The sequence below is a fragment of the Hyaena hyaena genome, unplaced genomic scaffold, assembly GCF_003009895.1.
Source record: "Hyaena hyaena isolate Hyena2069 unplaced genomic scaffold, ASM300989v1 scaffold_27, whole genome shotgun sequence".
Lineage (NCBI taxonomy): Eukaryota > Metazoa > Chordata > Mammalia > Carnivora > Hyaenidae > Hyaena > Hyaena hyaena.
Window position 1 is genome coordinate 3,656,152 of NW_024080659.1, and position 71,239 is coordinate 3,727,390.

Consider the following 71,239-nt stretch of genomic DNA (forward strand, 5'->3'; position numbering starts at 1 on the left):
AGGAATACAGCTACGAAGGACTGGGTTGTGCTCATATATGAGGAGCAGCCAGATGGCTGGGACCCGAGGGTCAAGGGGAAGAGCATAAGAGGCAGAGACCAGAGAGTAGGCTGTGTGAGCCGGATCGGGGACCTTGGACGACCAGGCGTCTGTCTGCACCGACTAGAGCCACGGCAGGGTTTCTAAATAGCCGTGTGGACTATGATTCACGTACCATGCAATTCACTCGCTTAAATTTTACCGTTCGATGGTTTTTAGTGTATTCAGGGTTATGTACCCATGGCCACCGTGTAGTTTCAGAAGTCCCTTCCTGTTAGCAGTCAGTCCCCACTCGCCTCTCCCTCCAACCCCTCGTGGCCATCCGTCCACGTGGGTTTGTCCGTCCCTGTGGGTCTGTCTATCCAGGCCACGTTACACACGTGCAAAGCATGCCTTCGGATCTTTTCTGATGGGCGTTCTCTCACTTACTGCAACGTTTTCAAGGTTCGTCCATGTTGTAAGACGTACCCACACTTCAGTCTTGTTTATTTCTGGGAGATACTCCGTTGTATGGGGATACGCCACATTTTGTGTATCCGTTTGCCCCTCGATGGCCGTTTCGGCTGTTCCCCATGGCAGCGTTTCGGGGCAGAGGAGGGGCAGGACCCAGGTTTCGTGGGACCACCACGCCCGTGACTGTGTGGAGAATCGGCTGAAGGTGGGCAAGCGGGGGGCCTGGGGGGCTGCTTGGGGGCTGTCGAGATGCAGATGATAACGGGTTTGGGACCAGGGTGTAGCAGTGGAGGTATAGGGGGTAATGGGTGGAGAACCCCAGGGCTGCATCTGGGTTCTCTTCTCCGTCTACACTCGCTAGGGATCTCACTCATTGTCATGACCTTGAGTGTCTTCTGTATACTAAGGCTCCCAGCTGAATCTCCAGCTCAGACCCCTGCCGGTTCCTACTTGACATGTCTGCTCAGTAGCTCCCTCGTGGGTATCTCCAACTTGACATCGTCCACACGGAGCTGAGGACCCTCCCCACCCTCACCCCGGACCTCATCTCTTACTCTTTTCTCCCTCGCTTTCTCTGTCCCAGCTGTCTGGCCTCTGGGCTGTTTTTTTCTTTTTTAATTTTTAAATATTTATTTTTTATTTTTGAGAGGCGGGGGGGCGGGTGGGGACAGGGAGAGAGGGAGACACAGAATCTGAAGCAGGCTGCAGGCTCTGAGCTGTCAGCACAGAGCCCGACGCGGGGCTCGAACCCATGAACTGTGAGATCATGACCTGAGCCGAAGATGGACACTTACCTGACCAAGCCACCTAGGCACCCTTTCCTGGCTATTTTTTGAACTTTCCAGGAACTTCCCTACCTCAGGACCTTTGCACTGGCTGTTCATTCTTCCTGGAATGCTCTCCCCCCTGAAATCCACAAGGCTATTTCTTCCTGTCCTTCAATCTTTGTTTAAATGTCACTGACCAAAGCATGCCATTGGTCTTCCATTTAACCACAGACTGGACGCTTCACTCACCTTGCTTCACATTTTCTTTTCTCCCAGACTTTGACAACCGTTTTAGCATCCAACATAATTTACGTGGTATGTTTGTATTTTATTCATTATTTCTTCCTCCTAAGATATAAACTCCGGGAGGCAGTAATCTTAGTCTGTTTTGGTCACAGTACCAAGAACAGTGCACATAACAGTCAATCATGAAATACGTTTTGAATCCATCAGTGAATTTATCATGTGGCTGTTCATACAAATGCCACCACACAGCCCATTAGACATTTGATTCATTTACTCAACAAATACCGATTAAATACATCCTTAACCCCAGGAACTGGATTAAACCCTGCAATGTGACTTGCTCCAGACAGTGGAATATTATTCGGTGATAAAAAGAAATGAGCTATCAAGCCACAGAAAGACATGGAGGAAACTTACATGCACATTACTGAGTGAACGAAGCTAATCTCAAAAGGCTACGTGAGGTACGACTCCAGTGATCTGATATTCTAGAAAAGGCAAAACTGGAGGCAATGAAGAGATCAGTGGTGGCGGGAGTTTGAGGGAAGGGGAGAGGCTGAAGAGTTGAAGCCCAGGATACCTTTAGGGCAGTAAAACTATTCTGTAGCATTGCGATGGTGCAAAGGTGACCTTACGCATTTACCAAAACCGCTAGAAATCTACAACCCAAAGAGCGAACCCTAATGCCAACTAGGGACCTTAGTTAATGATAATGTTTCAGTATTGATTCATCAGTTGTGACAAATGTAGCACGCTAGTGCAAGGTGTTAATAACGCGACAGCGGGAGAAGGAATGTATTGGAGCCCATTGTACTTTCTTCTCGGCTTTTCTGTAAAACTAACACTCTTGTAAAAAAAAAATTAAATAAAGTTTGTGGATTAAAACACCAGCATCAACACTCACCAACTAACTTCTTCTTAAAACCTGCTCTTTTCCAGTGTGCCCTGTATCGCTCGGTTTCATCCAGCATCCGGTTATGCGAGGAATCTGGGAGTTGACCTTGATACCTTCTCACACTCAATTCTGCATGTCATTTTTTCCCCATTTTATTTTATTTTTTTCTTAAGTAGTTTATTGTCAAGTTGGTTTCCATATAACACCTCAATTCTGCATGTCATTAATCAGCAAGATGTGCTGCCTTGACCTCCTCAAAGGGTCTGAATTCAGTCTCTTCATGTCTACCACTCTCCCTGTTCGTCACCATCACATGGACCGCGACAGCAGCCTCCTCAACTGCTTCTGTCTTAACTCTTCCATTCTCTTTTGCATTGTGTCCACCATGACCTCAAAACACAAATCTGTGGGGCGCCTGGGTGGCTCAGTTGGTTAAGCATCTGACTTTGGCTCACGTCATGATCTCATGGTTCATGGGTTCGAGCCCCACGTCGGGCTCTGTGCTGACAGCTCAGAGCCTGGAGCCTGTTTCGGATTCTGTGTCTCCTCTCTCTCTGTCCCTCCCCTGCTCATGCTCTGTCTCCCTCTCTCAAAAAGAAATAAACATTAAAAAAAAAAATAAAAAAACCTCCACAAATCTGAGAGTATCAGCTCCTGCTTAAAATCTTTATGCCTTCCTATTTCTTTTAGGATGAAGACAAAGCTTTTTAAAATTTTTATTCGTTTTTATTTTTTGTGTTTTTTTTTTCATGTGGCTTCTTTTCAATATCTGTCCCTGCCAGCTCTTCCGGGCCCATTTCCCACTGCACCCCCTTGTGTATTTCAGGCATGTCCAGGGTCACTCTTTTTCACAACTGACCTTTGCACATTCTGTCCCTTCCCCTTGAGTGATTCTTTCTCCGTTCTCTTCACTGGATGGCTTCTACTCAATCCCGTAAACTTCAGTTGAATTATTACTTGTTTAGAGAAGTCCTTTCCAACCCTGGATTCTCTCTCCACATTTATGCTTTGAGCACCTTGCAATTGTATGTTTATTTGTGACTGATTGATGACAGTCTGTGGGCTGTGCAAACCGTAAGCTAGGTGAGGTCCCACGCTGCCTGGAGGTAGAATGGACCCCGCTTTTGCCGATCATTGTTTCCCATGCTTGACCACAGTGCTCAAAAAATATGTGTTGATAAGTGAATAAATCAGCAAATAAAGCGTCACTGATGATTTTGAAGATGGTGAATATCTACTTAAGCTCTCACTCCTGGCCATCTTTGTCTCTGGTTTAAAGCAAACAAAGGGACTGTGTCCTTTGCTCAGGCAGCAGGGGCCTGTTTGAATGATTCAGATTTTCAGAGGGAGCTGCATGTGTTCAATCTGTTATTTTTCAAAAAAATTAATGTTTATTTTATTATTTAAAAAATTTTTAATGTTTGTTTATTTTTGAGAGAGAGTGTGAGCGGGGGAGGGGCAGAGAGAGAGGGAGACACAGAATCTGAAGCAGGCTCCAGGCTCTGAGCTGTCAGCACAGAGCCCGACGTGGGGCTTGAACCCATGAACCACAAGATCATGACCTGAGCCGGAGTCAGGAAGCTTAAGCGACTGAGCCACCCAGGCGCCCCTTGAGTCAGTTTTTAGAATTCTGCCTTTTCAGAAAGCTCACCACCTCAGCTGTAAGTATTCACTCTGTCCGTGATCTCATTCAGGGAGGGAGCATTTTGGATTTGAATACATTTGGCTGTTGAAGAGTCCTGATTGCAAAATTGGGTGACTTCATGCCTTTCATTTCTCTCCCCCCGCCCCCTTAGAAAAAACACAGCTCTCTTTACCCGGGCAGCTTGGTGAGAAGTTCCCTGAAGGAACAGAAAAACAGCATTTAAGAGACATCCAGTGCTTGCTGCATAAAAGGACCATTGTAGTAGGGGTTTTTATACTTGTTCATTTGTAATGAAATTTCCATGTGTCTGTTACAGAATGTCACATCAGCAGGCACTAGGTTTTCCAGTGAGGATGAGGTTATTAATTTCCCCTTTCCTGGGGTTCAGAGATCCACCCGCCTCTTTTTCTACTGAAGTCCTGTCCTACATAGAATCCAGAACCTCGTGATTCCCTTCACGCACGTTCAGAGGTCGCCGGAATTCAGCGGGCAGATCCACTCACTCTCATTTCCATTCATTTATTCATTCAACAACCATTCAGAGCCTACAAGATAGCACAGGCGCTGCATTTGCTACGGTGATTTCCTCAGCTTTCAATGGCTTACTCTTCCTCCTACTAGGGTGTGAGCTCTGTTTTTTTGCTCATCCATGGACCTCAAGTACCTGGTACTCAGGGAATACTTGGTTGAATGGATGCATGACTCTCTTAGGTCAAAATGTATTCCAGAAGGGTGCCTGGGTGGCTCAGTCGGTTGAGCGTCCGACTTCGGCTCGGGTCATGATCTCACGGTTCGTGGGTTCGAGCCCTGCATCGGGCTCTGTGCTGACAGCTAGCTCAGAGCCTGGAGCCTGTTTCAGATGCTGTGTCTCCCTCTCTCTCTGTCCCTCCCCTGCCCATGCTGCCTCTCTCTCTCTCAGAAATAAATAAAACATTAAAAAAAATAAAAAATGTATTCCAGATACCTTTCCACGCCTTGCCTGTTTAGCATTCAACACCCATTTCTTCCTTTTTGGGGGTGGTTAGAACCCTGGTTTTCCATGGGGGGAAAATCCCCATCATCTTCTCAGACCACGGGTGTGGGTGGAGGCCAGCCCCATGCCCAAGATTCAAGTCACTGAGACTGGCTTCCAGATCTTTCATTGGAATTCCTCGGAAGAGAAGCCCTCCTCCCAGAGGGCTTGATGCAGGAGAGCTGTATGTCTGTCGTGTCTGAGGGCCACCGTGTAGCGACAGCTTGCCTGGGGGTGGAGCCCACACTGAGGAGAGCCGAGCTTAGAGACAGCGAGAAAAATTGAGTTCTGATGACATTGCCTTTTCTGCTTTAGCTGGTGTCTGTCCGTATTAGTTTCCCAGACCTGTTGTAACAAAATACCGCAAACTTAAAAGTCCCATCATTCGGGATCCGGGCCCACCCTGATGACCTCATTTTAACGTGATTCCCTCTGCAAAGACTCTGTTTGCAAACAGGGCCACATACACAGGTGCTGGGGGTTAGGGCTTCCAACATTGCGTCTTTATTCGGAACACGGTTCAGCCCAGAACACAGCTCTTGCAGCTGAGAGCTTTCCACGAATCATGTTTTTGTTCCACGGAGCAAATCCTGTACTTTGCAAGCAGCCAGCCACATAAAGGACAGGGATTTCCACTTCTTTTCATACAAGGTTTCTATGCCATCGGGAGGAAGGAGGCCAGAGACAAAACAACAAAACAGTAAACTGGACTTGAGAGAGAGAGAGAGAGAGACAGGGCATGAGCAGGGGAGGGTCAGAGAGAGAGAGACACACACCCAGAATCCAAAGCAGGCTCCAGGCTCCAAGCTGTCAGCACAGAGCCCGGCGTGGGGCTCAAACCCATGAACATGAGAGCATGACCTGAGCTGAGGTCGGACGCTCAACCAACTAAGCCACTGAGGTGCCCCTATATGTATCTTGATAAATATAAATACACACACACACACACACAAACATGTGTGTTTATATGAATTCTATGTAATTCCATCATCTATCATCAATCAATGAGTCATCCATCTATCATCTCCGTGCTTATGGTACCGAATGTTCATGGTGCAGATGCTTTCATTCTCATGTGTTAATCACAGGATAAAAACATCGAACCTGACTACTATTGGTCTCCCCCAAAAGAGATTCTTCTTATTCCCCTGAATATTTTTGCGGGGGCCAGTAGTAGTCTTCCCCTGAGCAAGCTTCCCTCTGAGACGCTGGTCACCCTGCCCAGCAGCGGGAGATCTGGAATGAAAGGGACAGCACGGGGGAGCTGATGTCACAGATCAGGTCTCCTCTGTAGCAAATGTGCCAGGAGCCGAACTGATGCCTCGTGTCCACATTTCTCTCTTCGGCTCGTTTCTTAGCAAGTCTACAACACGCTAGTAAGAATCTCATGTGAGGCACTCTCCTAGGTGCTGAGGACCCAAAAGTAAAGAAGAGAAGCATAGACTTGGACGTTCTGGGGCTTACATTCTAGTGGGGTTAGTGGGGTCTCCGTGTCATTTTAGGGAAGCTGGTCCAATGCCTTGAGTCCCCCGGCCAATGTCTTAGGGAGAACGCAACATAGAGGAAGGTCTTATTTTCCTTCCTCCCCTCCTTCCTTCCTTTCTTTCATGTTTATTTATTTTTGAGAAACAGAGTGTGAGTGGGGGAGGGGCAGAGAGAGAGGGAGACACAGAATCTGAAGCAGGCTCCAGGCTCTGAGCTGTCAGCACAGAGCCCAACACGGGGCTCGAACCCACAAGCTGTGAGATCATGACCTGAGCCGAAGTGGGACGCTTACCCAACTGAGCTGCCCGGGCACCCTGACAAAGGTCTTACTTTCATGTTACCTGTGGGGACTGTGTCCATGTGCCTAACATCTCCCACCAGGCTTCCTTGGGATTTTGTGTCACCTAGACCCTCTTCCAAAGGGACACAAAGCCCAGTGTAATGAGTCTGATTTTTAGTTGTACTTTTCGGCTGCTGCGGTTCCCACACTGTCGTGGTTTAACCCATCTCCGATACTTTCAGCATCTCGAAGCAGCAAATTCCATGAGGGCCTCCATCTTTTTATGTCTGGTGGCTTTTAGCTGCACTGTGAAAAGAATTGTTTTAATCATTAAATATCCTACATCAGATCCATCAAATACAGGGTGTTTTGAAAATTTTTTTTTGAAAAGTCCTTTGAACTTTCAAGAAAATGGAAACGATCCCTGATCTGTCCCAGGAGATGAGAGCTCAGAGTGGCTTCTCACCGAGAGTTGAACAAGTCTACCAATGGCTGGGGAAGCTTGACCACTCTCTCTGGGATGAGGGGCCAGGTAAGGCGGGAAAAGACTGTGGTCCCATGGGACTCCTTCTTTGGGTCTCAGTCTGGCTGCTTCACAGCTGTGAACAATTTGGGGTCAGGTCGGCTGGACTCACCTTCCTCATCTAAGGACATAGAAAAACATATCAGTTTCATGGGATTGTTTAGAAGTAACGCAGGAGGACTCTGGGGTTTTGAGTGGGTACCAGCAGGGGGCGTCTGAGAACCAATACCCTCAGGGTCGCTACTCTGCAGGGTCTTGCTGCTCCCTCCTGTGCCTGAGTGGGCTTCCTATTGTTAACACCTCCATCTACAGATGCTCCAGAAGGTGAATTCATCGTTGGGTGAAAACCAAAGTGAAATTGATTCACATGCTCAGCGCTATGTTGGGGGAGTTGGTTAAACCAGAATTTAGGGACTCAAAGTCGGGCTCTGCCACTCTCCAGCTGTGTGTCTGAGCAAATTGCTTACCCTCTCTGTGCCTCAGTCTCTTCATCTGTAAAATGGAAGAGATGGAAGTACATATCTGATAAAGTTGCGGCTAGTTGTTGAGTTCGCATCTGCAAAATGTTTAGATCAGGGCCTGGTGCAGAATACATTTCCAATACATTTTAGCTTATGTTATTATTATTTTTTAAGTTTTTTAAAAATTTATTTTGAGAGAGAGAGAGATAGAGAGCAAGTGGGGGAGAGGCAGAGAGAGAGGGAGACAGAATCCCAAGCAGGCTCTGTGCTGTCAGCACTGAGCCCAATGCAGGGCTCCAACTCATGAACCGTGAGATCATGACCTGAGCTGAAATCAAGTTAGATGCTTAACTGACTGAGCTGCCCAGGCGCCCCAAATTTTAGCTATTATTATCAATCCCCCCATTTGGAAATAGCTAATAACCCCCAGAGTGGCTTTTGGCTGGTGATCATACTGGAATCATGATATTAAATTTCTAGGATTTATTTATTTGAAGCTTCAAATAACATGAAGGATTTCTATTTTCATTTTACAAAAGAAGTATTATATTAAAAAAAGGTTGCCTTCCTACCCAATGAGATTAGGCTTGCCTATTACTGTCCGCATTATTTAGCTCTTGCTTCTTATGGTAGTTCGATGCCAGACGTTTTTTGCAAGTAGATGGAACGATTCTTCGTACCAACCCTGGCTAATGCACTTACAAAGAAGAGGCTGATAGCCAAACTTGTACATTGGCTTGGTCCTCGGACAGTGCCTGTACATTTCCAAGTCTCTTCTTTAATTTAATACTCAAAGTATCCTTGCAAAGTAAATAGAAGATGTGCGGTTACGATCGATCTCTATTTTATAATGAAGGAATTGTGCCCTTCGAGAAGGAAAGGGACTGTTCTAGGGCTCCGAGGTTAGCAAAACAGTGGAATCTGATCTCTTCGCAGTGTGCCACGAGGTGTCTGGAACAGGAATAGTTTCTGCCTGGGGCTTATGGGCGATCAGTGGCCGTGGGAGCAGTGAGCTGGGAGGAGACCGCTGCTGTGGCGGGTCAGTAGGCAGAGACCTGCCTTATGAGCTTATTACAGGCACACAGCATCCTGTAATCCGCGGCCGGAAAGGAAACGGAAAGGTATCACCTTAGTCTCATTGAAAAACCACCATCTCCTGGCAGTGGTCCATCCAAAGGAATTTGGCAACAAAGGAGCAATTTATCAGCAGTTGTTTCCCCCAGTACTCTCTGGGTGGGACTTTGATGTATGCGTGGGGTCTGTTGGGGGTCAAGGGGGCCACGGGTCACTTCAGGGCTCCTAGGTTTGTCAACTGCACCAAGTGTTAACCCGGGTACCGCCCTGCGGAGAAGATGATGCATCAGGCAATCATGACCTGAGCTGAAGTCAGACGCTTAACCGACTGAGCCACCCAGGCACCCCTCTTCCGTGCTTCTTGTTAAGAATTAATTTTTTGGGGCGCCTGGGTGGCTCAGTCGGTTAAGCATCTGACTTCAGCTCAGGTCATGATTGCACGGTTCGTGGGTTCGAGCCCCGCGTCGGGCTCTGTGCTGACAGCTCAGAGCCTGGAGCCTGTTTCGGATTCTGTGTCTCCCTCTCTCTCTGCCCCTCTCCTGCTCACCTCCTGGCTCTCTCTCAAAAATAAACATAACATTTTTAAAAAAATAATAAAAAGAATTAGTTTTTCAACAACAAATGAGTCGTGCAGGCACATGGTAAAGAGCAAACTACAGAACCAAAATCAAGTCTTCCATCTTTGCTCTGTCTCCTTGGCTGCGATTGGAATTTTGGAATTTCACAGCCCTCCCTGCAGAAGCCAATCACCCGTGCAGATTCGAACACTTACACGTGCGTGGGTCCCCTCTCATCCTTTTGACTTGTTTTCTTCCCCCACAAAGGCAGCGCTTTGAAAATATTTTTAAAATGAAAAGTGAAAAAAGAAACCCACAAAAAATGAAAACACAGCTCAGAACCCTGTGGTTTCTTGTCGTTTTCACTTTTATTATAGACGTTTTTGCAGCATACACATGAACAAAGACGCAAGTACAATGAACCCTCACGTACTTACCAGCCGCTTCTACTGTTAACTCCTTTTTGCCCAATTTTCTTTTTCATTTATAACCTGCTTCCTTTGATTTTGGTGCCTTTCCCTTGGAGTTGGAGTATTTTAAAAGCTTTGCTGTTTTTACTTAAATATTTATTGTGATCGTTGTATATGGAGATTTGCCTCATTTGTTTAAACAGAGACGTAAACATTCCATTGTGTGGATACTCTATATATTAAAAATTTTTTAAGGTTATTTATTTTGAGAGAAAGCAGGAGCTTGGTTGGGGGACTGGGGGAGAGAAAGAATCCTAAGTAGGCTGTGCATTGTCAGCATGGAGCCTGAGATGGGGCTTGAACTCATGGACCGTGAGATCATGACCTGAGTTGAAATCAAGAGTCTGACGCTTAGCTGACTGAGCCACCCAGGCACCCTTGGATATTCTATATTTTAATCAACCCTCCTTCCTCCTCTTTGATGAGCATTGAGTTCATTTCCAGATACTTGACATTATAAACAAGGTCACCAGATGCATTCAGTTTCAGGCCAGGAGGTTATCATTTGACTTTATCCATTCTCCTGACTGGGAAGTAGAATTACAGTGGTAGAATTTGTATTCCCCACCACTAGCTGGGAGTTCTGTACATGGTTCGGTGGAGAAGACGTGGGCATTGCATTTTGCCTCTCCCCTCCCTTGGTAGGAGTTTTATCAGTTAGGATTAAGTTGAATTGTGAGTGGCAAAAAATCCCAAACAGTGGCTTAAGCCAGATACAAGTTCGTTATAGAAGTTCATTTCTGTCTCATGTCAAAACCCTGATATACTGACTGCAGGGTGGGAGTGGCCCTCCACAGTTTCAAGAACTCAAGCTTTTTATCTTGTTCTTCTGATAGGAGTGGCTTCCATTCCCAAAGTCATCATATGGTACAAAGTGGCTGCTGTAGCTCCAGCTCTCACGCCTGTATTCTAGGTGGCAAGAAAGAGGAAAGAAAAGGAAAACATATACTTCTTCAGGGACCTTTCCTGAAAGTTGCACATACCACTTCTGCTTACATTTCATGGGCCAGAACTTAGTCTCCATGGCCTCTAGTTGCAAGGGTGGTGAGAAAGGCAATCTTTGTTTGGAGTGAATGTGAACTCGGCTACAAATCAGATATAAGCAGTGCACTGCTCGTGTGTGAACAAGGTGCTGTGGGAGCTACCAGTTATGCCTGAAGGGAGATCACGAAAGGCTTCCTAGAGGAGGTGATATAGGAGTTTGCCGGAGACAGGCAAGGTTTGCTTTTCATGAGATTAAAAAGAATAAGCTGGGCATTAACGGGAAATTCAATTAAAAAAAAATGGAAATTGTTTCCAAACCTTTCACATTTTCTAAGAAATTCTGTATTTTGCGTCCATAGCGAGGGTTACCGACCCAACTGAGGAATTATTTGTTGAGCGGATGAATGAATGAGTGAGGAGAGAGTGCTATTCTCAGTGGTCCCCAGGGCTGTGACTCTAGGAGGCTACTGGGCCAGGGACTTTGTTTTCTGAAGAGAGCCACGGCCATCCACCGCACATGCTCTTCTGCAATTTGTCTTTGTCGCTTCTCCGGAAAGTGGGATCTGTCGCACCAGCCCTGGGAACCTGGGCAAATGCCATGGCTCCTTTGGCCAATAGAACAGGACAGAAGTGAACGTGTGTTAATTCTAGGTGAAGCCCTTAACTGTGGTTCCTGCCTCCTGCCTTTTGTGACTACCCTGCTGGTGAGGAGCCCAAGCCACATAGAGAGTTCTGGAAGATGAGACACCATGGAAAGAGAGAGAGAAAGGAAGGGAGAGACTAAGGAGCAGCAAGATGCCAGATAAGTAACAAAGAAGTTATCTTGGAAATGTCCCTTCCAGTCCCACCACCCTGGCTGATGCCACATGGGTTAGAGAACTGTCCCATTGAACCCTCCTTGAATTCCAGACCCAAAAGTGCCCAAGCGAAATAAGTGTGGTTTGCAGCACAGCGACGGATCTCTGGAAATCTGCCTTGAGGGGCTATGTTTTGGAGCACGCTGGGGTGTCCTTGGCAGAGCCCGGCATGGGGGGCCAGCGGAGAACATCTGAGAGGGGCTGAGGAGGTGGCCAAACCCAGCCGTGGGAGCGAGCCTCCATCAACCATTCTGCACAAAGAGAGAGGGCTCCTTAGAGAAATGATTTCAGGTTTTCAGTGCACCCAGCACAGCCTGTCATAAAAACATCAAGGGAGCTTTCGAACACATCCACGTTCATATCAAAAGGACTCACGAACCAGCTTGAAAAGGCTCCGAGGGGCTAGAAAGGAGACAATGTGAACCTTGTTAGGGACAAGAGCTGCAATGGATTGAAACACTTCAAATTTTTTTACATTTATAAGCGCTCCACAGAACCCAGTAACTCCGGTCACTTTTAGAGCATGCAAAGCATCCAGTTTATTATTTTGAAGACTGATAAATGAGAGGAAAAAAATTCAGGATTTGTCCCGCTTCGCCCGGGTACCACGCCTCAGCATAACCAAAGAGCTGACGAGAAACATCTTCTCCTAGATGTATGCTGCGTAAAAAATGACGGTGAAAGGTTGGAATTAGGATATCACCAATTTGAAGCTCTTCATGAAACACCTTTTCTCGACAGCAATCCTTAACAGCTGCTATCATCACGAAAGGAGAGACAGCTCACATTATGTTCCTACTAATATTTATGACATCGTTTATGGAAAAGCAAAACCGGACCTGGTCCAGGCTCTAGATCTTACGGCCGATTCACAGGGGACAGGAGAACTAGTTAAAGGACACCATGGGGATGTCATTAGCACACTCTAGACTGTAGGCAACTGTTTCTTCTAACACAAGATGAGAAAAGGGGAATCTGCAATAGAAGTTATATCATCCGATTGCAAAGCAAAGACGTCACTTGGGTTTCCGTGACTTCTCCTGGCCTTTATGAGGGCCTGAAGGGCATGCTTTAAGTTTTGGCATCTGTTGCCAAGTGCCAGTTCTTTCTTAACTTGCTATGTCTGTTCTCAAAAGAACTAGAATATTCCAGGCCATGCCACAGGCCAGAGTCTAGGTGGTGGACTGCCTGATTTGATTGTATGTCCATTTTTTACTTATTCAACGTGAGGTACCGGGCTGTAGGGTACATTAGTAGGACAGGGTGATGTGTGCTGGTATTTAACATCCGGGAAGGCAAGTTGGGGACCCTCAAGGAGAGCTGATAAACTTCTGACTCAAAGCAGTGATTTTTCCCTGGTTTTCTTTTCAGTTTTCAGAGAAAATCCAAGTGTGTGGGCCAAAGGGATATATCTGAGTCCATTTGGCCGGTGATCTGGGGAGGTGTGAGGGGAAAGAGTAGCACATGTAGGGGTTGTAGGGGTTGGGGTCTGGGAAAGCCCACCACGGACTCAGAGCTTGTTCTCACATTGAACCGATGCAGGGAGCCGGCTGGGTTTCCCCTTCTTAACAGTGCACGTCTGGAGTTGGCACACCTGATTGTCCTACTGAGGAACTGTGTGTCCATGGGTCGCTCAGTCGACTTCTCTGTCTCAGTTTCTTCATCTGTGAAATGGGGATTAAAATAGTAGAACCGACCTGTCAGGTCTGTGCAGGAGATTTTGAACACTGGCCCACTTAGGGGGTGAAAACTCGAGGACAGTGCACAGGTGACCGAGAGCCAGCTCTTGACCCTGGGTGCCTTAACTCATCCTTCCCTGAATGAAGGGAAGGAGCCGTGCTCAGCACCTGACTGTGGGGAGGTGACAAGGAGGGCCAGTGACCGGCTGGCGAGGCACACTGAGGCACGCCCATGGGCATCTCCAGGCTGGTGGGCACCAGGGTGCCCCAGAGACACACTGCACACTCACTGCGCTCGGCTGCTTCATAGAGGCCGGTGGGCGAGCCCAGAGGCCCATCTGCTGACTCGCGGGGAATTTGCTGCCCACAGAGGAGGGAAAAATGCACCTCCCTACGGCCGACAAAGGCCAGGCAAGCCCTGTGGGAGGAAAATAACTCGGGGTATAGATTTTCTTTCCGAAACTTGGCGTTTCACCACGAGCAACACGGACACAGATGCGATTAGCATCATGGCCTCCCGAAGTAGGTCTATGTGCAGTCGGGTGGCAGAGCTGATGTCGCTCCTCAATGTCACTCCGGTTCTTTAACTGATTGGTCCAGGGATCTGGCTCCCATCTGGGCTCCAGTCCCCGTTACCTGAAGCGCTAGGCTTACAAGCAACTCAAACAACCCCTTTGAGCTGCCAAAAGCTTTTAAGGTTTCTTTGGGGGTTCTTGTGAAGCCGTGGGGTAGGTCACCTGCCACCCTCCACCCCACTCCAAACCCATCCCTGCTCCTGCCCTTTGTGCACAAAGGTGCCCGTCGTCTTCCTCAGGCTCAGCAGGAGAGAGGATGGGACTGCCTTAGACCTCATCTCCTCCCTTGCTCACGCATGCCCTACAGCGTCTGCGAACGGCCAGGCCCAGCTCGCTCCATCCTTGCTTGGAGTGTCCTCCATGGCACCCGAGGGAGGCTGGAGCCACGGCCCCACTGGCGTGGGAGTCATGGGGTGGGAAAGACGTGAAGATCCAGTGTCTAGAGAGAAGGGTGATGGAGAAGACAGAGCAAGTCTTTTGGAGAACGATGGAGACAGCGAAGGGTCTGAGTGGGGCTTTGGCTTGTGGACAGTCAAGGTTGCTCATGTCATGGGGCAGCGACCACCAGCAGGGGCAAGATGGGTCTGTAATAATAGCCCCGTCCTGCCCGGCTCCCGGAAGCTGTCCCATGTTGACATTGGCAATGATCCTTGTTTCCCAGCCAGCTCTGAATCTCCCCTCTTTGAATCTTGGAGGATCCTCCAGACTGGAGGTCATGGGTGAGGTTAGAAGGTGCACAAGCACCCCTTTGCAAACACAGACAGGTCACTGGAATGGAGGGAGAGGGGGCTGATTCGACACAGCTTCTTGGTGACGGCGGTTCTCTCTCCTGTTCGTCCAAAGAGCATTTTGTTTCACAAGAATGCTGTACGGAGCTTGTCAGAGAGGGCTCCCCCCAGCAGGTACTGAACAGAAAGTCCCGGCTGGGACCAGTATGTGGTGTCTTAATAAGCTCTAGATGATTCTGGAAGGAAGCACGCTGCCCATCGGTCTCACCCATCTCTGCGCTTGGCCAGGTGTGGCACAGAATAGGTGCGTGTTAAAAATGAGGAAGATCAGTATCTCATTTGTTCTTTTCCCATCAGAAACCCCGAATGGGATCGTGTACACGTGCTGATTGACGCTCAGCACATAGTAGGCATTCTTTAAGGGGGCAGGACGGAAGGTTCTGGCACTGAAGTTTGAGGACTGAGTGCTTGGAGCCGGTGGGGCTTGCCCAGGAGGAAGAGAACAAGGGCAGAAAGTTCAAGGCTGGGGGATGGGGCATGGCAACTGCTGATGTCACAATGCCCCTCTCTGCCCAGGCTCCTGGACCACCTGAGGTGGCAGAGGGGATGGCCGGCAGCAGCAAGAAGACCATCTGGGAAGTGGAATCGAGGACCCGGGGGAACTTTGCAGACCAAAACTAAGCACGGGGCAGGAGAGTCACCGAGGAAGCATGGGGGGTCACAGAGACCGGTCAGGTAATGGTCCGGGGGGGCCAGCAGGTGTCCCTGAAGGGGAGAGTCCAGGGTCCAAGTGACAGCGCACACGCCCAGCTACTGGGAGGGGCACGTCCTTCTCAGGCCACCTGTTTGTTTGGGGATTCCCAGGGTGTCTGGCAGTCTTTTCCTGGAGTGGCCTCAATGCTGGTCCCACGGTCCCCCCGTGGGACTCTGTCCAATGTACTGATGTCCAAGCCCCAATGCTCAGATCCCGATTCACTTTGCAGAGGGCTCGGGCATGGATACCTTTAAAAAAATGGTCAGTTGATTCTATTGTGCCATCAAGGCAACAATTCTGCTCAAACAAGAAAACAAACACACACACACACACACACACACACACACACACACACACATACCCCTACACAATATATCTGTGTTTTCTTCTGGGCAGCAGAGGGGGGGTTTGGGGGGAGTGTGCTGTGTGCCCCCCCCATAGATGCACAGGCTCTGGACAGAGCTCAGCACCCAGAGAATGTTAAGCTAAGACTGATAAGTGCTTTCACTATTAAGAATCTACAGGAACCCAGGAGCCTGGGGGGCTCAGTCAGTTGAGCACTCGGCTCTTGATTTCAGCTCAGGTCATGATCTCTGGGTTGTGGTATTGAGCCCACGTCCGGCTCCGCATTGAGGGTGGAGCCTGCTTAAGATTCTCTCTCTCCCTCTCTCTCTGCCCCTTCCCTGCTTGTGTTCTCTCTCTAAAAAAGAAAAGAAAAAAAGAACCTATAGGAACCTATAGGGATAAAGATCATCAACAGCCACATGAACCATGGATTTAAAAAAATGAATATTCAAGTTGCTTATTTAAAATTTATTATTTAAAAAAATTTAATGTTTTTTTTTTTTTTTGTTTAATTTTTTTTTTTTATTTATTTCTAGGAGAGAGAGAGACAGAGAGTGAGAGAGAGACAGCATGAGCAGGGGAGGGTCAGAGGGAGAGGGAGACATAGAATTAAACAGGCTCCAGGCTCTGAGCCGGCAGTCAGCACAGAGCCCGACGCGGGGCCCGAACCCACGAACTGCGAGATCATGACCCAAGCGAAAGTCAGACGCTTAACCGACTAAGCCACACAGGCACCCCTTAATGTTTAATTTATTTCTGAGAGAGAGACAGCATGAGCAGGGGAGGGTCAGAGGGAGAGGGAGACATAGAATTCAAAACAGGCTCCAGGCTCTGAGCGAGCTGTCAGCACAGAGCCCGATGCGGGGCTCGAACTCACGGACTGCAAAGTCATGACCTGAGCCGAAGTTGGACACTTAACTGACTGAGCCACCCAGGAGCCCTTCAAGTTGCTTATTTAAAAACAAGAGCAGGGAGGGGCATGTGGGTGGCTCAGTCGATTAAGCGTCTGACTTAGGCTCAGGTCATGATCTCACTGCTCGTGGGTTCAAACCCTGCGTCAGGCTCTGTGCAGACAGCTCAGAGCTGCAGCCTGCTTTGGATTCTGTGTCTCCCTCTCTCTCTGCCCCTCCCCTGCTCATGCTCTGTCTCTCTCTGTCTCAAAAATAAATAACTATAAAAAAATTAAAAAAAAAAAAACAAACAAGAGCAGGGGATAAAAGGTGACATTAAATAAAAGCAGGGTGCCTCCTAACCTGACCTCCTAACATCACTCTGCCGACTCCTGACTTGGCTCAAACTTCAGCCAGGCTGTGCCTCTCAGCTCAGTGTACCAACTTCTGGCCCCTGGCGGGACCCCGTTTCTTCCCCAGCACCTCATGGGACTTCCTGGCTCCCAGTCTTCCCCAGGCCACCCCATCTCTGATGACAGGACCGAAAGGCGGGTTGGAATACAGGCTCAGGAGGAGGTCTGGGAGGAGGTATTTGAAGTTGGACTGGGCCAACTTTGCATCCACGGCCTGCTGTGAGTGGCCTGGTGGCTTCTCCACTGCAGAGAGAGGAGGAGGGGAGTAGAACCCACGGCCCACAGAGGGTGGGGCTTGTCGAACGTGCCCGGAAGTCAACGAGAAAGGGAGAGAAGTTTTGCCAAGTTACAGCAAATGCCTCGTTGCAGCCAGACACCAGCAATGGGTAGCAGGTCAAGGTCTCTGCTGCCTGCGAAACGCTTGGCCTGCTTCGATTTTCAATTTGCATTGTTTATCTCTGAAATAAATGCTTCTTTTACATGTATAATTTTTGAAGGGTTTTAGGAACGTGGGAAAGAATGGTTTTGTTCTGGTTTCAGATGCTTACGTTCGGCCTGAGGGAGACGAAGGCCAGTTTGCTAATTACAGCCTAAAAGTCACCGGCCGATGGTGCCATTGACTTTTGTGATAGGTGCAGGCCATCTGTGCTGTTTTTCCAGGCCCTGGGTTGTTCTGCTAAGGCCTTCACATGACCTAACGATCCATCATTAGTGATCCATTATCTTCACACATGCACACCACCCTCCCACTCATTCCCACCCCACCCCTCCTTTTAGCAACTTTTGCTCCATTTCTGCCCACCCCACCCCACTCCCTTCCCTCGCATCCTTATATCTTCATTTTATTTCTTTATTATTTACTTTTTTTTTTATTTAAGAGACAGAAAGTGCAAGCGGGGGAGGGTCAGAGAGTGACTCCCAAGCAGGCCCCCAGCTGTCAGCACAGAGCCCGACGCGGGGCTCGAACCCATGAACCGTGAGATCATGACCAGAGCCAAAGTCGGACGCTTAAGCGACTGAGCCACCCAAGTGCCCCCTCAGATCTTAATTTAAAAAATCATTTTGAAATAGACTTCAAGTATATAAGTTCCGTCTTTGTGATTTATCGTAAGAACCACCCGTGTCGTGGAATTAAAACACTGCCTGCCCAACGCCACCCCACCTCCCCAGCCCATCCTGACCCATAACTTACCTCTTCTCTAGTCCTCAGAGGTAATTACTCTCCTGAATTTGTGATCATCATGTCCTTCCTTTACACTGAGTAAATGTCTTCCTAAACACTGTATTTTGTCTGACTTCTTTCATTCAATATTATGTTTGTGAGATTCAGTTATGTGTTTGCACTCAGGTATCACTTATTTCTTTCTATTGCTACATAATGTTACATTCAATGAATGTCACTGTGCATTTATCCGTTTTGCTGTAGATGGATATTGGGGTTATTTCTAATTTTTGGCTACTGTAAGGATCACAGTTGGAAACGTTCTTGACCGTACATTTTCATGTTACACGCTTCTGAACCTGGATGTGCAATTGCTAAGTCAAAGAGTGGGTGTATTTCTGTCTTTAGTAAATGATGCCAAATTATTTTCAGTTTGTATTCCTACTTTCTGTGTTATGGGGATTCCCATTGGTCTATATATTTTTTCCGCTTGGCATTGTCTGTTTAAAAATGTAGCCATTCTTGGGGGAGTGTAGTGGTATCTCACTGGGGTTTTAATGTGAATTTCCTGGGGATTGAGTACCTTCTTATTTGCTTATTGTGTCATTTGGATATTGTCTTTTTTATTAATTTTTTAAATGCTTATTTATTTTTGAGAGAGAGAGACAGAGTACGAGCAGGGAAGGGGAAGAGAGAGAGGGAGACACAGAATCCGAAGCAGGCTCCAGGCTCCCAGATGTTAGCACAGAGCCCAATTTGGGGCTGGAACTCACGAACTGTGAGATCACAACCTGAGCCAAAGTCGGACACTTAACCGACTGAGCCACCCAGGCCCCCCCGATATTATCTTCTGTGATGAGCCTATTCAGTCTCTTTATTAATTTTCTATTTCTAAAAATATTTTATTATTATTTTAAAAAAATGTTTGCTTATTTTTGAAGGAGAGAGATAGCACGAGTGGGGGAGGGGCAGAGAGAGAGAGGGGAACACAGAATCCAAACCAGGTGTCAGGCTCTGAGCTGTCAGCACAGAGCTGTCAGCACAGAGCCTGACATAGCAGGGCTTGAACCCACAAACCTTGACATCATGACTGGTGCCAAAGAAGGACGCTTAGCTGACTGAGCACCCAAGAACCCAAATTTTCTTTCTTTTTCTTTTTTCTTTTTTTTTGGTCTCTTTCTTATTGATTGTAGGGTTTAAAAATTTTTTTAAATACATCCTGGGACACCTGGGTGGCTCAGTCAGTTAAGTGGCTGAGTTTTAGTCTGAGCTCAGGTCTTTATCTCAGGGTTATGAGTTCAAGCCCCACATGGTACTCTGTGCCTACTTAAAAAATTTAAAAAAAAATGCATTCTGTATACAAACCCTTTTTGGTTATGTAGAGTACCACGGTCTTCCTGGACAGAGGCTTGTCTTTTCATATTCATAATGGTATCTTCCAGTGAACAGAAATTCTTAACTTGAGGGGTGCCTGGGTGGCATAGTCAGTTAAGCATCTGACTCCTTTTTTTTTTTTTTGTAATGTTTTATTTATTTCTTAGAGAGAGAGATAGAGACAGCGTGAGCAGGGGAGGGTCAGAGAGAGAGGGAGACACAGAATCCGAAGCAGGCTCCAGGCTCTGAGCTGTCAGCACAGAGCCCAATGTGGGTCTTGAACCCACGAACCGTGAGATCATGACTTGAGCCGAAGTCGGATGCTTAACCGACTGAGCCACCCAGGTGCCCCTTAAGCATCTGACTCCTGATCTCTGCTTGGGTCATGATCTCACTGTTTGTGAAGTCAAGCCCTGTGTTGGGCTCTGTGCTGACAGCAGCGGAACCTGCTTAAGCTTCTCTCTCTCTCTGCCCCTCCCCTGCTTGCTCTCTCTCTCTCAAAATAAATAAACATTAAAAAAAAATGTTTAAAAGTAGAAATCTTTTTCTACTCTGAGGGCATGAAGATATTTTTCTCTGTTATTTTCTAGAAGCCTTATTGTTTCACTTGTAACATTTAGAAGTACGACTCATCTGGACTTGATTTTTTGGGTATTACAAGAAAAGGTAATTATTTTTCCATATGGATCAAAGGTTCTAGTGCCATTTAATGAAAATACCGTCCTTCACCCTCTGCTCTGCAGAGCCATAAAGTGGGTCTTTTCTGAGCTTTCTATTTTTAAAAAATGTTGACGGAGAGAGAGATCCAGAGCATGAGAAGGGGAGGACAGAGAGAGAGGGAGACACAGAATCCGAAGCAGGGTCCAGGCTCTGCAGAGCCTGACGTGGGGCTCAAACTCAGGAACCACGAGATCATGACCTGAGCCGAAGTCGGAAGCCCAACTGGCCATGTCAACCAGGCGCCCCCTCTAACTTTGATATCTTTGAAACAATCGTACAAAGTATCTTTTTAGACATTTTATGTTTATGGCCAATGTTTAAAAATGCTGATGATTTTGACTTGCTGTATTTATATCCAGTAACCTTGCAGAACTTACTAGTGCTAATAGTTTCTTTGTAGATTTGTTTGGGTTTCTACCCATGCAATCATGGTATTCTAGTTGAAAACTCTGGTTTTAGAATCTGATTTTGTTTTGAATTCTTTTTTTTAATAATTGATTTATTGAAAGTAGGCTCCATGCTCAATGTGGGGCTTGAACTCAGGACCCTGAGATCAAGAATCACTTACTCTACCAACTGAGCCAGCCAGGCGCCCGCTTGGTTTTCAATTCTAACCTCATTGTTTACTAAATATAGGACTTTGGGAACATTGCTTGATTTTTCCAGGTCTGTTTCTTTCTCTACAGAGGGGTGATACTCTCCCATAGGTTTGTAGTAAGGAATAAATGAAATGAAGCCTATATCATCTTGAGAAAGTGCTCACACACATGGGCACAATCCATTTGTGATTGGTTATTACATTCCTCGCCCTTGATTTCCCCTTTCCCGTTTAGCTGCATAGCTCTCCAAATTCTGGCTTTTACCCTGTCATTGGACGGAATCGCCCTCAAAGGTGTGTTCCTAGTGTCAACTTACGTGGACTTCCCTGTTTCAGTCACCGGGTTCAAGTCCCAGGAATCACCTACCTGTTCATCTGGCTAACTGGCTATGAACTCGGGATTTCCCACAACCCCTTCATCTGGTTCGACAATTTGCCAGAACGACTCCTAGAACTCAGGAGAATGCTTTACTCTGTTTACCAGTTAATTATAAAGGCTACAAGTCAGGAACAGCCACGTGGAAGAGATGGGGGTGGCATAGAGCTCTCATGGCCTTTCCTGGCACGTCACCCCCCCCAGTGCATTGATGTGTTCACAAACCAGGAAGCTGCCTGAACCCCGTCACTTGGGATTTTTATAGAGATTTCATTATGTAGCCATGATTGATTAGATCATTGGCCATTGGTGACTGAATTCAACCGCCAGCACCCCCCCCCCCCCCACCACAGAGGTTGGGGGTGGGGATGAAAGTTCTAACCCTCTAATTACCTAGTCGGTTCTTCTGGTCACCAAGCCACCATCTTGAAGCTATCTAGGGTCTCCTATGAGCCATCTCATGAGCATACAAGAGGCAATAAATTCCAAAGGGTTTAGGAGCTTTGTGCCAGGAGTGAGGGACAAAGACCAATTTTTAAAAAAATTATACCACAGTCTTCTCAGCAGGTGCCTTCTCTTGGCTTCTTGAGACTACTCTCCCAGTTCTCCTGCCTCCTCTCTGGGGTCTCTGCCCAGTCTGCAGATGGGCTCTTCTTTCCTTCCGTGCCTTAAGTACTGATTTCTTTTCATGGTTCAGTTCTCATCTCTGTTCTCAGCTCAATCTTTGGCCTCATCTTTCATCAAATCTGTGTGTCTATAACCATGGCCGTTTTCTTGGATACCAGGTTCATATGGACAATTGCCCACTGGGCATGACTACCTGGCTTTTCTATAGTGTCCCGAATGAAACGAAGCAGCCTTTCCCCAAGCCTGCTCTCCTTCTCTGTTGCTTCTGTCCACCCCCTAACTCGGGGACCTGAGCACCATCCTAGATCCTTCTCACTCCTTCATCCGTACAGTTAGCTGTGGCCGTGTTCCGTCCCCGACATTGGTTCTCACTGCCATTAACTTGGTTCAGTTTCTCACAACCCCCCTCCCCCATTAGCAACACCAGCTTCACCTAGAAACTTACTAGATTTGCACATTCTTGGACTCCAGCCAAGATCGATTGAGCCAGAGGCTCTGGGGCTGGTACCTGACAGTCTGTGTCTTATGGGGCTCTCTAGGTGATTCTGATACCAGGGAAGTAGGCCACTGGTCTCACTCGTCTCTGTACCTGGGAGGTCTGGCCCCAGAATTACTACTCACTCAAAGGAAGTCAGTTCTGCCCCCCGATGGTACCCTGACCTTCCTAGACTGGGTGAGAAATCACTTCTGACGTTCTCATGACATCTCATGTTTCCGTTTGTTGTTGCTCGCCTCATCCTATAGTAGAACTGCAGATGGTGGCCCCAGAAGGGTATGGTGACCCCAGAAGGGTAGGGATCCTGCCATATTCACCTTTCTTTTTTTTTTTTTAAATGTTTATTTATTTTTGAGAGACAGAGTGTGAGCAAGAGAGGAGCAGAGAAAGAGGGAAACCCAGAATCAGAAGCAGGCTCCAGGCTCTGAGCTGTCAGCACAGAGCCCAATGCGGGGCTCAAACCCACGAACCGCGAGATCATGACCTGAGCCGAAGTCGGACACTCAACCAACTGTGTCACCCAGGCGCCCCCGTATTCACCTTTCTAAGAGTTTGTACAGTTTTAGTTCCTGAGATACACGTGGGACAAGACAGACAAGTGTCTTTGTCCCATGGAACCAAAATTCTAAGAGGTCAGGCAGAAAATAAATGGTAAGCCAATTGAAGATACTTTCAGATGGTGGCAGGTGCTATAATGAAAATAAAATAAGATGATGGGATGGACGTGGGCTGAGGGGCTAGTTTAGATAGAAAGCTGGGGAATGCCTTTCTGAGAAGGCGCCATAGAGCCCACATTGGGCTCTGCTGTCAGTGGTCTGCTTTGGATACTCTGTCTTCCTCCCTCTCTGCCCATTCTCTGCTCTCTCTCTCTCAAAACAACAACAACAAAAATCAACTCAATGAGAAAGTCTGGTTGTATCCTCTCCTCGATGGCTAACAAGGATTAGCTGAGGGGGAGAGCCCCCCAAAGACAGCAAAGCAAACAGAGTTGCCTGCAAACAGCTGCCACGTAAAAGATCCCACCTGATTCATTGCTCCCGAGCAGAGAAACAGCTCTGGCCTCTTCTTCACAGCACGGTTTTAGGACCCACCAGTAAAAGGTGACCAAGCTCAGGTGGAAAAAGTGTTTCTGAAGTTGGACTCAAAAATTTCCAGTGACACCACAGTTTGGCACAGCTGTTTTGAATCCGGGAGCATATTAACCCAGCATTTCTAAGACTTTTCCAAATCAGATCCTTAACGTTTTGCATTCATCTTTTCCCTATTAGCCATAGAGCTGTAGACTGATCAGATCAGTGATTCTCAAACTTTCTTGCCCATCCGTGTTGGCTGCGGGCTCAGAGTGCAGGTGGCTGAGTCTTGCCCCATAGTTTTTGATGCAGTTGGCCAGGGTGGGCCCGGAGAAATTGCTGACAAGCATCCACATGATGCCATCACCATGGGGGGTGCCGGGGTCCCTGGACCACCCTTGACAACCTCTCGTCCAAACTCCATGCTCCCTAAAAGCAGAGATGACGTCTCTCTTGTTCACCTGGTTCAGTAGGAGGCACTCAATCTATATTAAGTTAGGGGATCCCTCAGGGCTTAGGAATGGGGTGAGTGCTATGGTCAGGGTCAAGGACAGACAGGCTGTCCCCCGATCTGCTGTTGCCCCAAATCCCCAACAGCCCTGATCATGGCAGGATCAGAGCTTCTGTCGGCCAAGCAGCCATCAAGGACTCTCGACATTGTTCCCCTTTTAACCATTCCTGACCGGCAAGTCTCATCCTACATACTGATTTTAACAGCTTGGTTCAAGCCTGCGTCTACACGGGTGGAGTTTAGGCAGAATTTGAGGCAGAGGGACACGGTGACACAAGTGATTTAATGTGTAACGTCTTTCTTGGATCATGTATGCAGCCCCTGGCTGAAGCCAGTCCTTCCTCTCCACTCTCCAGCGCCAGAGGAGACGGGGTGGGGACCTGGCACAGGGCGCTCGAGAGATGGAATTGGTTAATTAATTAATTAGTTAAGTCTCGGTCCAAGCGGGATGAGCACTGGTGGCCCACCGAGCTCACACGTCTTCTGGTTCGAGGCACAGCACCCAGGCGATGCACACAGAGCCTTCTTTCTTCCTCGAGGAAGAGTGCCCCTTTCAGAACCTGCACAGGCAAAGGAAATGGAAAATCCCAGAGCATCCCGGGCCCCTCTCCATTTCCAAGGGCACTTCGCCTCTCCCAAGTTCAGGGACAGGACAGGGCCTTTGCAAGCGGGCTGGGTCCTGTGGCCAAGCAGCGGGTTCTGTAGCTGGCAGCTGCTGGCAGCACTGGCCGTGTTTGCCCAGGAGGGGAGAGGTCCCCGCGTGCCGACCGCCCAGCCTTGACCACGTTGTCATCAGAAGACAGCTCCGGAACCCCTCCTGGCCGTCCTGGGCCACAGCCCCGAGCAGAGCAGCAGACACGATGGCTTTTCTGAGAAGCTGCTGATCTCAACCCCGCTGGCTGTACATTCCTGGATGATGAGGGAGGGATTCCAGTGTTTACTTTGAACAATGTTTTCCTGTGTCTGAACCGACTGGGTGTTAAATTCTTCCAGATTTCTGGCTCCGCGTTGCAAGTCCAGCGGGAGAGAAACAGGTTTACGGCGTTTGGCAGGGGGAGCAGAAGCAGGGTCGGTCTGGGCACCTTCTGTGTCTAGAATTTCCACTTGGTGGATGGAAAAGCTGTCCGCGCCGGCTCTGTGGGCTCTGCGCCTGGGAGGGGGGTTTGCTGTGGTCCCAACTCAGAGCCCCTGTGCTTGAGTCTTTCACATTTCCCACTCTAGAGGGCAAAAGTTAGCTTTCCTTTTTTTTTTTTTTTTTGGTTTGTTTGAACCACAGCAGGGAATGAGAACAAACCAAATTGTGAAGGCCAGGCCTTGCAGTGTTTTCTCTGTTCGTATAAACCCAGAAGTTGTGCTCATAAGGAATTCATTTGGTGGGATATTGGGAAACCGGAGTGAATTCCGGTTTCCAGGGCCTGTGGTGTGAGGAGGTTTCAAGGACGTGCAGGAGGGCAGAGCTGGATGGGAGACTGGAGACCCGAATCCTTAATTTTACACAGGGGGAAACTGAGGCACGGCGCGGCCTAGTGATATGAGGGCCAGAATGTTGGGTTGGAAGGAACCATCCCCAGCAGAGCTGAATGGATCTCTCAGAATTACAGGGGTTGGGGCCTGGGCAACTTGTAACTATTGCTAGTTCTTGTTGCTCAGGAAGATGACCACACAACCACTTGGGGCCACGGGAGACATTCTTCATTGAGTGTTGATAAATCAACGGCTTTAAAGATAGAACACTTCAGGAAACCCGTGGGCTCCATTCAAAGATAAAGGGCTCTTGACTTCGACCATGCACACGAACAGTGTCTGCATTCTCATGTTCTGAGCCGTGTGCAAGGCAGGGAGATCTCTCATGGGATCCCATAAGGACTTACTCTCTGGAGAGTTCTTGAAAGCTCTAGCTTCTGGGCAGGTGCTGTCAACAGGTGCTATCAGCCTGTTGAATTGGAGCAGCCCAAATCCAAGGAGGGCATGGGGCGGACAGTGACCTTGACACGCACATCATTTTAGACCTTGTGCTTTTGGACCCAGGAAACCGGCTCCTGGATCCCTTTTGTGTGTGTGTGTGTGTGTGTGTGTGTGTGTGCACAAACAGGTAAGAAAGATTGGTGCCAAGCCTACTGTCTTCAGGACCTAGTGAAGCCCAAAGAATATTTAGGTAGTGGGGCTGGATATAATCGTTCCATGATAAGACCCGGCATTTCCATCTGGCTGCTTTCACAAAGCCTTTTTGATGCCGAGGACATTTTCACCTGGTCTTTATTTTCAATGTTTATTTATTTACTTTGATATATATAGAGAGAGCAGGGGGAAGCAGAGAGAGAGAGAGACAGAGAGAGGACAAGGATCCCTAGCAGGCTCTGCGTTGTCAGCTCAGACCAAGACTCAGGGCTCAATTCCATAAACTGAGATTGTGACCTGAGCTGAAATCAAGAGTCAGATGCTTAACTTGACTGAGCCACCCAGGAGTCTCCATTTTTATCCAGTCTTTTAAAAAAGAAATCTCTAAAATGCCAGCTTTCTATGCCTCTCAACTACTGTGCAAGACAAGTGCCCTCATGCCGTCTCTGAGTTCCCCTTCACACCTTGTCCCTTCCCTCCCTTCATCCCTGACTCTCTGGAACATCATTATGAATACCAGGATGTTGGATCACTGGCGGCCATCTTGGAGGCTGCCTACCACGGGCCTCTGGGCCAGGTTGCTGTTGAGTCTGTTCAGCTTGTGGGCCCTGACACCCCCCAGCAGTTCTGATAAGCCAGTGGCTGTGAGGGGCAGCAGGAAAGGAGCTCTGTGGTCCCCCCTCCTCCTGGGAGGTGGGTCCCTTCACTGGCATAGCCTTCTGAAGCCTTGTCAGGGGCAAATGATTCTAAATTTCTAAACTAGGTACACTTAACCTCCACTCTTCCATCCCGTCCCTCCTTCCCTCTAAGGGAAGAGGCCAAGACAGCGCTCTCTCCGACGTCCTTGCCACTTCTGAGTAAACCCTCCAGGACATGGTGGCTTTCCCCAGAGTTCATCTAGCACTCACCTTGGGCACCAATGTTATTCGGTTTTCTTGTCACCAAAATGGGCCCTGGTCGTAAACCAGAGAGTGAAATTTATGCCATTAGGTCAAGGTTCATTGTCTTCAACACAAAAGCAGAATGTCATAAATATCTTTATGGGTCACGAAATATTTCCGCCTCCATTAATTGGATCGTCCTCACGTCCTAACACGAGGCAGGATGTTTCTCCTCCTGGACGTGAGGAAACTGAGCTTCAGGTTGATTAAGTAACTTGCTCGAGATTGGACAGAAAGAAATGGATTTTAACACCAGTTCTCCTGACTCCAATTCTGTGCTCCGCCCTGCGTCCCTTTTAAAGTTGTTTGCATCCCCGAGTCTCCAGATTACTCCCAGTAGGAATCTGGCGAGACTTCCTGGCCCAGTTTTGCTGCTTAAGTCATTCTCGATCAGGGCTGCAGTGACCTGAGAAGAGAAGTAGAGCTTAGCGGGGACACGGGATGCCAGAGCTGAAGGTTGGTTGCCCGGCAGACAGGGCTGGTGACTTTGGAGAGTCTGTGTGTGTGTGTGTGTATGTGTGTGTGTGTTTCATACACTCTCATCCCTCATCTTAGGGATGTTCTACTCAGGCCTGTGTGTATATATGTGCATGTGAACATACACATGGTGCCGGTGGACATAGCTGCCTCAAACCTGCCTGGGCTCAGGAATGATCCCTGGAGGGTGCCATGTTGGCAAGGTAGAAGCTGGGCTGTTGGGACCTGGAAAGTGGGGTAAGGTGGGTGAGTTGTGGGTCCCGCAGTATGACAACAGTAGTGTTGGGGGGGGGTCCCTGAGCCCATCCTCTGACCTCTCACAGCTCCAATCTCTTCCCTGATCTTCAAGTTATTGTCCCGTTTTTGATGAGACATCTTTGATCAATTTCTGCAGCCTGAAAACCGGACCGCGTTGTTGGGCATTGGTGAAGGAGATCACGGTCCTGCCTTCACGAGGATCACGGTCCCACCAGCGGCTTCTTGCCGTGTGTCTTGGCCCTGTGCCTGCTGCTTTGCAGGAATTATTGCACGACAAAAATCCGCAGGGCCACCAAGGATGAGTTCTTGTCATTGCCTCTATTTTATAGATGAGAACACAGAGATTAGGAAGTGTACCTATCCCACTTCTGGGGGCACAGCTAAGCAGCAGCTGGGCAGTGCAGGCCCGCCTTCTTCATTCCTTGCCGCCCTCCGCTGCAAACAATTGTTCAACACCCAGCCTCGCCTTTTTAGGAGCTTTGGCCAATTCTCTTATCAGTTGCCCTCTTGCGATGTTGAAATACCCAACGATATTGCAGAAACACAAGAGCCGCCCGGAGAGAGCTGGTTTTCCTGCAGGGCTTGCACAAGGGTGGATCTCAAGGGCCAGGTCTCCGCTGGGCACAGGATACCCACACGACACAGTCCGCACCTCCCGCGTGTCAAAGAGGCACATTAGAGCCCTCGTTGTTTAAGTGGGTTTCTGACTCAACAAAACTTCCTTTTGTCAGAACTTCAAAATGTCCTGGCATGTTCCCGCACGTATTTTCGCTGTGGATGGCAGTGATGTTTCATTATACATCACTTGTGTATATTTGTGCCTAGAAAGATTCGTTTGGTGCTGGCAACTAAATATTTCTCCCCAGTTTCTTTTTTCTTTAAGTTTATTTATTTATTCTTGAGAGAGAGACAGAGAGAGAGAGAGAGAGGGAGAGAGAGTACACAAGTGAAGGGGGAGACACAGAATCAGAAGCAGGCTCCAGGCTCTGAGCTGTCAGGACCGAGCCCGACGCAGGACTTGAACCCACAAACTATGAGATCATGACCCGAGCTGAAGTCGGATGCTTAACCGACTGAGCCACCCAGATACCCCTATTCTTGAAATCTCCCCAATTTCAAGAGACCCCTCCCCTCCTTGGCCTCTGGGAGATTGATAATTGCTCTTTTCTCTTTTAACTGGAGGTAACAGTCTTCCATATATTCAATTGTCTGCTTCCCCCCAAACTATCCATATTAGTTATAATATCTTATGTTTTACAAGCGTACCTCTCTCATTCCTTCCCCCACCCCCTCCAGAAACCTAGTTAAATGAGCTACACCAGGGACTTGCAAGAGCTTCCAGATGGGAGAAGGCAGGACAAGAAGAGATCGGAAGCAGGTAAGCAAGTCTGGCCTTAGGTCTTGACCCTGGTGTGTCCTCAAAGTAGGCAACGTGTGGGCCAAGAGTTGACTGGAAATTAAGATCTGACTTCTGAGCTTTAAGAAACACAGTCTAGGAGGGGAGAGAGACCTATGCCAGCTAAGTAACATGCAGCGGGATAAATGGCCCTGGTGAGCCATAAATGGCCCCCTTGGTGAGGCGCAAGGGGGCACATGTGCAAGTCCACGTGCAGGGCTGGCCAGCTTCCAAGGGAAGAGTCCCCAGAGCAGCCGTGGAAAGAGAGATAAAGAGACATGTGGAGCGAGGGACATGCATCTAATTTATAATCGTTGTGAGGGAAGAAAACATCTCACATCCAGCAACTACAGATGGAAGATACCCCACGGTGCGGCATCGATGTAGGCAAGACCTGGCCATGTCGGGGGGCAGGGGGAGCAGAGAGGATGGGGCACATGTTGCACCAGAAAGGAATGCACAGGCGGGTTGAGAGGAAAGCAGACTCGGTCTTGAGTTCGAATTCAGTATATTTAGGCCTCATGGACTTTTCCTACTAGATAAGGTTTCACTTGGCTTTTTCGAGAAGCCTGAATCCTGGAGGTCATGGCTGCCAGCGATTGCATTGTTGATGTTTCTGGGCGCTTCGCATGATGTGTCCCATTTAACCTTTCCCAGAATCCTACAAGGGAAGTGTATCATTGCCATTTTACAGACCAGGAAGACTTCACGCTCAGCGAGAGAGGGGCAGTGATTTGCCTACTTAAAAGCAGTACTCGATGGTGCTAGGAATTGAACCCAGCTTTTGCCGTGAGTGAGCTGTTATCTGTGTGTTGTATTTATTAGGATAATGCCCCGCTTCTGCTAATCAATCTTCTTCTTTTTTTCTTTTTTTTCCAAGGTTTTTATTTATTTTGACAGAGACAGAGGGAGTGCAAGCAGGGGCGGGGCAGAGAGACAGGGAGAATCCCAAGCAGGCTCCGAGCTGTCAGCACAGAGCCCATGTGGGGCTCGAACTCACAAACCTCGAGATCATGACATGAGCTGAAGTCAGACGCTTAACCGACTGAGCCACCCAAGTGTCCCTGCCAATCAACCTTCTTTTGTAGTAACTATCGCCAAGTCAGCTAGTCCGTGGTTTCCTCTGTGCCCTACATGCGTGTGTAGCTGCCTTATGTTTGGATTCCCCAAATCCTTAGTAATTCCAGGGGCAGCCGCTGTGGCAATGGCTGAACATTCATTTACTAATGCTTTTGATCCAAGGGCCTGGGGACAGAGAATGTGATGAATGAGATCCCTGCTCTTATGGAATCTGTCTTCTAGTTAGTTAGGAGAAAATAAACAAACGAATATCTCATAAGATATATATATCAGTCAGAGATGGTGTGATGCACGGAACTGAAATAGGAGATGTGGTAGTGGCTGGTGGCTACTCTCTGTTGTCATGGAAGTCCTCGCTGAAGAATTCACATTTAGGCTGGGTCCTGACTCATAAGAGGGAGAGACCCATGTGGAGATCAGGGGAAAGTACATCCGAAGCAGAAGGAAAGGCTGAAGAAGGATGTTAACATGGGAACAAGCTTGGTGGGCTTGAGAAAAAGAGGAAGGCCAGTGTGGTTCTGCAGTGAGTGGTTGTGGGGTGGCTAAGCCCAGAAGGATAGGCGGGGGCTAGATCAAAGAGACCTTTGTAGGTCAGGGTAAGGAATTTGTGTTGCATCCTAAATGGAATGGGAAGCCATTGGGGGTATTGGAAGTGGAATGATTTAATCTGACTTATATGTAAAGAAGATCACTCTGGGTCTTCTGGGGAGAAGGAATTGTAAGGGCGAAAGAGTGGAAGCAAGGAGACCAGTTAGCACGTGTTCAGTGGTCCAGAATAGATGTTGCTGTCTTGACTGGGGTGGAGGTGAAGAGGAGTAACATAATGGCAGAGGGTGGGTGGGGAGAGGGTAATGAACTGGTTACACTAGGAAGCAAGAAGAATCAAAGGCAACCTTGAGATGTTTGAATTTGGCGAAGTGCTGAACGATGATGGCTTTCTCTGAGATGGAAAAGACCAGACAGGAACCTTTTAGGGGGTAAGGTGAAGAGCTCTCTTTGAGCCATCAGAACCTTGACATCCCTTTAGATTTACAAATGATGACATAAAGATGGCAGTTGGATATATACGTTTGGTCTTCGGGGAAGGGGTCAGGCTAGTCGTAAGATTTGGCAAATAGATGAGCTTTGAGGCAACACAACTCATTGATGTCATTTTGGGGACATGCAATGATAAAAAAAAAAAAAAAAAGAAAGGAGCCCAGAAATCATCTGTGTGGAGACTGAAAAGGAGGGGTGGGAGTGACATGAGAGGCAAACAGGACTGTGTGGTGTCAAGTCACACACTTGGTGGAAGCCAAGTGGGAAGATGTTTCAGGAACCTGAGGGTAGTCAACTATTACCCATGACCACTGCATTTTGGAAGATGATAAGAGAGAAGCTTGGGGTACAGTGGAGAGGTGTTTTTTTTTGACAAGATCATGGGTACTTTATCGTAATGGGAGGGAAGGCAGTGTGTATGTGTCGTTCATGAGATCTTAAGAAGCCACTATTGATGATAAGGGTGATGGTACAAAGGGAAACCAGTGTGCCAGAAACTGAGAGGCAGAGGCTGGTAACAACCAAGTATAGTCTGATAGGATGAGCTTCCAAGGACTAGGGAAGAAAAAGGTTTGAGAATGGCAGTGGGGATTAAGGGGAATAAACACCCACCTCCAGGTCCAGAAACCTGTGGGTCACGAGGGGAAAAACAGCCTTCCCTCCAAAGGAAAGAGGGTCTATTCTTGGGTGGTGATTTGACAAATCATTCTTGGTAGAAAGTCCCAGGGACGTATACGGTGAAATGTCTCCACATTTCAGCTTCTTATCCTCACCTTTTCAGATTTTGAAATCAATTTTATCTGTTTTCTCAAGGCTCCAAAGAAATCCCATACCTTTTGATCCTTGGCAGTTTTCTTCAAGTAATGTGGTGGATGCCATTTGTAATAGGGTCGTTTTTTCCCCCTTCTATCAAGAGCACAGGGCAACAGCAGGGTCCCTCCTTGGGAGGGTTAGGAAAGGCTTCTATGAATGGGTGAGTTATGCTCTGAGTTTTGGGGACATGAAGACCATTAGAAGTGGGAAGAGAGGAGGACTCAGGACAAAGGCAGTGGTACGTGCCCAGGGCTCGGCCAATGTGGGGAATGGCGGGGTGGCCAGTGCGCACACCTGTGTGTGCAGGGGGACAGTCGTGGTGATAGGAGCCCAGATTGGAGGGTCTTTTCTGGGACTAGATTTTGAGGAGCGTGCATTTTATCTCTAGGGAATAGGTAGCAAATACGTTTTCAATGGAAGCGGGACACGATTAGGACCTTCTTGGTTTTTCTCTGATTAGAATGTCATGCCTGGCATAGAGCTCGAATAAGCACTCGATAAATATTTGTTGAATGGATGAAGGGATATATTTATCAACGATGCTTCTTGCAGCCGCGTGTGGAGGATGAGCCGGAGGGAAAGAGAATAGAGGTAGGAAGACATATTGAATTCGGGGCGTGAGAGGGAAGGAGGAGTGGAGTTTCTACTTTGAGTGTCAGGAAGGTTGGTGACATCATCGACAGAAACAGGGCATGGAGATGCAGGTGTGTGTGGAAGTATGGGTATAGTAATAGATACCGATTTTGGCTTTGAACAGGTTTAGATATGACGAAAAGACAAAACACTTAGAGAAATTTGTTTAAAAATTAAAAAATACTTATTTTGGGGAGAGTGTGAGTGCAGAAGGGGCAGAGAGAGGGGGACTGAGGATCTGAAGTGGACTCTGCATTGATAGGCTGACAGCAGTGAGCCCAATGTGCGGCTGAGCTGAAGTCGAACACTCAACTGACGGAATCGGTGGATGTTTAGGTGAATTATCAAGGTCTTAATGGTACTAAAAACATAGAGTGATATGGTTTGGGGGAAGTGGTTTTGACCACGCTTAGTGGAAAATTATTAATAATTCAGGATGCCAATACAATAATTTATGATGGGATATATACCAATGAGTAATCTGTTAGGTCAATTTTCAGAAGATCATTGAGTAAACAAGACCAAAAGGGACCACTTTCGTCAACCCATAGAGCCAAGGTGGCACTCATCCCCTCAGAAAACAAATATGGATGTTCCCAAGTCCATGGCACCTTCTCCTTTTGCGCACTACTGGAGGAAACTTGTAGACTTTGGAAAGATCTTTTCCATACTTCCTTGCTTTCTCGCTAGAAAATAGGGCACACAATTTGGCAATTTCTTGATGGCTCAGGGACCTTATTAAGAATATGTATGATTTCTATTAGGAGTGATAATGCTGGAATGGCCTCGTTACAACTGGGGGCTGGAGTGGGGAGTTAGAATTGGTGGCCCCTTCACTAAATGGCTCATGGTCACTGTGCTTTTATAGGAAAGTGGTTTGCTAAAAAAAAAAAAAAAAAAAAAGGAAAGTGGTTTGCTTTTTGAGGTTCTTTCGTTCCTTCAGCTGTTGCCCAGAGTCTTGACAATGGGCTGGAAGAGTTTGTACCTCCTTGTCTGGAGGCTCAAAGACATTTGTTGAGTGGCTTTCACTTGGCTCCTATGCCTTGAGCTCCAGGCACCATACCTTGAAAATTTAGAGTACTTTTCATTGGTCTCATTGCTATTTCCTTGCTAGCATATATAGTCTTTTTCTTAAATTACAAAAATGCTTATTTATTTTGAGAGAGACAGAGAGTGGGGGGGAGGTCAGAAAGAGAGAGGAGCCAGAATCCGAGGCAGGCTCTAGGCTCCAAGCTGTTAGCACAGAGCCAGAGGTGGGGGTCGAACCCACGAACCATGAGAGACCATGACCTGAGCCGAAGTCGGATGCTCAACTGATTGAGCCACCCAGGTACCCCAGATTCCTAATAGTTCACTCACTTGATGGATTTCTAGGCAACCTCTAGCATAACTGAGGAATCTCTAAGAACAGGAGAAAATACAATCTAATGTTTGGGCAAAACAGATGGATTCAAAAGGATATGTACATTTTGTGGCCATAATCACGTACACCATGACTGAGAGCACAAAGATAAATGTTGTGTGATGGTAATGGGATTGTGAGAATCAAAATTAACCCTTTCCAAACTTTCTATAACGCTGATATATAATTTCTGTTATGAGGCCACATGGGAATAAATACAGCAAAACGCCACCGGCCGTCATCGACATGATACATGCCTTGAATTGCTTTTCTAGGAAAGCTGATGGTTTGTTCTGGTCCCTCCCCACAATCTACTAGTGCACGATGGGGGGCTGGCCACGTGCGGGAAGGAATATGGGACGCTGCTAATCAGATAGGGCTGTCTTGTCGCGATGGTGAAATTGACTTCCTTCACCCCACCGTCCACCTGTAATTGTGCAGACTCCCCATCTTCAAAGCTTTCCTTCCTTTGTCTCAGTGCCAAATGTCACATCTTCCTTCTGTTTCCTTTCCACTTTGTACGTTGCCTTCGGACTAAAGTTATTGCTGACTATGAATGAAGACACCCAGGACAAAGTACAAGCTCTCAGTTTTCAGGAGGATGGTTTGTTTGGATGCTGGCTCCAGTAGGGACAGCTCACCCCCAGACATTTGAGAGTTTTGCTTTCCTCATAACTGGGAGTTATCTGTGACCCAAGAGTTGGGTGCAATGCCTTCGTTTTGTTTTACCTTCTGCCGGCAACTGGGATAAACTATGTGATACCCAGGACATGCGATCCACAGACTGATGGAATAATCGAATCCTACAGAAGGCAGTTACCTTAGGGCTTTGCTCTGAGGCCAAGTCTCAAATACAAGGTCCCTTCTTCGAAACAAACACCGTCTGGATTCCTAGTGCTTTGAGCATTTCAAAAGGGGGTGGCCTGGCCCATTGATTGAGGCCAGTCCTGGGAAATGTCTTTCTGTTTCCCTTATGTGTTCTCTAGGTTCACAATGTCCCCATTGTTCCAGGGTAGCAGGACTTCCTTTTTCTGATTGATTAAATGCTGTGGGGCCACACATTTTCATAGTCCCCATTGCTCATGAGCCCGCTGTCTGGCAGAGAGAGGGTCTCCAAGCACAAATTGCCGAAAGCCTTTCTTATTCGGTTTCCTGAATGTGAAATTATAAGACTGTTTCTTGCAGCCTGTTTTTCCCACATCTTTCTCACCGTCTCGCCTATTCATTTACAAGTGTCCCCAAAATGTCCATGGAAGGAAGACGTTGAAAAGCTCTCTCCTCTGATCACACCTGTTTGGCTTGTTCTGGAAATATCATTTTAAAATTTGGAACTTGATCTACAGATAATATGATCACATGTGCTTTCTGCCTAATGGGTCTTCATATTACATAATCTTAAAAAGGAAATTTTAATATTTATGATTGGCTATTCCATAGTTCTACCAGGTGGGTCTACAATGCCCAATGCTTCTTCCTGTAGTGAATTTGTGAAGTGTTCGTTTAGCCAACTCAGCACTGTAGTTCGTAGGCAGAAGACATACCATTTGGAAACGAGCTCTAAGGTTTGCATATTGGAAGAAGAATGTGGGCCCTGATCATGTCACTCAACATTTGAAAACATGGAGGCTGGCATTTAAACTATGCCCATGATTTCCCTTGTCTTTCAAGACTCACCATAAACATCTTCTCTTCTCCAATCTGTTTCTTGACCTCCCTCCCAACCCAGGCTGAGTAAGGAAGCTTGTGGTCTGTCTAATTGAAGGGGCTGTGAGTTCCTTGAACCAAGGCTGTGCCTCATTCTGCTTTGTGTCTCCACCACAGTACCCAGTACATGGAGTTGCCCAGTAATCATCTGCAGAGTGGCCGCTGTGGCTTGCGTTGGCCTATGTACAGGGACTTCTCTGCTTTTTTTTTCTTGATGATAAAGACAACATGATTATTCTTGTCTGATTTGTTATTGGCACAGTAGGCAAATCTGCCTTGTGAGCCTTTGACATTGAGAAGGGTAGACCCCAAAGCAAGAGGTGAATGTGGAGAGTTCACAGGGTATTTGGGGTGAGCGCAGAACCCACATGCATTACAAGTGTAGTGCTTGGAACTCCATGTTGAATGCATGCATGCATGAATTGAAAGTCCATGGCCATAGGTACTTGAACTTTATTTCCACTCTGTGTCTCTCAAGGTATGCACACAATCATAAGAGGAAATAGGTAGTATACAGAAGCATTTTCGAGAAGCAGTGTATGCCCCTCCCACCCGCCATAAATGATGAATCAGTAATACCAGGTCTGTGTTTGAAGATGGGTATTTCTGATTAGACTCCCACCTCTCCACCCCAGATGTAGTCAGAGATAGTTACTTCCCCCCGGAGAGAGGTATGTTCTATATTAGGATATGCTGACAGCTACCGGCTATGCTGCCCATTGAGTGGAATGTAATAGGATGCAGTAATGGGCTTGTTTTTCCTCTCCATGGAGTGGAGTGTGCATGTTTGTGGAGGGGCAGAGATGAGGAGGGGAAGGTGGCCAGCATGTTGTTGCATAAGGAGATGGGGAGACCCTATCTTCACTCTCCTCTGTCTTAACAGTTCTGGGATTCTTCACACTCCACGGCATCAGTGTCTGTAAAGACACACCACACCGTTATCTTGTGTGTACCCCCCTAGAGCCCATCAGGCAGAGGTGAGGCTATCGCAAGAGTTTCCGTAGCGTCCACAGGATGGGGCAGGGTAGAGAGGTGGAGAGAGTCACGATGAGGCAGAGTTAATGGGAAGCTTGTTGGGTGTGCACTGTATTTCTCTGGAACACAGAGGGTCAGTGCATGCACTTGGCCAGTAAGAGGGGGGCTCTATGTGTCTCCTGGGCAGGCCCCTTGGGACGACATCAGCGCATCAACGACGCACTGCATGAGGAACATTTCCGCTGATCTTAGAGATAAACCTTCCAAGATACTAATAGCCTAAGTGGTAGCTTCCTCTTCAGCCAAAAGAAATGAAGAGTGGCCAGAAGGCAGAGAAGGAAACGGAGGGCAGGGGAGGAGATGCAAGGTTGAGGGAGAGAATACGCAGAGGTAAAACAGAACTCTGCACCAGTTTCCTGTTGGGGACGTTGTTCTCCTGGGGTCAGACAAGACTCTTGGGGATGGCAAGACAAGACGCCTGCAGACTGAAGCAGGGGAGAGAGGAAAGAGGCTGAACAAAGGAAAATAGGTCTAGCTCTCAACCGAGCACAAGCCTCTCACGTTGGCTTGTTCTTCTCGGTATGGACACTTTTGGGGGATCAAACTTCTGAGGCTGATTTCCGAGGAGGTGAGTCATTGAAGACTCGGCTATCCCTTGAGCAAGCTCACCCTTCCATTCTCTTATGTTATCACTATCTGTGATGCTCAGAGTTCCAAAAAAAGGCTGGGGAAGGACATCGCTTTAGAATCCACACAAATGTTCTAGTAACTAGTTCCATGACATGCCCTACCCAGTGAATGAATGGATGAGTGGAAAGTTCCCTGGTCAAATGAGATTAGGGGATACTGCCTAACAATCTCTCTTTCGGAGGGTGACAGAGCAAGGTAACATATTTAGAGGCTCTGAGGTAGGTAGGTAGAAGTGTTGTGCTAAAGGAATTTGTTTAACAGGTCATTTTCCAAACTTCCCTGACTGAGGGCAGGCTTGCTGTATTTATATTGCAACACATACACTGTATGAATGGTGTCCCCTGGATTAAACAATGTATGTGGCCTTACAGGGTGACCCTCATCATGGACCCCCTCTCCTTTTAAGAAAAAACTTTTTTTAATGTTTCTTTTTGAGAAAGAGAATGACAGAGCAAGAGTAGGGGACGGTCAGAGAGAGAGGGAGAAACACAATCTGAAGCAGGCTCCAGGCTCCTAGCTGTCAGCGCAGAGGCTGATGCAGGGCTCGAACTCACTACCTGTGAGATCATGACCTGAGCTGAAGTTGCACGCCCAACCAACTGAGCCACCCCGTCTCATTTCCCCCCCTCTTTAAGTAATATCAATTAACATCTTGAGAGATTCTTGCATTCTCTGGGACATAGTTTAGAAAACACTGGATGAAGATAATGCTTTGCTCATCACGAGTGTGCAAATGGCTTTGCTTCCACAGCAGTAGGAAGTCTGAGTGGAGTTGACTTGTGTCAATGCACTCCTCTCTCAGTCCTGCCTTGAATGCACAAAATCCCTTTGCAAGATGGTTTCCTGAGATAAGGATGCAACTTGTGGCCACAGAGAGAGGGTGAGATTAGCTTTGCATGATGATACCACCAGCAGCCACAGTTTTCTCTGCTCAGTAGTAGAAGGCTCCGGCTGTCTTTTGATCTAAGTAAATTCTGGTGTTGGCACATGGTAGTGGAAATGCACTATGATCCTTATAAATGTTTAAAGGCCACTGACATTCAGTACTGTATATATATTGATACATATTTATTCAAGAATCCTTCGATGAAAATATGTCTTAAAACAGCGAGAGGGTAGATTGACGCCCCAGAACTCATTCCTAATTTTAAGTGGCTAAGACCATATACATCTTCAGTGTTTTTTGACTTGTTCTCTAAAACAGTGGGTCCCAAACCTTGCGGTACATTAGAACCAAGCTTTTGAATTCTGATGGTTGTATTGTGTCTCATTCCTACTAAATCACAATGCAGCTGGGCATGTGAATTTTTAAAGGATCCCTAGTAATTCCAATGTGCCGCAGCATTGGAGGACTGATAATTTGGAAGCCCTTTAATTTACAGGCAGTTTATTATAACACCCATACCTCCATAAGAGACACAGGATGGGAATTCACCCTCATCTCCCAAATCTCCCAAGGTGAGATAATGGAGGTCCTAAGAAGTTAAGGAACAAGATCAAGGTCACAGGTTTGTGTCCAATGCTGGGCAAGTGTCACTCCCTTGAACTTACGTAGGCCAAGGCCAGCATATCAGACAGGATTCTGGAAATGGCAGGACAGGAGACTAGGTTTGGGTGGGAGGAGATGGGCTTGAAAACCCAGTGGACTGAACACAGGCCTTTGTGCCTGTAGGAGAAACAAGAAAACCACTTCAATGCTGTGCCTCCTGCTCCTCCCGTCAATGCTGTTTCTGTCCACGGACTGCTGATTTGCATTTCATTTCTAGGGAGACAAAATGGAGTCTTTGTGCCAGCGCTGAAGGAAATTATGAAAGCCCACAGCTTGTCTTCAGACTTAATGTCAACTATTTGTCTCCTTTATTTTCAAACAAACAAGTCCTGCCCATGAGTTCTGATACCGTCTCCAACATTCCCCAGGGTTTGTAGCTTCCTGGCTCCCGCATCAGCAGGTATCACAAAAACTCACCGTTCTGTAGACCTGTGTATGAGCCACGGCGGGCTACTCTTGGGGGCTGGCGAGATAGGGTGAGAGGCTTTGGGCAAGGTGTTGGGTTATACCAATGGCTGCTGGTGTTGATACAAACGATTCACTAAGAATTGAGCTGCTTTGAGGTCTCGGGTTTATTCACTAGAAACATAGAAGCCGGGGTGAAGAGCGTTATCCAAAATTCCCCAAATATCATGAACTCAAAACATTATCCCATCGTCTGGCATGATTGATGAACCCTATCGTACATATGAGGAGAAGTACAAACACATTTCTAACAGTTTTGACGTATGGGGCATAAGTCAAGAAATCTTTCATTGGAGGGGAACAGACATGGGCTGGGCAATCACTGAGGACTATATTCCTGGGGACTTTGGATGGGTGACCTGTAATTCTGAGATCCATGGTGGGTCTTAGAAGCAGAGATAAGTTGCTTCAACTTTCTTTTGTTGTTGTTGATTATTACACGAAACTGTAGGTTAGAGGTCTACGTGAACTAGTTGCTTCTTCTCTAACTTCAGAAAAATGATACTGTGAATTCTCCTAAAAATGTGTTGTCAGGGGGGCACCTGGGTGGCTCAGGCGGTTAAGTGTCTGACTCTTGGTTTGGGATCAGGTCGTGATCTCATGGCTGTGAGATCGAGCCCTGTGTTGGGCTCTGCACTGGGTGTGGAGCCTGCGGAAGATTCTCTCTCTCTCCCCCTGTGCTCTTCCTCTACTCTCCCTTGCCTCTCTAAATAAATAAATAAGTAAATAAATAAATGTGTACATATGCATATATAATTAAATGTCACTTATTCTTAGGTAGCTTTCACTCTTGTTGCTATTGAGAATATAGCTATATTCTTGAACTTTGTAGATGGAGGAAAACAATTCTTAATTTCTGTAATAAAAATTACTTATTCCTCTTGGTTTTAAGAAAGTTGTATCATCTACAAATAATGATAACTGTCTTTTCTTACAGATAGGTACGCTTCTAATTTCTTTTTCAGGTATAAGGGTAACAGCTACCACTTCTATTTATTTATTTTCTTTACGTTTTTAAAATTTATTTTGAGAGACAGAGAGAGACAAATCACAGTTGGGAAAGGGCGGAGAGAGAGGGAGACGCAGAATCTGAAGCAGGCTCCAGGCTCTGAGCTGTCAGCACAGAGCCTGGCGCGGGGCTCAAACTCAAGAACTGTGAGATCATGACCTGAGCTGAAATCGGACTCTTAACCAACTCAGCCACCCAAGTGCCCCCATAGCCACTACTTTTAGAACAATGTTAAATAAAAGTGACGAACAGGACAATACAGTAATGCCCTGTGGTGTCAAATGTGGTATTGGCTATTGGGCAGATTTGTAACAATCCTGTCAAGAAAACATTGTTCTTAGTTTAGTAGGAGTATTTTTAAAAATCAGTAGTGGATATTGAAAGGACCAGGCTTTAATGGGGGCACCTGGGTGGCTTAGTGGGTTGAGCATCTGACTCTTGGTTTCAGCTCAGGTCATGGTCTCAGTTTGTGAGATCAAGCCCTGAGTCAGGCTCTGCGTTGACAGCATGGCACCTGCTTGGGATTCTCTCTCTTCCGCTCTCTCTCTCAGCCCTTCCCTTGCTGTCTCCCTCTCTGTCCAAATAAATAAAATAAACTTAAAAATGTGTTGTCATCAGAGATTGCCACTAAGACGGAACAGTAGGGGACTCTGTAAAGCCTGGACCTGAGCAGGTTTGACAAAAAGTAGCTTTTTTTTTTTTTTTTAAAGAGTATGAATAAATGTCTAGAATGCGATCCTTTGTGAGGTGTGTAAGAATAAAATGCTGACATTGGGAATAACTTACTTGGGGAATATAGTGGGACTTAAGGTCACCCCCATCAATAACGCATTTACTGGCATACCACAGCAGCTCCTTGGTTAGGAGAATGAAGGGGGCAGCAAACCTGGGGATTCGCTTAGCTCAGGGGAGTGTTTCACATGCAGCAGCTCAGCTCCCACAGATGTTGCAGCTGAAAGAAAGGCAAAGAACCACTATCTAGTCTGAAGCAGCTCTATTCAGTGTGTGGTCCTCAGACCAGCATTGTCCCTTGGGGTCTTCTTGGAAATGCAAATTCTCAGGTCCCCAAAGCAGACCTACTGACTCAGAATCATAGGAGTGTGTCTTCCCCCCTCCCCCTCCCCCTCCCCCATGTCTGTGTTTTAATAGGCTCTCCAGGCAGTCGTAGCCGTCACTAAAGTTTGAGAAGCGGACTGCCCCTGACCCACGGTTCCCATAGTGTGGTCACCTGACCAACAGTACCAGCATCACCTGGGAACTTGTTCCAAAGCATCTGGGACTTTTTCCACAGTGGAAATGGTCCTTGGCATTTCAGATGTTCAAGGGACCCAGAGATGTGCAGCCCTGAATGTGCAAAATAATGAATTCTTGGATAAAAATTCTCTGATGCACATTTTCCAGTCTTAGCGCTCACTAGGAAGGAACTCCCTGACCTGTTTCTAGAACAATGTTAAATAAAAGTGACAAATAGGACGACACAATAATGCCCTGTGGTTAATGATAAAACCTTAGGTAGTTAATGATAAAATCTTACAAACTGTCAGCATCTCCCTCCCTACCTCTGGTTTAGGACGCTGGTTGTCGACTCCAGAGCTCTGGAGGTGAGGCTCAACATGGGTTCTTTTTTAATTTTTTTAAATGTTTATTTCTTTTTGAGAGAGAAAGAGGCAGAGGGTGAGCAGAGGAGGGGCAGAGAGAGAGACACATACAGAATCCAAAGCAGGCTCCAGGCCCTGAGCAGTCAGCACAGAGCCCGATGCAGGGCTCGAACCCGCGAACCATGAGATCATGACCTGAGCTGAAGTCGGAACGCTTAACCGACTGAGCCCCCCAGGTGCCCGTCAACACCTGTGTTCTAACAAGCCCTTCATACAGAGGCACCCATCCCCTGGTTTGAGAACCTCTAGACCACAAGTCCCATCAAATTGCCCACAGTCAAGGCCACATACAACATTGCAACGTCTCTATTTCAGCCTGTCCTTGGGGCCCCTGTGTCTTGACTCTGGACAGCAGCCCACTCCTTTCCCTCAGTGCCGGTGAGAAGTGTGGCCAGGAGGCAGAGATTCAGCCCTGTAACACGAGCACACGGGGACTCTGGTAGAGAGGACGACGTCTCCCAGGACTTCTCGAGCTGAGCTCACCGACCCTCTCCCCAGTTCCACGGAAGACATGTCCCCTTCTTGTAGGTCACACTGTGGTGACCCTGGCTAACATGTGTGTTTCCCCAAAGGTATTTGGGCCTTCAATGTGAAGAACTCTTTAATGATGGCGGTGATTGAAGCAAGAAAGAAGAAGAGAGACGAAGGTAGGGCTTGGGGTTGAGCCACGAGGGAGCTCCTGCCGCAGGGCTGGTAGAAGCTTCCAGACCTGGGAAGGAAGGCAAAGAGGTGGGACTCCGGGTGGCTCCTCCTGTTATAATGTAGAGAGAACATAGCAGGAGATGAAGGAGGGGTGTGGCTCATGTTGCTGCAGAAGGGTTTACTTCACCTCTGCCAGATAGAAGCAAATGCCTCTCGACCTGCAAGATCTTTGCATTTAAAAAAAAAAAAAAGATTTTATCTTTAAGTTATCTCCACACCCAACACGGAGGGCAAAGTCACAACCTCAAGACCAAGGGTGGTGCGTTCTATGGACTGAACCAGCCAGACGGCTCGAGATCTTTGCATTATGCATCTACTTTGAGGAGACAGAGACGAGTCATTGAGTCTGCACTTGGAAGCCTGGATGTGCGTGTTTTTTGTTTTTGTTTTTAGTGAAAGATGATGTCACGCATCTTGCCTTCCTTGGGCAGGATAATACCCAGCTCTTGCAGGGAAATGAAACCTCCCACAACCCATTCTTTACTGACAGATCAGCTCCAGCTCAGGAAAGGCCCACAGGACAGCCTGGGAATAACAGTAAAATCTGCATTTTCTCTGATTATCCCCATTGATATAGTGGTTTCTTTTCACTGAATTTAGGTTGGAGATGGTGAGATCAACCTCGTAGCTTCCTTGCCTTCCCAGACCCCTCCTGAAATGATCAGAGTATGCACCATTTGAGAAAACAGGGGACGTGGTGGCAGCAGAGGGGAGATTGTGAGGCATTTCTACCAGACAGAGCAGAGTTCCAAGGGAAAGAGGGAAAGACTGACCCAGCCATGATTTGGTATCTGTAAAGGAACAGGCTGCTTGGTACACTGATGAACAGACTTTCTAGTAAAGCCTCCCTAACCCCAAATATTCAAAACCTCTGGCCAGCGCTGTAGTGAAAAGCTTGAGGAGTTTTGAGCCCATTAGATTGGAGTTCAGACCCACTGTTTGCTAGTTGTGTAAGCTAATCAGCTTCAGTCTCAATCTTCAGTTAACTGGGGTGTGATACCCATTAGAAGGTGTAACAGGGATTAAATGAAACAGGGCAGGTAAGGAGGCAAATGTTTGTAGTGACCGTATACTGATTATTACATGCCAAGTACTGTGCTAAAAACTTTACATAACCTACTTCCGTTAACTCCCAAGAAGGCTCTGTGAAGTCGATCTCATTATACCCATGAGTTTACACACAAGGCAGCTACAGTTTAGAAGGGCTCCTGGGCTTGCTCAAGGTACAGGGCGATTGCGCAGGTAGAGAAGGAATGTGGACTCAACCGGTCTAATTGTAGAGCTCATGTTTCCATGGGCTGAACTATGGAGCAAAACTGTTCCAAGCCCTTAAAATGTATCGATTTGGCTAATCTTTACAATTGGCTTCTGGTAACCATTTTTACTGGTGAAAAAAAACATGGATGTTCAGAGTGCACACACAGTTTGATGTTATGCAAAGATCTGAAGCTGAGTCTTCCAGACTCCCAAGTTCCCTGCCCTTTACCACGATGCTGTTTTTTAACTGGTAGACACTCTGGGATGTCATTCTATCTCCCATCTTTAGATTAGATTTTGTCCCCACTGAATCCAAGGGGTGTAAGGGCAATTATGCATGATGGGGGAAACATTCAAAATGTGGTTCCAATAGCCTCCAATCGTTGAAGAACTCAATCGTTGTACATAAGTGCCCCTAAATCACCTGTGTTTCTCTTTGCTGGTAGAACTCACGGAGAACATTGGGCTTCCCCTGAATCTTCTTGAAAAACACAGCCCATGGCCAGCCTATGTCACATACACATCCCCGATGGTGAGAAAACTCATTGAGAAAAGCAAAGCCAGAGATCTGGACTGTATGCAAGCATTTGAAGAAAGCCAGCAGGCCTCACGACAGAGCAAACCTTCCAGCATAATGCACCAGAAAAGGAGAAAGTCATCGAAGTCTTCTGGAAACACGATGGTCAAGGACATGAGGTCAGAGACCATGTTATCTGTATTGAGCACGCTTTCAGTTTCGACCCTGAGGCCCACTGTCATCCCAGAACCAATACACTTTCATACGGAATCCAGAGAAAACCCCACTGCAAACTATAACAAGATCACCTTCTCTCGAAAACCTATGATGAAGATCCTTCCATACAGCTCGCTTCTAGCCAGCAAGGAGAAACCGTCAAATATTTAGCTCGGGGAATCCTTACCACCACCCCATTCCCCTTCCCAAGACTGTACAGCAATTAAGCTCCATTTGCCACAAATTTCACTATGTCCTTTGAATGTGAACTTGCTTCTGCTTGTGCAGAGGTTGGCCGGAGACAAACCAGATCGGAATGTGGGCCATGGGTGGGAGGTGGGGGGGTGAGCCCTCTCCAGCGTCGCCATCCAGTAGGGTTGGGAAGCGCCACGTTCTAGCTCCTGCCATAGATGCTTAGAACCTAACTGAGGGCGGATGAGTCCTGGTCTGGGCAGGAGACAGAAATCACTCCAGTTATTATGCCAGAGATGATGTAATATAAAGAAATATTAACCAGGTACCTGGAAAGGGCAGGGAGAGGACTCACAGGTACTAGGGCCATAGCATCTGTAGGAAACAGTTTTCACAAGGCTCCAAAAGGTAAGATAATTGGACTTGTTCAAAGTTAGGCACTTGGAGAAGGGGTGTGTGGGCTGAATCTCTGATTTCTGAGATACAGGGAACAGCTAGTTCTGGTGTCTCCGAGCTCAGCAGAAAGTTCCTGAAGGGATGGTACCTCTGTCTCTGAGGAGGAGAAGCTCTTTGGCTCAGGTTGGTTCCATGATTGAGGAGAAAAACAAAACACTGGAGTCCAATGCTTCTGGAAGGGATTGACCCTGCTTGAATGAACACAAAGCATTGCTAGTGGAAACAGGGACAGGAAGCCAATAGAGGTAAACAGGAAGAAAACCAGGAGAGAATTCCTTCCTCTTCTTCCAGCCTCATGCCCTCTCCCACCAGTACCCCCAATGGGCGGAGCCTATCAGAGAAGAGACAAGGCATGATCTCTGCAGAATCCCAACCCCAGCACCTCAGCAAAATGTAAAAGGGTAGACTTGAAGCCAAGAGAATGTTAGCTTCAAAACTAGCATGGCGGGGTTCCGAGTGATCCCACCTCACTGCGCCTGGACACTGAACTTGGTATTGAGATTTTTTTTTTCCCTCGGAGGGGTTACAAAGTGGCAGTGGGGACCTGAGTGTCCCCTGCTGAGCAACGGAGGATTTTCTCTCCTGTATTTTTCTCTAAGGTTTGCCTTGCAGAGTCAAGGTGGCAGGCGAGAAGTCCCCAGCCAGACCTCAGCTATCATATGTCAGACCACACTTAGAATTGGTCCACCCATGCTCTGAGCAGTTCCCAACCAGCCCCAGAGCAACTGATGTTAAACTGAGTCTCGAAGCAGACAGGCTTTGTCTTTAGATTCAAGGAGGATCTTGCCATGAGAGGGAGACCTAGCTGATCTCACACTTGGGCGTTTATCTATTGAGCATGGCTTCATTGATAGCTTGTCTCTTCTTTGACCTCACCTTCTATATCCATGTTTGTGAAGCAATGAATACCCATCTAGCTTCCCTCACAGAGGGGTACAGAATGGGAGGTGCAAGTTGCTGTGAGTGCCATTTGAAGAAGCTGAATTTGCCGACACACATGCATTTTCTCCACACACGAGTCTTGTGGAAATGTCGGCACTCACCTCTGGCTGCTCTGAATAGTGTTGGGATTGCTGCACACATTAGGAGCTCCAGACCAATTCCTGGGGTACCTGATCTTGGCCAGCATGAACCCTTGCAAAAACATAGGTGTTTTCCAGTGACTTTGAATGACTGCGTTTTGTGTCCATGGGTCATTTATAGACACAGAGGCAGGTGATAAGTTCCTCTAACAAGACTTACTTATCTCTTCCATCCTTTTATGGGAATTGATAGCCAGAGCATATCTGGGATGTATTTGGGACTATATTTACCTATTTTGGGAGCACAGGGATGTCTTTAGGGAATGAAGCTAGTCCTACCAAATGTCCAACATTAAGCGCTAGAGTTTATAGAGATTTGGGATCATTTCTTCCAATCCCTTTGAGGGCAGAGCAATTACAGTGTGAGAAAAGGCTTTCTAGGTGTTCAATACTTTTTACAAAAGTATCTGTATACACTCTAAATTAAAAAATTTTAAATATAGATAATGTTATTTAGATTAAGCTAATTCTTCGCCCCTTGTAACTAACACAAGGATGAGCGAAAGGATATTGTTGCTGACACCTTGTGTTGTCATGAAAATTGCTTGTATCTGTGACTACAGTCCAGACACTGTCCCTCCTGAGGCACTTTTAAGAAAGAAAAAGTCTAATTCCTTTTGAAGTGGGGGGTGGGTGGGGGAGGACTTGTGTGACTGGTCAGGACTATATTTGCGTGAGGACTGAGGAGGCTGCGGGGAAGAAGGAGTGTTCGAACGAGACCAGCTGGACCCGGCATTGAAGGCTTGGTCACCGGGGGACGGGGAGGGGATCCTAAATAATCTGTGCTTGGATTTGTTTTTTGGCCCAGACCTCCCTGAGCGCGATGGAGGTGGAGACCCATGAGTCAAACCCTTAAAAGGCTTTTTTGCTAAAACCCAAGAAAACCCTGGAGTATGCACAAAAAGGGGGGAGCGGAACTTCCAGATTTCACAACACACCAGCACGCAGGGTCCCGTTGTCCTGGGTCTGGCAGAGGCCGGTGGATTGCTTGGTGAGGACAGATTTGTACATAAAAACCTGAGAGATATCCCTGATGCTCCCAGAGCAGGAGTGAAGCCCTTATGGTGGGGCTGGGGCGTGGAGGGCAGAAGTCTGACCTGAGCAGTGGGGGGCATGGGAGAAAATGGGGATCCTCCCTAACGTAACCCCATCAGCCTGTCCAAGCCCGAGGGGTCTGGGTTATTTCCGGTTCCCCCAAACGTATTGAACTTCCGTCTCTGAGGGGGAACTAGCTTTTTCTGATGCTCCACAGACCACAGCCCCTTCTAATTTATCTCCTCAGCATCTGGAATGTTCTGTTTGGCAGGGGAGTTGTCTCACTAGGTCTCCCTGCTGTAGTAGGTTTATGAAACACCAGAGTATGTATTTTCTTGGCCCTTCTGTGTTGCTCTGTAACCAAAGCCGCATTCGGACACATACCGAGTCGCTGTTCTTGAACAAAACGCTTTGGCTCCCGCGCACAGTATGGCATGTACCCATTTGCAGGCGCTACCGCTGCTGTTTCAGCGATGATGTTTAACCTTAGCTGCTGGTCATTCTCACTCTAGTGGGTCCATACGGATGTCAAAGAGTCCCACATTCTGCAGTGTCTCAGCCGGGGCCCCGGAGCACGTCTTGAAGAGTAGGCTACTTGCCAGATGAGATGCCGTAGGAAAACCCTGAAGGGGGTGACTGTGTAAACCCCAAGTAGAGATGGATGCAAGTCAGATGTTTGGGGCTGGTTTGGGAGCTCTCTGCCTGGGGTAGGAGGCAGAGAATTGCGGACCTCAAGAATTAGGGACTTTAGTAACAAAGCATGGGACTAGCACGGCATGAGATACCCAATCTTCCCTTCCTTGACCCAAGGCCCTTATGCAGGAGACAAAGGCTTCCATGGGGGTCCTCTTAGCCATTTTGTTAGGACAGGGAGAACAAAACCATAGGGCTTTTGACCCTTGGGCTTTGCTAAGGGTCCTTGGAGGAAGCCCAGAAGTGACCCGGAGCAAGAAATCTGGCTCAGGAATCCCCACCTGGAACTGAGAGTGTATCTGCAGAGTGAGAAAACCAGAAGCGGAATCCCAAGCCTGCGACTTCGCTCCACCGGTCAACAGGGACGGCAAAAAGATCATAAAAGAGCTTTGTGTGAGATGTGTGTGCAAATGTTCGCATCTAGACCGTGCTGCTCTCCTCAGCCTTGGCTGAGTCATTCATTCCTAGAGGCTCTTTGGTTTCCCCACCCTTCTTGAGTGGCCGCACATTTTCAGAGCCTGAGCTTTATCAGTGCCAGATCAGAGAGGACAGAGAGACTGGGGGCGGGGAGTGCATGGGGGTGGGGGGGTGGGGGGCAGGGGAGGCGGGGCTTGAGATATACTGTGAAGCTCAGGCCTGGGCTTATGTTTGTCAAGTGATCAGGAAATCCTTTCTCTTCCTCCTTCCCCACCCCTCCCCCACCCCAATCTCTTACCTGCGACCCAGAGCCTCAGCCAGCTGCTGAGGTCACACTACAGTGTCCCAAACCTGTCGGGCATGGCTGGGCCAGGTCTGCTCCCCGACAGAGCATGTATGTGAGATTTCTCTGGGACTTTGGGGATGGGGTACGGTCAGGGCCAGCAGGGATGCAGGAACACCTCAATTTTAGGGGGAACCCACCGCTAGCCCGTACTCTGTGCCATGATCCTGACCATGACCCAATTTCCATATGGGACAGGGCAGAAAAACTGTGTCATGAAAAAGATATTGGAGGACTTGGTGTGAGACCCGTATCCCTCCTTCCAGGCTCTGTACCCCACGGGAAATAAACATTGCCACCTCCTCCTCCCGAGGCCCCTCTAGAAAGAGCTTCTGGTAGGGGGAAGGGGGTGCCCTAGCACGTCTTATGGCATCAACGCACTTCCTCCTTAGACTCAATTGTTCAGCCCCCAGAGCATTGCATCATTTTAGGGAGACAAGGGAGATGAGAAGACACAACAGTTGAGGCAAAGTAGGGAACCGCCTCGGTCATGGCATTTCTGTGTGTCTGCCAGTCGGGAAGATTCTTGTGGGGAGCGAAATTAGTACCAGAGAAAGTGAGAGCTGGAAAGGAACTCGCCCTGAGCGTGCGGGGTCCTCTGCTCACACTTTCGTGTGTTAAAGCTTCTCCTTGTCCGTTTTATAGCCCATAGGATTATACCCTTGTTTGCCGAGCTGACCAGCTAACCCTGGAGTAAGTGAACCCCTTTGGGAGAGGGATACAGGCTCTCAGCTTCAAGCCAGACTGTCTCCCCTGTACCCACATCCTTGCCTCTCCTTAGTTCATCAACGCAGTCCTGCCCCCAAGACAAAATGCGCTAGGGATGGGGCGCCTGGGTGGCTCAGTCGGTTGAGCATCTGACTTCAGCTCAGGTCACGATCTCACAGTTCGTGGGTTCGAGCCCCGCCTCGGGCTCTGTGCCGACAGCTAGCTCAGAGCCTGGAGCCTGCTTCAGATTCTATGTCTCCCTCTCTCTCTGACCCTCCCCTGCTCAGGCTGTCTCTCTCTCTCAGAAATAAATAAAACATCAAAAAAAATTTTTTTTAAATGCACTAGGAAGAGATGATCCCTTTCATAATCAGAGGCTGGAAAGACACTCAACGGGATTTTGTAGAAAGTTTGCATTGAGTAGACAACTTTGCTATAAAGTTCCTTCTAGTCCTGGGGATCCCGGGTGGCTCAGTGAGTTAAACATCTGACTCTTGATTTTGGCTCAGGTCATGATCTCACAGCTTGTGAGTTCAAGCCCCACATTGGGCTCTGCACTGACAGTGCAGAACCCTCTTGAGATTCTCTCTCCCCCTCTCTCTGCCCCTCCCCAGCTCATGTGCATGCCCTCTCTCTCCTTCAATATAAATACACTTTAAAAATCATATAAAACATAGAGTTCTTTCTAGTCCTGATAGCATGATACAGGATCATGGATTCAGCAAGTCCCTCTGATGGGCCCTTCCTTACAGGGTCCTGGAATGATAAGAGGCAGCCTCTTGAACCTGAACTCCTGATTCTTCTGTTTAACGACCAATCCATGTCTATGTGATGGAATTCCTAGCTGATTGTGTTTTTACTCTAACCTTTGTCAGAAGGGACACAACTTCACAGACCTAACTTCTTCTCCCGTTCCCACATGTGCAGCCACGCCGATGGGCACTGAACGCTTCCTCGCGCCCGGTGCCTTGCGGGGGGCTGAGCCCTGAATGTGGCAGACACACATCGGGCCGTGGAGACACAGGACAATCACAACTGTGCAGCACGTGACAAAGACGCGTGGGGTGATAGCGTATCTGCATTTAGGCTCCCGACGTGTTCTCTCCAGTGTCACGGAAAAGGGATTATGGCAAGAGGCAGGATTAGTATCAGGACAGCTGCTCATAAAAAAAAGTGAGGTCATGGCAAATTTGGGGCCAAGCTGAAATTTTCTGGTGTCCTGGTGAGTTTTTCGAACTTTGCAGATCTGCCTTTAGTTTACGCTTGGCCCTGACTTCTGTGTTTGTTTCCGTCGCACCATGGAGCTGTCCTCTAGCTCGGGCGGGCTTTGGGTTAGGGCCTCTCCCTTTTGACCCCTTACGGCAACACGAGGCAGTGTCCACTTTTGTACGCTGCCCGTTGTACGACACTCCCTGCCTTCCTGCCTTTACGTCCTGGAGGATGGGGCTGGGCAGCTTCAAAGGAGACCTCAAGGCTCCCTTGCTGTCCCCACCAGACCTAGGGCGGGCCTCCAGCATTGGCCCCTGGCCCACTGAGCCTGAATGCAACTTCCCCAAATCCCCAGAGCCCTGCCTTTCTGCTTCTTCTCCGTGACGGACGGCCCTGCTTCCGACCAGCTTTGCCAGGGGTTTGCAGGCCCTTCTCTAGGCTCGGGGCAAAGGTTGCATTTGGAGCCAGGGAGAAAGCAGTGTGCTGTCTCATGGTTCCCCCTGTTTGACATTGGCCTTCCTCCATCTGGTCGTACCCATGGAGCTCCCCACCTCTGCTTCCTCCCTCTTTCTTCCTTTCCTTTTGAGCTTGTTATCTAGTTAATATTTTGTTGTCATGTCAAAGTCAGATGCTTGTCTGCAGTGGCTCGGGCTCCCGGAGGTATAAGTGACCAAGATGACCTTGACCTTACAAACAAACCTCAGGAGAAGCACGTCACTTTCATGTTCAGATACCCAGAGTTTAAGCCTCCAGCCCGAGGATGACAGAGTCCCAGGGACTCTGAGGAATGCTTGCATATTCCACAGAAGCTTCTTTGTGGCCACCTGTCACCCTGGCCATCCGTCTCACGCCAGAGGCATTGCTTCAAGGTCTTGGGTCCCTGTTGTCTTGATTCTTCCCAACCCAGCCTTTGGGGGCCCCTGAAGCCACCTGAGGCACAGCTGGTAACATCCCTGAAGACTCAGAATCCCAGAAGCACAATGAAATAAATAATAATTGCTACCAGAAGCATCTACTTTGGGAGGTCTACAAGTCTCGATCCGCTTTCTGTTCCCTGGTGAGGGCCTCCTCGACCTCCAACACGGATCTCAGTGCATCTCCATTGACTCAGATTCCAGGCCCAATTCTGTCATATTCCTGGAGACTGGAGCCAGTCTTTCTGCTGTTAATAGCCTCTCTCCGTTTTCTTCTCTTTCTCCATCTCTTCCACTTCCTCCTCCTCCTTCTTTTTGAGACAGACAGTTGGGGAGGGGCAGAGAGAGAGGGAGATCGAGAATCCCAAGCAAGCTCCACACCCAGCATGGAGCCTGAGGGAGGGCTTGATCTTACAACTGTGAGATCATGACCTGAGCCAAAATCAAGAGTTGTACGCTCTACCCACTGAGCCAGCCAGTGCCCCACAAAGTACATTTCCTTGACTTTTCTCACTAAACAATGAGATGTTGGCTCATGGATGTCCTTAAAGTCAACAGGCAGAGATCAAACGCACTTTTCTCAATAGCTGGGTGACTTCCCGTGGTAATCAGTGCTTCCTGATTCAATTTGCATGTTTGATTTCTGCAAAGTCTTGGGGGCTCTGGAGTTCCTTTCTCCCTGACCTGCCCTCAGATCTCGCTCAGTGTAAAAACACCTTGCGTTTGTAGGAAACACAAATTCTCAGTGTGTTCATGCACGTTACTTCATACTTCAACCCTGCTGAGATGGGGAGGACCCAGGTTAAGAGAATGTCCTAGGCTCACACAAACACAGAAATTGCAGCTTGCTCCCAGTTCTCAGTTTTCCTCACTGGACGGCATGGCCTCTCCACCCAGGCATTCATCAGCCCCTCCTGATTCACAGAACCTGCCCTGGGTCATCTCTGGGTTGGCAGTTCATGGCTTCTCCAGTGAGGGTGTGGGGCAGCCACCCGCCTGAGGATGAATGTGCCCAGCAAACAGTCATGGAATTCTGCCCTGTAGAACCAGAGCTAACAACACTCATCACTGCTGCCAATTGCTCGTAAGCCACCACACAGCCAGGACCTCAGCCTGCATGTTGGGTTTGGGCTGTACGCTACCCATGGGGGATGCATGTGGTAGGAGCTCTGCTGTGAGTCTGGAGGCTGCCAGTGAGCCACACAAGGTGGGGCTGTGGGGTTCCTGAGGTGGTTCTTCGCTGGCCTGTAGCCAGACAAAGACTTCCCTGAAAATCGAGACAGATATTCAAGAATACTGGCCTCTTATATTTTCACTCGCCTGCTGAAAAATTGTTTTAATAAACACACAAATCTATAATGACCCCCTGGGGTTGTGCAATTGTACTGTCACCTGTGACCGAACAGGGAGGCCCAGGAGGCAAGTAATGCCTGACTTGACACTTGAAGGGCAAGTAGGATTTAGCCTGGAAAGCTTGTGTGTGTGTGTGTGTGTGTGTGTGTGTGATGAAGACACCTTTCACTTACTAATGATTGCATTGGTGAAGACGTTCAAGTAGAGCAGTGTTTTTAAAAATATGTCCACAGGGGCGCTTGGGTGGCTCAGCCAGTTAAGGGTCCAACTCTTGATTTTGGCTCAGGTCATGATCTTGCGGTTTGTGGGTTTGAGCCCCAAGTCAGGATATGCAATGACAGCGCAGAGCCTGCTTGGGATTCTCTCTCTATCTCTTTCTCTGCCCCTCTCTGTTTGTACCTCTCTCTCTCTCATAATAAATAAACATTAAAAAATAAAAATATGTTCATAAATCCTTTGATGCTCTTGCCTTCAAGACACGGAGCTTGATTTCTCTCCTCTTGAGTGTGGGGTGGGACTTAGTGACCTGCTTCTAATGAGTAGAATATGGCCAAAGGGATGGTATATCACCTGTAAGATTAGATTATGAAAAGATTGTGACTTTTGTCTTGAGTGCCCACTGTCTACCTCAGATCATTTGCTGTGGGTAAATAGCTGCCACGTTGTGTGACCAACACTGTGGGGAAGTCCATGAAGACTTTTGCCAACAGTCACGTGAGAGAGCTAGAAAGCAGGTCCCCGGGTCCCCTCAAGGGACTGGCCAACCCCTCTGAAATCTCATAACGGACTTTAAGCTAGAGCCACCTAGCCATGCTGCTCCCCAAACTCTTCACCACTAGAAACTCTGTGATGTAAGAAGTGTCGGTTGCTTTAAGCTGCTAGATTTTGGAGTAGTTTTTTATAGACCATTAGATCATTCAGTGGGAAGGAATTCAGCCCATTCAAGACATTAAAAGAAGGTCAGGGTGCAGAAGCAGTGGTTTTCACACTTCAGAGTTCTTATGAATTGCCTTCTGCATGTGCCCAAAATACAGATTCCTGGGACCCACGTGGACAGAGCATGATTTAATAGGTCTGGTTGGGCCCCAGACAGCTGCATTTTATTTATTTATTTGTTTGTTTGTTTATTGACTGAGAGGGAGATGAGAGAGAGAATCTCTACCCCCAGCATGGAGCCTGATTCAGGGCTTGATCTCACTACCGTGAGAACATGACTTGAGTGAATATCAAGAGTTGGACCCTTAACAGGTTGAGCCACCCATGCGCCCCCAGAGATCTGCATTTTAAACAAGTTTCTCACATCCCAATGCAGGTTCCCTGAGAAGCACTTTGAGAAGCTCCAGTTTGGAAAGGTTGGGAGGCTGAGTGACCCAAGTTGAGGCTGGGGGCAGATAGAGGGTAAAATGTGGGTCACCTTCCAAAACCAAAACACAAGCCCCTTTTCTAGAATGATAGACAGCCACAGCAAGGTTAGAGGCAAAGCAATAGCTAAATCCATAAGCAGTGACTAAGACCTGTTTGGATTTCCTCTCTCACTGGCCTGGCTTGTCAATAACTCAATGCTGAATCTTAAAGATGGGGTAGATGAAGGAAAGTGGGGTGTAAGGCCTGCCTTTGAGGAACTCACAAGTAATGTTAAAAAGTCATCAGTGTGAAAAGTTGTGCCTTGATTACAACAAAATGGAGCCTGCCTTGGAGCCTTTTGGGATTCCATGTTTGGTAATCCTTTTCTTTCTTACTTTTTTTTTTTTTTTTGCGTTTTTTTATTTATTTCTGAGAGAGAGAGAGAGAGACAATGTGAGCAGGGGAGGGTCCGAGAGAGAAGGAGACACAGAATCTAAAGCAGGCTCCAGGCTCTGAGCTAGCTGTCAGTACAGAGCCCGACGTGGGGTTCAAACCCACGAACTGTGAGATCATGACCTGAGCCGAAGTCGGATGCTCAACTGACTGAGCCACCCAGACCCCTGGTAATCCTTTTCTGAGTCAGGTCATGGGCTATCCCAACAACCAGTTGCTTTAGAAGCACAGAATGATTGAGTGAATCGATTTGCTTCAGATAATTTTATAGAGACCCTTTACTCTCATGTAATCAGTTTGAAGATGAGACAGATGGTCAGAGAGGCCTAGTGATTTATTCAAGTATTTGAATTCAATACATCCAAATCTTCCAGGTTCACTGCTGACATCTGTCATGGATCAGGGAAAAGGGCCTTGTGGCCTGAGTGTTGAGCATTTCCTAATAGACTGGATGGGGGTAGACTGAATTCCTTGGGGAAACCTTTCTGAAAGAGATGAGGATAGTAGAGCCGAGCTTGAAGAGAGAGAGTCACATGAAAGGGTATGGATGCGACGGTGAAACATCCCAAGTATATTAAAAAATGGACTGCGGTCTACAATTCCTTTTCTTTAAAAAATTGGTGAATCATAGACTTTCCTCAAGATTTTTTTTTTTAAACCCATATTCCTCCCCAGGGCACACTGGGCAAAGGGTGTTGGCATCTATGCCTTCCTTCCTGGGTGTTCTTGGTTTTGCATGGGCTCCAGGAGAGGTAGAACTTGGGTTTTGTGCAACCACCTAAGCTCGTCTCTTAGTCCTGTTTCCTGCTATTTTTCCCACCATTGTGTGCAACGCATTGAATGGTAGCATCTATGGTGGAAGGAAGCTCGTGCCCCCTTGGATTCCTGCACATGACCATGGCGTCCCGCCCCAGGTCCCTGCATCTCTCCACCTGGGAGCTTTCTTCTGATGCCATGGATGGAAACCCACCCAGGCAACCCCTAGATTATCGAGACATCCAGGAAAAGGGGGTGTCTTTCTGGGGGATGGCCTTTTATTCTGTATCTTACACAGGGCAAAGGGGCTCTTAACGGAAAAGGCAGTTTGTGCACCATCAAACTAAGAAACGAAACAGGCCACTGAATATAATGCAGAGTCATTCTCTCCCACACCTCCCTGCCTGCGCCCCACCCTTCCCCTCCCTGGAGGCGATCACCACTACGGCTTGGTGTGTAGCTGCTTGGAAAATTCTCAGTACGTTCCTAAAACCTGGGGTCAGATCATGTCACATCTCTCGGTATAAAGCCAGAGTCGTTCAAACAGCCAACGCTCTTACGCCCTCTCCTCTGAATGGCTTCCCCTCTGCTCTCCTTGGCACTCACTGCTTTGGCCTCCCTGGCCCCTCGGTCTCCCTCCATCCTGCCACTAGGCTCCCTTCTGGGGCCTTTGCACTTGCTGTCCCTTCTGGCTGGACCTCTCTTCCTCGCCCGGTGCGAGCCCCCTCCCTCACCTCTTCCAAGGCTTGGCTTTTCTCTGAGAACCTGATTGAAAGAGGAGACCCTGTGCTCCTCATCCGTCTCTTCATTTTCTCTACTTAAGACTTTCCTTTCCACCCTGTGATCCACTGCCTCTTCCACTTAGAGTTCTCTGCATCGATATAAGAAGATGCAGTGCAATGCAATGCAATGCAATACAATACAATACAATACAATACAATACAATACAATACAATACGAATGTGAGCTCCATCAAGCCTTAAAGGCTTATATGAAAAGAGGGTTTTGTCTATTTTGTTTACCGCTGTGCCCTTCCTCCCCCCGCCCATGTTTAGAAAGGGTCCCGGCACACAGCAGCTGCTCAGTAAATCTCTGTTGAGTGAATGCCCAAGCGTGCACCTGAACGCGCACGGGCGCGCGCGCGCACACACACACACACACACACACACACACACACACAACCTATGGCACGTGTCGCTTCACTCCTTGTTTTTTCCACTTAGCAATCTTGGAGATAGTTTCTCTTAGAACATACAGCATCACCACCCCCATTGAAACTACTGAGGAGTATGCTATTTTTTTTAAAATTTTTAAATGTTTTATTTATTTCTAGGAGAGAGAGAGACAGCGTGAGCAGGGGAGGGTCAGAGAGAGAGAGAGTCACAGACTGAAACAGGCTCCAGGCTCTGAGCTGGCAGTCAGCACAGAGCCCGACGCGGGGCTCGAACCCACGAACCGCGAGATCATGACCCAAGCGAAAGTCGGAGGCTTAACCGACTAAGCCACCCAGGCGCCCCCAGGAGTATGCTATTTTTAAAAAATGTTTATTTTGAGAGAGAGAGACAGAGAGAGAGCGCATGCGCACCAGGGGAGAGGTAGAGGCAGCATCCCACGCAGGGATCGCACTATCAGCGCAGAGCCCGATGCGGGGATCGAGCCTGCGACCCTGAAATCAAGACTGGAACCGAGACCAAGAGTTGGATGCTCAACCGACTGAGCCACCCAGGCGTCCCCGCGAATATACTGTGGTGTGAATGTTCATAATGCACGTAACCGGTATTTAACCAACCAAACCTCTTGGCGGACATCTGCGTGGGTTCTGATCTCGAGCTATTGCAAAGCTTCAGAGCGCCCTGCGTCTGGGCTCCCGGGAGTGAGGACATCTGCAAGATGAGCTCCAGGAAGTGCGGCTGGCGTACATGCCCATCTTGTTTGGAAAGATATTTGGAATAGGTCACACCTGTCTACACTTCCCTCCACAGTTGAGAATGTTGATTTCAGCACATATTAAGCAGCACCGTGTGTTATCAAAGTTTTGATCTTTGTCGACCTAATTAGTAACAAAAAACATTTTAACCTTATGGGAACAAATTTTACAGGTTTTAATTTGCTTTCTCCTTTTTTGCATTTTTTTAAAATGTTTTATTTATTTCTAAGAGAGAGAGAGACAGCGTGAGCAGGGGAGGGTCAGAGAGAGAGAGAGTCACAGACTGAAACAGGCTCCAGGCTCTGAGCTGGCAGTCAGCACAGAGCCCGACGCGGGGCTCGAACCCACAAACCGCGAGATCATGACCTAAGCGAAAGCCGGACGCTCAACCGACTAAGCCACCCAGGCGCCCCACTTTTTTGCATTTTTAATGTCATTTCTTTTTAAAATTATGATTATTATTTTAATTGTTTTTTTTTTTTTTAACATTTGTATTCATTTTTGAGACAGAGACAGAACACTACTGGGATAAAGGCAGAGAGAGAGGGAGACACAGAATCTGAAGCAGGCTCCAGGCTCTGAGCTGTCAGCACAGAGCCCAACTCAGGGCTTGAACCCACAAACCTCCAGATCGTGACCTGAGCCGAAATCAGACACTTAACCAACTGAGCTGCCCAGGTGCCCCTTTAATATGTCGTTTCTATTTCCCTGTGTGGGTGTGTGAACTTCTCGTTTCTATGTTTTGCTCATTAAAAAAAAAAAGTGAGTCGTTGGCCTTTGACTTGGGGTTTATGAGTCCTGTTTTCATATTAAGCCCTTCATATATTGGTCTTTTATCCATAATCCATCTTTCAAATATTTTCCCCATCTTTTCATTTGTATTCTGACATCACTTTGGTGTTTTTCGTAGGAACAAAACTGTAAATATTTATATAGTCAACTTCATCAGTATTTATGGCTTCTGAGGGTTTTTTTGTTTTTTGTTTCTGTTTTTTTTGTTGTTGTTGTTGTTGTTTGTTTTTGTTTTTTTGAGAGAGAAAGTGCAAGCAGGAGAAGGGGCAGAGAGAGAGAAAGAGAATCCCAAGCAGGCTTTGTGCCCAGTGCAGAGCCCCATGCCTGGATCCATCCCATGATCATGAGATCATGACCTGAGCCGAAATCTAGAATCGGATACCCAATCAACGAGCCACCCAAGCGTCCCCTGAGTTTTGTCTTAATTAGAAAGGCTGTCTCCTCTTCCAAGATTACATAAAAAATGATCTCATGATCTTTTCTGGTACTTCCATAACTTTTTTCATTTTTAAACACGTATTACAAGCACATTTAGGATATGGACATGAAAGAAGACTCAGGTTAACTTTTCCGTCTCTGGTTAGCCAGTTTTCCCAGCAATACTTATTGAAGAATCCGTTTTTCCCTCGGTGATTGGATATTTGCCTTTTTTTTTTTTTAACACATTATTCTGTGTTTTTCAGTATCTTTTGGGACTCTTGATTGTCCCATTGATCTGTCTGCCTGTTTATGCGCCAGAATCAAATTGTTTTCATTAATGCAGCTTTAAAGCCTCTCTTACTGGCCGATATGAGGAAGCCCAGAGGGCCTTTCTGTAATTTTTTTTCTGATCGTCACTGAGCCTCTTGACAAGAACGAATGTGATTTTTAGGTAGTAAAATCGCCCTTTTTTTCTGTGAGGTGACCAGAATGGCTCACGGACCCATAGGCTCCTTTCTTCTGTTAACTGACAAGCCTGTCTTCCTTCCAAAAGGTTTAATTTCATAACTAGGTGATCGCACAACAAAAGCTCTATTCCTTCCCTTCCCCTGAACCCCTAACCCTGCCTGCAGCCAAATCTGTTTAACTGGTGCCGTGGCTGAAGTTATTTCTAGCAGGTGTGAGAGGGAGGGTCAAAACTTGAATTTACCAAGTCACAGAGCTGTCTGAAGTTATGCCTTTTTCACTGAAAAAAAAAAAAAATCCCAAATAGGAGAAGAATGCAAATCAGAAAAAAAAATTCCACCCTTGGCATCCTTGGAATATGACTGCTACAAACAATTCCATCCAATGCTTAAAAAGAAAAAAGAAAGAAAAAAATGAACAAACCAAACCAAAGCAAAAAACCCAAAAAAACCCCGAAAGCATGAAGCATGGGGGTAAGGCTGTGGGACTGGCACAAATTGGAGCTACCGTAGAAGCTGGGGCTCCTTCGTGACCTGCTCGAAGTCCCTGGACACCAATTCAGTGGGGGTTTGGTATGAAGTTAATGTTTTGAGTGGGTGAGGCGTAGGAAGCAAAGGCAGATACTTAGACATTTTTTTCCCCTCTGCTTTTTTCTCCTAGAATATTCCTGGCGCCCTCAGGAACAGGCCCCCATTGTGCACCCCTACCCTGGGCAGCTGGGCACGGGGCTGCTGTCGGCGGCCTCTTGAGAGACCATCTTTGAGGGTGCGTGAGGAACCCCGGGGAGCGGACCCAGACAGCCCCAGACTCACCCCAACCCAGGCTGACCCTGACCTGGGCTGGGCAGGCAAGTCTCATTGCTGGAGGCCTTCCGCTCCCCTCCCCCAAGCATCTAGCACCAGAACCATCCAAACCTTATGAACAAGAATAAAGGTGGCCAATCCTTCATCCCTTTCACGAAGACCACGTTAATAAGTATCTGGAATGGACAAGGGAAGGTGAAGAGTGACTGAGGCTTCAGCCCTCCCTGGCTGTCAAGCGCAACTAATAGGTATTTTGCAGAACTTGCCCCAGGGGCAGGGCAAGAGGGGCCAAAACACCTTTAAGTGGCCAGGCCTGCAGGACGCAGAAGCACCCCAAGGCTCCAGCGGACCATCCGGGGGGCTCTGGTTGGCCATCGGAGGCCACTCCTGCCTCGTCCTCCGGCTCAGTCTGTCTTTCCAGTTAAATGCTTTTCTCTGTTGAAAAAAGTCCCTGTATGTACGTCTTCTTCCTTCCCAGGGTTTTCTGCCTTATCATAGAATGAGCCAGCGTTCTCTAGAGAAACAGAACCGGTAGGAGATATAGAGACATACACAAGAGCATATTCATTACAGGAATTGGTTCGTGTGCTCACGGGGGCTGAGAAGTCCCAGCATCTGCCCTCTGTGAGCTGAAGAATAGTGTACAATTCAGCCTAACATACTTTTATCAGCGTTGAAATGATCTTAGAATTGGCGCTTACTAAACTCAACACGCTACAAGAGGGCATCCTCTCAAATTTCTTTTTAAGTTTATTTATTTTGAGAGAGAGAGAGCAAGCATGAGCAGAGAGGGGACAGAGGGAGAGGGAGAGAGAGAATCCCATGCAGGCTCCCCACTGTCAGCACAGAGCCCGAGGCAGGGCTCCAACCCATGAACTGTGAGTTCATGACTTGAGCCAAAATCAAGAGCCAGATGGGGTGCCTGGGTGGCTCAGTCGGTTAAGTGTCTGACTTCGGCTCAGGTCATGATCTCACGGTTCATGGGTTCGAGCCCTGCGTCGGGCTCTGTGCTGACAGCTCAGAGCCTGGAGCCTGCTTCAGATTCTGTGTCTCCCTCTCTCTCTGACCCTCCCCTGTTCAAGCTGTCTCTCTCTCTCAGAAATAAATAAAACATTAAAAAAATTTAAAAAAAATCAAGAGCCAGATGCTTAACCAACTGAGCCACCCACGTGTCCCCCCAGTTTCTTAAATGACGGAAATATCTTCACCAGACTGATAATACAATCCAAACAGGGAAGACTTTCACTTCTGTGAGTTGCACTGTGAAAGCAGACGAAAGCCTTACATAGGGGACCTATGCTCAGGACCAGGAGCACATGGTTTGGAAAAACTTCAGGTACAGGTTGGAGAGCCACAGCTCTGTCACCACCAGGTAAGTTGAGTCTCATGGTGCCCCACACAGCGTTTTTTCTGAATAGGCCCTGGGAAACAAAGACATTGTCCAGGAGATCGCTTGAGGAGAGCTGTAAACAGAGGGGGTCTTTCCTGGAGAGGCTGGGGAAGGAGAGGGAGCTGGGCAGAGAGGGTTGAGCACTGGGTAATGGGGTCATCTGCAGCTTCAGCCCCAAGGATCTCATGGTTGTGAGATCGAGCCCATGTTGGGGCTCCACCCTGAGCATGGAGCCTGCTTGGGATTCTCTGTCTCTGAAAAAAAAAAAAAAAAGGAAAACCCCAGAAACCATCCAGCCCATCATGGACACACACAAACGCTTTGTTCACAGAACGCTCTCTGAAGACTATAAATCGCAGCACAAATGCAATTGCCTTGGTTTTCAGGGTAACATTGCTCCTTATTTGAGGGTAAAACCAAGATGCAGGCCGTAAGGAAGGCAGCCACTCCGTGTTTGGACGTCACGGCAAATGTGCAGAGAAAGAAGACACAGATTGTGAGCGCATCTTATTTATCAAGTGGTCAAGTGTTTACCGAGGACTCGTCGTTGCGGACTCTGTGCCGCCACCCCCACCTGCTGCTCATTTGCAGTGATTTGTTATAATCTACCTGTCCCTGGAGACCTGTGAGATATGGGTGTGTTGAGGGGGGAGAGCAGGGTGCAAACTCTACTCCTGGCTTCGTTCGCCATTTGTTGAAACCTACTACGTGCTTGGAAGGCTATCAGGCGGATGGAGCAAATTTGTCTCTATTTGGGACTTAGGGGGAGGAGGGTGACAGAAAAGGCTGGTGGCAATTAGGCAGGGTGTGACGACGGATGTGGGACTAAGGTGAACACTGAAGGTGTCATCGATGTTGAGAACAGAAGGGGTCAGCAGGGAGGGCAGGGGAACCCTGAAGATGCCTGGGTAGTGGCAGAAATAAAACGATGTGGGGCACCTGGGTGGCTCCATTGGTTAAATGTCCAACTTTGGCTCAGATCATGATCTCACAGTTCATGGGTTCGAGTCCCGCATGGAGCTGTGTGCTGACAGCTCGGAGCCTGGAGCCTGCTTCCAATTCTGTGTCTCCCTCTCTCTCTCTGCCCCTCCCCTGATTGTGATCTGTCTCTCTTAAAAATAGATAAACATTAAAAAGAGAGAGAGAGAAATAAAATGATGTGGGATTAGAACTCTCCACAGCAAGGTGAGCAGCGCGTCTAAATGAAGCTCTATGCTTCCAAAGGCTGAGCTGAGAAGCCAGCCGAGACCCCATCAAAGCCCTGGTTACCGACGGCCCCACAGCAGGGCAGTGGGTGCAAATTGTGGGGGGCACGGGGTGCCCTGAGAGGCACGTGTGGTGCCCTGAGTTGCTGCGTGCGTTCTGAGTGACCGCCAGCAGCCGGCCGCTCCGTTCCCACACTTGAGGTGCAGCCCGAGGACCGCGGATCCCAGTGCTTGGGGCCCTGAGCATCCTGGCCAAGCCAGACACGCAGGGAACATTATTCTGCAGCCTCCCCACTCTCCTAATGCTGGAAGCAGGCTCTACAAAGTGGGGCCTCAGCGTGGTCGCCCAGGAAGTCCAGACCCCTCCCCAGGTAGTAGTGAGCACGCTCTCTTGAAGAATAATCAAAAAACATGATTCCAGGCCTGTAACCTAGAGGGGCATCTAGCATCAGACCTGTGTGGGGTTAATGAGCATGAACTTGCTTCGATGCTGAAATCCGGTCCTTCTGTGGAAGTGCATTTGTGTTGCCTGGAGGTATTTATAGACCAAGATGCCATAAAACAAGTCCTGTAATGAAATGCACGTGAACTTGCTCCAGGACGATTCCCAGGACTTCCAGACCTAGCTCTGCTTCTGGTGCTCCTTGGCCTAGAGTAGTGAGCCGTGTGGCTCGCACTTTCCACAAGACTTTTGATCATCTGTGTGTAAAGCTCCCTCCTCCCAGCTTCCCCCACCACCCCATGAGAGCAAGGACGGCTCCCTTCTCCCCTTCGAACCCCCAGCACTTAGCACAGTGCTTCCCATGCAGGAGGTGCCCCGCTAAAGGCTGGGGAGCAGATTAAAGTAGGCAGGCATCTGATGTCTCTGCACATAGCACCCTATACCCAAATGTAAGAACTTTGAGCCCCAGAATGGCGTTGTCAGGAAAATGCCCCCCACGACTGGACAGGCTTCCTTAGTAAGCACAGCCTTTGGAGCAGGAAGGAACACGCAGCTTCCGGGAAGATTCAGATCTTCCTTTCCTGGAAGGTGGTGTCCCATGGAAACAATCGGATCCACGGAACATCCGGCTTTTGGCTCTCATGGCCTCTTTGGGGAAGAAGGGCCGGTCCTCCTAGCTGCCTTAATTTTGAAATGCTGATTTGACAACACCATCAGGAGCATTCGAGGCAAGCTGATTCACCTCCAAATATTTCTTGTTTTTAATGGCTGGACACCTTTCCTGGATGCACTGTTCCTCTCTGGTTGGCTCCCCATTACATTGAAGTTGACCTTTCTCGTTAGGAATAAATTGTAGGCACATCCCTGTCAACTTCACATAGCAGATGTGATCCTGACATGGAATCACAAGCTGAGTATTTAGAAAAAAATTTTTTTAACATTTATTCATTTTTGAGAAAGAGAGAGAGAGAGAGAGACAGAGAGAGAGAGAGACAGAGCATGAGCGGGGGAGGGGCAGAGAGAGAGGGGGACACAGAATCCGAAGCAGGCCCCAGGCCGTGAGCTGTCAGGACTGAGCTTGACACGGGTCTCGAACTCACAGACTGCAAGATCGTGACTGGAGCTGAAGTCGGATGCTGAGCCGACTGAGCCACCCAGGTGTCTCTGTAAGCTGAATATTTATATATTGAATGATTTTATATACATGGAGAACTCATTAGCTAAATAACTGGTACATATATATGTATATTTTTATATATATGTAAAATAATATATATTTGTATATATAAAGTAACATATATAATTAATATATATCTTTATTATATATAAAATCAGTAAAACCTTGGTCTGCAAGCCTAATTTGTTCCAGAAACATGCTCGTATTCCAAAGCACTTGTATGTCAAACCGAATTTCAAGCATCATTGGCTCAGTTGTGATCATGTGACATTAGGCGACATATGCTACTTGTATTACAAGTCATTGCTCATTTATCAAGTTAAAATTTATTAGAAATGTTTGCTTGTGGGGTGTCTGGATGGCTTAGTCGGTTGAGCGTCCAACTTCGGCTCAGGTCATGATCTCAAGGTTCGTAAGTTCAAGCCCCACATGGGGCTCTGTGCTGACAGTTCAGAGCCTGGAGCCTGCTTTGAAATCTGTATGTCTCTCTCTTTCTGTCCGTCTCCTGCTCACACTCTGTCTCCCTGTCTCTCTCTCTCTCAAAAATAAATAAACATTAAAAAAAAGAGAGAGAGAAATGTTTGCTCGTCTTGCGGAACACTCGCAGAACAAGTTACTTAGAATCCAAGGTTTCACTGTGTTTGATAATATAATATGTATATTTATTATATATAACACAATATATGTTTGCTTACTTTTTGTAATCATGGAGACCTTTCTCCAAATGAGATCTTGCGGAAGGAGAGGGAGCCTGCTGCATCAGGCAGGTGAAACAGGGGGTAGAGGGGACGGAGTGGAGGCTCTGCTTGGAGCCAGAGAGGAGGCTGGGGCTGAGTGAGGAAGGAGCTCTTGAGTCAGTCTGTCTGTCTGTCTCCCTTCCCTTGGAGAAGGCCACAGGAGCCTGTACCTGAAGCCTGTACCCTGGGACTTCCACTGGGAAAACCACTCGTTTTAAGAAAGCCAACGGCTATGAATCCTCTTAAGAGAGATTTAAGACATTTTCAAATGTAACTTCTTATTCTTGTGAGCTGTATTCTCCATGCCAGAAATTTGGGGTTGTTGTTTTTTAATGTTTATTTATTTTTGAGAGAGAGAGCACAAGCAGGGGAGGGGCAGAGAGAGAGGGAGACACAGATTCCAAAACAGGCTCCAAGCTCTGAGTTGTCAGCGCAGAGCCCGCTGCAGGGCTCGAACCCAAGAACCACGAGACCATGACTTGAGCCGAAGTCAGTCACTTAACCGATGGAGCTGCCCAGACGCCCCAGAAACTTGGGTTTTCATGCAAATCTTTTGCTACACCCGGTTACCAGCAAGCCCCTCCCTGTGATCCAGCCCCTCCCCTAATTTTCCTCAGTTGTCCACTTATCCCTCCCCACCCCAGTCTTTACCCAAGTGACTCTGCCTGGCCTGAACGCACCTCCGCTCACCATCTCTCCCCTCCCTGGCATCTATGGTGGAGATGCCAGGCTTTGAGGAGCAGACCCATCCCCACAAGGGCCCAAGGAGGTCCCCTGAGATATGAGGCCAAGATCTTCATCTGTCCCAGGGCAATGGATGGGCAGGAGCAGGGAGCTGTCTGTTCATCCCACTGGAGGCCCCGCCCCCAGGATGAAGCTTTAACCAGTGGGCATAAAACACAAAGCAACTTCGGTCTCAACAGGCTCTGAGCCCATCTGCAAGTTTCTCCTTTCTTCTCAATCCCCACCGAATTTTCCAGAAAAACAGAAGTATAGGAAAAGAGATCTCTATGTCCTGGCTGAAAATGGGGAAGGGCGTGGTCACCAAGCCACAGTTCGGAGGAATTACTGCAAGACCCCAGGAGGACAGGAAGGCCTGGACTTGGGGATGAGCAAGTGCGAAGAAGAAGAAGAAGAGACCCTCCCCTCCCCCCAGTGACCTCTAAGGTGGACGCTGAGGGGATGGGTCAAAGGGTTTGTCAGCGGGTGTTAGAGGTTGAATTGTGGCTCTTCCCCCACCCCCAAAATTTGTATGTGGAAGCCCTGAGCCCTGGCACCTCATAGTGTGACCTTATTTGGAAACAAGGTCATTAAAGAGGTGATCAAGTTAAAATCAGGCCAGTAGGGTGGGCCCTAATCCAGTATGACTGGTGCCCTTATAAAATGGAGAGACACCCACCAAGGAAGAATGTCATGCAACAAAAAATAGGGCCATCTACAGGCCAAGGAGAGGGGCAAGGAGCAGCTCCTATCCTCAGGGCCTTCAGTGGGGAGGAACCCCAGAACACCTTGATCTTGGACTTTGAGCCTCCAGGACTGTGAGACAGAAAACCTCTGTTGTTGGGGCATCTGGGTGGCTCAGTCGATTGAGCATCCAGCTTCAGCTCAGGTTATGATCTCATGGGTCATGGGTTCGAGCCTCGCGTGGGGCTCTGTGCTAATGGCTCACAGCCTGGAGCCTGCTTTGGATTCTGTGTGTCTCTGTCTCTGCCCCTCCCCGGCTCACTTCTCTCTCAAACATAAATAAAACATTAAAAAAACTTAAGAAAGAAAATCTCTGTTGTTGGTACCCGCTCCCCTTCCCCCCCCCGCCCCCCCCCCCCCCCCCCCCCCCCCCCCCCCCCTGGTACTTTGTCCAGCAGCCTTTCTTCAGCATGAAGGAAATGCTGACGCCGTGGCTCATGCTGGGGGTGGTGGCACCATGGGGGCCCGGCGACCACNTCTCTGCCCCTCCCCGGCTCACTTCTCTCTCAAACATAAATAAAACATTAAAAAAACTTAAGAAAGAAAATCTCTGTTGTTGGTACCCGCTCCCCCCCCCCCCCCCCCCCCCCCCCCCAGCCCACCCCGACCTCAGTCTGTGGTACTTTGTCCAGCAGCCTTTCTTCAGCATGAAGGAAATGCTGACGCCGTGGCTCATGCTGGGGGTGGTGGCACCATGGGGGCCCGGCGACCACAGCTGCCCCTGCCACTCAGCAAAGGCAGAGCTTGGCTATTCCAGATACTTCCCAGGGGCCTCCTCTTGACTTTCTCAGCTGATTGGATTCCCAGTCCAGCAAACAAAATGATTCCTCATCTGACAAGAACCCCATCCCCAAGTGACACAAACCTTGGGGACGAATTACAACCCTTTACTGAAAGCTTGTTGGGGGGAAGGGCGGGAGAAGCAACATACAGGTCAGGTCCCCGTTTCTGTAATTCATGCCCTGCACCCTCCTGTCTGCTTCTCTCTCCCGTCCTGAAGTTCAAGCCCCTTGTCTCTCCTCCGACTTTTTTTTTTTTCTAGAAGAATCCCAGCTGCACAGAATCTTCCCTGCTTCCCCCTCCTTCCCCTCTGCAAGACCTTCCCCATTCGCACCCCATTCCTCTGCCATTTCTTTCAACTTCCTTCCCCATTCGTGCCTTTCCTCCCTTTTTGGTAGAAGTTAGGCTCTTCCATATGTAGATCAATTTAGCTTCCTGTAGCTTTTTGCTTACTGTCTTCACTGGGATTCAACCCAAAGAGAACAACAAAGGCAGCACCAGAGAGATTCCTTCCTTGTTTTCCAAGGAGGCTGCAAAGATGTCCTTGAATTGCAAAGATATCATTTACTGTGCATATTATTTAAAGTATTGGTAACAGGCTAACTGCAAAGGTGACTTCGGAAAAAATTGGTCAGCCGCTGGGACTGCAGAGTTGAGACCAATTTTGGGAGCATCTGGGGGGCTCAGTTGGTTAAGTGTCTGACTTTGGCTCAAGTCATGATCTCTAGGTTCGTGAGTTCGACTCCGCACCGGGCTCTGTGCTGACAGCTCGGAGCCTGGAGACTGCTTGAGACTCTGTGTCTTTCGCTCTCTCTGCCCCTCCCCTACTCGTGCTCTGTCTCTCAGAAATGAATAAATGTTAAAAAAGAAAAGACCAGTTTTGAATCTAAAGTTTATCCTGACCAGGGAATAGAATAACCAGCTATTTTTAATATGGCAAATATAAATAACATGCCGGGATTTAAGCTGGTGAGTGGGTTTGGTAATAGAGTTCATGTTATCAAGGCCGGTTAGTGCAAGGGATAAGATTTATGCAGTAAAAGATCAGTAATAGATGAGGCATTGGCAATGTTAATGTTTGTCAAGGCTCTTTGAGGACTAAATATAATGTATAGGTATACGTATATAATTTAATCCCAGGCACACAGGAAAAATATGACACTGACCTTTCTCTTCGTCTAGGCCTAAAATGTTTTTGCAGTGGGGTGCCTGAGTGGCTCACTTGGTTAAGCATCCGACTCTTGATTTCTACTCAGGTCATGATCTCACGGTTTCTTAAATTCAAGCCCCATGTCAGGCTCTGTGCTTACCTTGCAGAACCTCCTTCTGATTCCCCCCTCCTCTGCTCCTCCCCTGTGCATTCTCTCTGTCTCTCTCAGAATAAACACTAAATTAAAAAAAAAAAAGATGTTTCTGCAGAATTGCCCATGATCTCAGCCAGAACTCAGAACACCCCGCAAACTACACACACACATACAGAAACATCTTTAAATGGCCATCACATCCACTTACCGCCTCCTCTCCTGCTAGTGTTTCTTTTAAAACCCATTTGTATTTTTTAGAAAGCACATATCTATGTGTTTACTCTCAAAACAAATAGGAAAGGAAGCCAAAAGATAAGAAAGTTAATGCTGTTAGATATTGCAGCGAACAGTTTTGCATATGTCCATTCGGAATTGTTGTATTGAAATATACACACGAATATCTACCTATTATCTATCTCTAAATATTTACTTACAAAAGTGGGGTTAAACACACACCGTTTATGTATTTATAAAAATGGCGTTGAGTACGTACCATTTTAAAAGCTCTTCCATTTTTTCCTTATCAATACACTTATCTGCACTCATCATCTTAAATGGCTGCCTGATCATGACGGAAAGTCTTTTTTTTTTTTAATGTTTATTTACTTTTGAGACAGAGAGAGAATGTGAGTGGGGAGGGGGAGAGAGAGAGAGAGAGGGAGACACAGAATCTGAAGCCGACTCCAGGCTCCGAGCTGTCAGCGCAAAGCCCGACGCGGGACTCGAACCCATGAACCATGAGATCATGACCTGAGCTGAAGTCAGACGCTTCAACTGAGCCACCCAGGCGTCCTCTTTGTATAAAAAAAAATTTTTTAATGCTTGTAGACTCGTTTTGATGGTGAGTTTAAAAGTCCTACCTGCATCAGTCAGCTGCCCAAAGTCACTCAAAGGGCCCATGAACTCAAAGGGCCTCTTGGTTCGAGTGAAGCTTCAGGCCTGTTTTATGGACCCAAGATATTCAGTAAATCTGGACAAACTTGAGGAACCGTCCACACTTTAGAGACCTTTTTAAACCAAACTTCTGGGATTTATGCATCACCACACAAAAATTTCCCATGACTGAGATGACCAAGAGGGAATACAATACTAGTTTTCATACACAGTTGAATCTCTAGGCTCAGGGAACAGGGGCCGAGGAGACATCATAAGTGGGACAGAATCTTTAAAAAAATTTTTTTTAAATGTTTTATATATTTATTTCTGAGAGAGAGAAAGAGACAGCGCGGGCAGGGGAGGGTCAGAGAGAGAGGGAGGCACAGAATCTGGAACAGACTCCAGGCTCTGAGCTGTCAGCACAGAGCCAGACGCGGGGCTGGAACTTACGGACCGAGAGATCATGACCTGAGCTGAAGTCAGATGCTCAACCGACTGAGCCACCCAGGTGGCCTGAACAGAATCTTATAGATAGCCACATGTTTTTGTCAAGGTCAGAGGCAGAACCACCCAAACTGCTGTCTGGGTGACGATTATGGTGGAGGTCAAGAGCAGAGACTTAAGAAATGCCCCATGGCTAAAAATGATGGCCAAGATGTCTGCCATTCTTCTTCTTCTTTCTTTTTTTTAATGTTTATTTATTATTGAGAGACAGAGAGAGACAGAGCATGAGTGGGGGGGTGGGCAGAGAAGTGGGGGAGACATAGAATCCAAAGCAGGTTCCAGGCTCTGAGCTGTCAGCACAGAGCCCGATGCGGGGCTGGAACTTACGGACCGAGAGATCATGACCTGAGCCGAAGTCAGATGCTCAACCGACTGAGCCCACTCAGGCGCCCCTTAACCGATTTTGAGTGTATAGTTCAGTGGCGTTAAGCACACCCACACTACTGTATGGTCATTACCTCCACCCCCACAGAACACTTTTCCTCTTGCACAGCTGAAATCTGTCCCCATTCAACACTAACCCCTTGTTCCTTCCCACCCCACGGCCCCCCGCAACACCTTTCTACTTTCTGTATCTACGACTTCAGCGACTCTAGGCACCGTGTACACGTGGACTCTAGGCACCCTTTGGGGATGGGCTTATTTCCGTCAGCACGATCAAGGTTCACCCATGTGGGAGCATGTGATAGAATCTCCTTCCTTTTTAAAATTTCATTGTATGCATGTACATACTACATTTCGTTCATCCATTCCTGTGTCTGCGGACATTTGGGTTGCTTCTGTTGGCTACTGTGAACATGGGTGTGCAAACATGGCCTTGATTGCTTTTATAAATTTTTAAAGTTTATTTTACTTATTTTGGGAGAGAGGATTAGAGAGAGAGTAGCAGGGGAGGGGCAGAGAGATAGAATCCTTAGCCCCTGATATGGGGCTCGAAGTCACGAACTGCGAGATCATGACCTGAGCTGAAATCGGGTCGGTTGCTTAACCGACTGAGCCACCCAGGCGCCCCAGCCTTGATTTATTTTATTTAT

The 71,239-nt window shown here is 47.8% G+C and overlaps 1 protein-coding gene across 4 annotated transcripts; it reads left to right on the forward strand.

Annotated features, from left to right (window-relative positions):
• Nucleotides 1-15,311: 15,311 nt before the first annotated feature.
• Nucleotides 15,312-60,471, forward strand: CDRT4 (CMT1A duplicated region transcript 4). 4 transcript variants are annotated; one of them, XM_039227355.1, is made up of 5 exons: nucleotides 15,312-15,465; nucleotides 29,157-29,238; nucleotides 42,845-42,919; nucleotides 44,678-44,927; nucleotides 60,184-60,471. In XM_039227355.1, the coding sequence occupies exons 2-5, from the start codon at nucleotides 29,169-29,171 to the stop codon at nucleotides 60,284-60,286; spliced, it is 498 nt and encodes a 165-aa protein (XP_039083286.1). In that variant the 5' UTR covers nucleotides 15,312-15,465; nucleotides 29,157-29,168; the 3' UTR covers nucleotides 60,287-60,471. The 4 variants fall into 4 exon arrangements, with proteins under 4 accessions (XP_039083286.1, XP_039083283.1, XP_039083284.1 ...); XM_039227352.1 differs by lacking the exon at nucleotides 60,184-60,471 and having other exon boundaries at nucleotides 44,678-45,213; XM_039227353.1 differs by lacking the exon at nucleotides 60,184-60,471 and having other exon boundaries at nucleotides 44,681-45,213.
• The last annotated feature ends 10,768 nt before the right edge of the window (nucleotides 60,472-71,239 follow it).

Excerpts from the sequence above, each read along its gene's own strand:
- CDRT4 (XM_039227352.1), top strand. The coding sequence starts at position 29,169 with ATGAGCTACACCAGGGACTTGCAAGAGCTTCCAGATGGGAGAAGGCAG. Across the intron at positions 29,239-42,844 it reads CAAGAAGAGATCGGAAGCAG|GTATTTGGGCCTTCAATGTG; the intron begins GTAAGCAAGTCT and ends GTTTCCCCAAAG. Across the intron at positions 42,920-44,677 it reads AAAGAAGAAGAGAGACGAAG|AACTCACGGAGAACATTGGG; the intron begins GTAGGGCTTGGG and ends CTTTGCTGGTAG.